At 32.0% G+C, this 72,089-nt stretch overlaps 1 protein-coding gene and 3 pseudogenes across 1 annotated transcript in view; 1 reads left to right on the top strand and 3 right to left on the bottom strand.

Moving 5' to 3' along the window:
- LOC125834501 (uncharacterized) overlaps positions 1–1,056 on the top strand; it is a 2,521-nt gene extending 1,465 nt beyond the window's left edge. The window contains exons 3-4 of the mRNA XM_049513643.1: positions 176–631; positions 713–1,056. Of these exons, the coding sequence (XP_049369600.1) occupies positions 176–631; positions 713–1,056 (800 nt within the window). The remainder of the gene's footprint in view (positions 1–175; positions 632–712) is intronic.
- A 31,048-nt stretch (positions 1,057–32,104) lies between these two features.
- Positions 32,105–33,270, bottom strand: LOC125834500 (immune-associated nucleotide-binding protein 9-like; annotated as a pseudogene).
- A 3,849-nt stretch (positions 33,271–37,119) lies between these two features.
- Positions 37,120–37,397, bottom strand: LOC125834543 (uncharacterized; annotated as a pseudogene).
- A 4,599-nt stretch (positions 37,398–41,996) lies between these two features.
- LOC125834544 (E3 ubiquitin-protein ligase WAV3-like) lies at positions 41,997–44,835 on the bottom strand (annotated as a pseudogene).
- Between the last annotated feature and the right edge of the window lie 27,254 nt (positions 44,836–72,089).

Genomic DNA, 72,089 nt, shown 5'->3' with positions numbered 1-72,089 from the left:
AGTAGAATGTTACAGATGTCACAAATTTGGTCACTATGCATCGATTGTTACACTAGACTTCCTAATGACAAAGAAAGAGATGAAAGTGCCAATTTTGTCGAAAATAAGGAAGTAGAAACATTGTTAATGGTTGTCCATGCTAGAACAGAACATGAATCTGATATTTGGTATGTAGATACTGGATGCAATAATCACATGTGCGGAAGCAAATTTTCTTTTTCATCTTTGGATGAAAAGTTTCGCTCTACTGTGGCTTTTGGTGATTGTTCAACTGTAGAAGTGATGGGGAAAGGTGACATCAAGATTAAAACCAAGAATGGTTTTGTGGAAACAATTTCTAATGTGTTGTATGTTCCTAACTTGAAAAGTAATTTACTTAGTGCTGGTCAGTTGCAAGAAAAAGGTTATGTCATCACTATCAAGAAGGGAGAGTGTGAAAATTATGATCCTGAGAGAGGAGCTATTGCATTAGTTCAAATGAGCTCCAACAGATTGTTTCCATTGAGGATTGATAGCATTCAATCTTGTTTGATGGCTGAAGTAAAGGATTCATCATGGATGTGGCACTTCCGATATGGTCACTTGAGTTTTGGAGGCTTGAAGATACTCCAACAGAAAAACATGGTCAGTGGTCTTCCTCAAATTACAGCACCTTCCAAAATTTGTGAAGAATGTGTTGTTGGCAATCAACCTCGCTCTTAATTTCCCAAAGGAAAGTCATGGAGAGCAAAGGATGTTCTGGAGCTGGTACATTCAGATCTTTGTGGTCCGATAAACCCAACGTCTAATGGAGGTAAACGGTATTTAATCACTTTTACAGATGATTTTTCGAGAAAAACATGGGTTTATTTTATGGAAGAAAAGTCTGAAGTTTTTTCAACATTTAAAAGCTTCAAAGTACGTGTGGAAAATGAAGCAGGAAAAACCATTAAGGCTTTCCGAACTGATCGTGGTGGTGAATATTGCTCAAAAGAATTTGAAGTATTATGTACAGATCATGGCATTCGGAGAGAGCTTACAGCTGCATATACACCACAGCAAAATGGTGTGTCATAAAGGAAGAACAGAACCATCCTCAACATGGTGAGAAGTATGCTATTGAGAGGAAGCATTCAAAAAACTTTCTGGCCAGAGTCAGTGAATTGGAGTGTTCATATTTTAAACAGAAGCCCAACTTTTTCTATTAAAAATATGACACCGGAGGAGGCATGGAATGGGAGAAAACCAATAGTAGATCATTTTAGAATTTTTGGATGCATTGCATATGCCCATGTGCCGGATGAAAGAAGGAAGAAACTTGACGATAAGGCTGAAAAATGTGTCTTTCTTGGTGTAAGTGAGTCTTCCAAAGCATATAAGTTGTTTAATCCGTTGACTAAGATGATTGTTATTAGCAGGGATGTTACTTTTGATGAGGAAAACACTTGGGAATGGAATAGGCAGCAGCCTGCTTCCCAAATCCTCTGTGACAGTGACGCAGAACAAGAGCAATTTTCAACACCTTGTACGTTTGAAAATTTCTCAGATTCAGCCCCTATAACTCCACCACCAGATGCTGTAGAAAATGAAGAAACAACTCAAACTCTTGGGCGTGTTAGAAGAAGGCCTGTTTGGATGAAGGATTACAAGGTAACTGGAATTGAAGATCCAATTACTCACTTTGCTTTGTTTTTAGATTGCGATCCTACATGTGTTTGAGAGTGCTGTAAAGGAAGAAAATTGGAGAAAAGCAATGGATGATGAAATTGATGCCATCAAACGAAATAATACTTGGGAGTTGTCTGATCTTCCAAAGGGACTGAAAACCATTGGACTGAAGTGGGTGTTCAAAACAAAGTTGAAGGAAAATGGCGAAGTTGATAGGTACAAGGCACATTTAGTGGCAAAGGGGTTTAAGCAACAATATGGGATCGACTATACAGAAGTATTTTCTCCTGTTGCTAGGCATGATACAATCAGATTGGTTATCGCATTGGCAGCTCAGAATTCTTGGCCTATTTTCCAGCTAGATGTCAAGTCGGCGTTCTTACATGGACACTTTGAGGAACAGGTATTTGTTGAACAACCCCCTGGTTATGTTGAAATTGGAAATGAGCATAAGGTTTATAGATTATAAAAGGCCCTCTATGGTCTAAAACAAGCTCCTCGAGCTTGGTATAGTCACATTGAGGGCTATATTCTAAAAGTTGGTTTTTCGAAATGTCCTTATGAGCATACACTTTTTGTTAAGATTGGGGATAAAGGAAAAATGCTCATTATCTGCTTGTATGTTGATGATCTCATTTTTACTGGAAATTGTGGTGCCATGTTTGAGGAATTCAAGAAGTCAATGATGGATGAGTTTGAAATGTCCGACCTCGGATTGATGCATTACTTTCTTGGCATAGAGGTAGTGCAATCTGGGAAAGGGATCTTCATTTCTCAGAAGAAGTATATAAAGGAAATTCTAGAAAGATTTCAGATGATGGATTGCAATCCAGTTAACACTCCTGTTGAACTTGGTTTGAAGCTGCACAAAGATCCTACTGGAAAGAAAGTTGACAGCACACTTTACAAACAAATTGTAGGCAGTTTGATGTATCTCACTGCTACAAGGTCTGACATAATGTACTCTGTGAGTTTAATCAGCAGGTACATGGAGAATCCCACAGAAATGCACTTGCTAGCAGCCAAGAGAATTCTCCGTTACTTGCAAGGAACGCGAGACTTTGGACTAGTTTATAAGAAGAGTGAAAAGTCCAATCTTCTTGGGTATACGGACAGTGATTATGCTGGTGATCGCGATGACAGGAAAAGCACTTCAGGCTATGCTTTTATGTTCGGGTCCGGTGCTATTTCATGGTCAGCTAAGAAGCAACCAATTGTCACTTTGTCTACTACAGAGGCCGAGTTTGTTGCTGCGACTGCTTGTGCTTGTCAAGCTATTTGGTTGAGGAGACTTTTGGAGGAGTTAAAATTCAAGCAAGCAGAAGCCACTAAGATTTTTTGTGACAATGATTCAGCAATTCAGCTATCCAAGAATCCGGTGCTACATGGAAGAAGCAAGCACATTGATGTGAAGTTTTATTTCTTAAGAGATCTTAGCAATAATGGAACAATTGATCTGATTTACTGCAGGAGCGAAGATCAAGTTGCCGATATTTTCACCAAGGCTTTGAAGACGGAGTCATTCATGAAACTTAGAAGGCTGCTAGGTGTATGTACAATCAAAGACGTAAACTGACTGTTAGCAATCATCAGTTTAAGGGGAACTGTTGAAAGTTTAGGCGTAGTTTTCTGTTGTCAGTTGACCTAGTCTTAGGAGTTTTAATTCTTTTTAATTGCAGCAGTTTGCAGGTTGTTTGGATTTTTAGGAATTAGTGGAGTAAAGAGTTATGCTTGCTTTAGGAGTCATGTGCTCTATTTTTTTGGAGTAAGTTGATAATAGGACTGATATGTGTCCTGTTTAAATGGATTATCTGTTAAGTATTTGCCTATATATAGGCTTGAAGTTATGAATAAAACGACTAAGTTCTCCAGCAAATTCCTTTCTCTTCTTACGTATTCTTTGTTTTTCTCCTTCTAAATTCTCTATCACACAGGATGTCATACAACAGAATGATTATATCTTTCCATCTAGTAGACGAAAAATTTACTGTAACGATAGTGCCAAGTACATGTGGGAAACAGCCGACATTACTTGCATTGGGTGATGGCATCTGTGTTTTCACAACTGTTGGCGAGGAAATTTTGATTTGATCGCTGGAGAAAGATAGGTGGAATTGTATCCACAAGTTTCCTACTTTACTCTCACTCATTGGAATGCCGCCTATATGTAAACGCTTCCTATTTGTCAAGGAGAATGGGAACATACTGTGGAGAAAGCATGATGGTTCTTTCATTGACTATGACGTGCAGAAAAATGAATATACTGAATTTAAGTCTACACAAGTTCCATCTTTTGGGCCACGTAAAACATCGTACGTGGAAAGTTTAGTTTCCTTGAAGATTCCATGGGATTGAATAGGTAGCAATTTCTTGTTGAAGAATATTGCCTTACATCTATATTGTCATTGTTTCTGTTTGATTTTTGGATAATGGTATATAGTAGCAAGATTTTAATGTAGAATATGTTGGTGATTTTCTACACAACAAGTCACTGATTTTGTCTGAACTATCGCCGTAACTTATAGCAAATCATATTGATCAATGTAAAGCATCGCCTATTAATCAATCTACTAATTTCTTTTTAATTTTGTGTCTGAATAAGTATTTTTTTTATTTTTAATCAAATGGCTTTCGTGGGGTAGAAAATTTCCGCTCTTTAACTTGTCATTATAAATTCAGTCTTACATTACCTATGTGTATGTATCCTATTTTTTCATCCTACATGCCAATTTACAACGTATGTGTATTATGTCACATATGATTTATGTGTCTACTTGTTCAACTTTATAGAATTTTAAGTGTCTATTTGTGCACACAATATCTTTAATTTAAGATCATAAGATTCAATTTTTTTTGTGTAGCTGTCATTTGGAACATTTCTAAGAAAATATTAGTATTATTAGGAAAGCTATATTTGTAATTTTTATTTTCATTTGTTTTATTTTATATTAATTTTAAATTCAAAATAATTCCTTAAAATTCTTCACTAATTGAAATTGTTGTTCCTTAAAATTCTCCACTAACTAAGGTCGAGCATTTTTTTAAAATTTTAAAATTAATAATCACATTCACTTTTTGCAATATTTATTTTTATTTTTCAGATTCAGATAATTAATTTTTTTAATTATTATCATATATAAATTCTAAAAATTATAAAGTGGTTATATTGCATTAATTTTAAGTAATTCTTTAATAAATAAATTTAATATTTTAATTTCAAATTTAACATAATTAATTACAAATAGTTGATTTTATTTTATAAAAAAGCATTTTAAAATAAAATAATAATTTATTATTTAATCCTTGCTTTGATTTTTTTTTTTTTTATATTGGACGTTTTAAAAATGATTTATGAACAGTTTTGTCACCAATAAGTCTGTGAATTTGAAAAATTGACACGCGTTATCTATTATTTAACTTAGCCATGTCGAAAAGAATCTTACTTCTGAAAACTGTAGATGTTTTGTCAACTCATAAATGTCCATGAATTAAAATAATTGTCACATATTATCTATTAATTTTACTAATTTACTACTCCTCTTCCCTAATTACTTGTCTATTTTTCATTTTATAGTTATCCCTAATTACTGATCCATTTTGACAAATCAAGAAAGGACAACAAAAATTTACCTATTATACCCTCAATTAATTATTTTGAAAAATGTAGAACTTTTCGAAAATCTTAAATTTTTAATTCATCCATTTCATAATTAATAGGGATAAAATGGTAAACTCACTATGTCAATAATTATTTTCTTAATAGGTGTGTCAATTCAAAAGTGGATAAGTAATTAGGAACAGAGGGAGTATTACATATCAAAAAAAATATTCTTACTTCTGAAAAGTTGAAGTTGTGTTGATCCGATTTTGGTTAGACGGGAGAAAACGGTACTTGAAAAGTCTATTGAGGCTTTCTCTCAAAGGGGAGATGGTGTGCTTTGATATCAATGTCAGTTGTGTGTTCCTAACGTCGACGACTTGAGACAGCAAATCTTATCAGAAGCACATAGTTCTTGATATTTCATTCACCCGGGAGCCACCAAGTTTTACCGTGACTTGCAGGAGGTCGATTGGGGGAATGGCATGAAAAATAATACTGTAGAATTTGTGGCTAAATGTCCTAGTTATCAACAAGTGAAAGTTGAGCATAAAAAATGAGAGGTTTTTCTCAAGATATTAGTAATCCTACTTAGAAGGGGAAGATTTGAAAATGGACTTCATTGTTGGTTTACCCCACATCCGGCGACAACACGACTCGATTTGGGTTATAGTAGATCATATGACAAAATCTGCTAATTTCATTCTCATCAAGGTTTCTTATTCAGCGAAGGACTATGCTAAGTTGTATCAAAAGGAAATTGTTAGGTTGCATGGAGTGCCCCTATCCATTATCTCTCATCGTGATACCTAATTTACTAATCAATTTTAGAATTTCCAAAAGGATCTTGGTACACGTGCTAAGCTTAGTACGGAGTTCTACAATACACAACTCACAAGGCTTAATGATCACAGTCCAATAGTCGCAATTCAATAACCAACAAGAATCAAGTAATCCAATCTCAATGTCAAGTAGACCAATTACACGTAACAAGTGCATCAATCACAATTAACAAGTAAGTCACACACATGCATTAATGTCACGATCCGATTTCTCAAGTCATGATGGCACCTACTATAACCCACCAGTAGGTAAGCCACCCCGTAACCCGGAACAACAAGTAATGGGTCTGAGGGTAAAAACTAAACAAGAGTAGGCAAATAACAATACAAACAGGCGGAAGCAAACCAAAAACATATATACAAATAAAGGTCCCTCCCAGAACCTGGAAGTCACTAGTACAGAGCTACTAACAAAATGAGTAGAAGTCCCAAAAGTGGACAACAGAGACTGGACTGTCTCGAAAGGTAAAAGACAAGTCTATATATATACAGATGGAGACTGAAATAGTACAAAACGTTGTGTGCTAACCCCCATCTCCGGATCAGTCTACTCCAAGCTCAGTCAACGCTGGCTACTAGTGCCCGGACCTGCATCACGAAATAGATGTAGAGCGTAGCATGAGTACCAAAACAATAGGTACTCAATAGGCATCATAGGCCGACTGAACTTGAAAAGTAAAGGCAATATGAAAAGAAGGAATAATACAAATCGAGGGTCAAGAGCGGAAATCTAAGTAACAATGGAATGCACACGAGTGTAGAAAGAACTAACTAAAGTAATCTATAAGCTAACTACACCTAACTGGACCCCCATAAGCCCAGAAGGTACACTCGTACGCAAGTTGAATAAAAACCCGAACGGACCCCCATAAGCCCGACGAGTACACAGAATAACTATAACTAAAGAGAATTGCATAAAAGAACCCAAGAACGAAGAACATCGAACCAGAACCTCAACCCTAATTAGTAGAATCTGACAGTACGGAGGCCGGACCTCGAACCGGATGCTCACCAGAAGTACCCAAGTAACCAATCACAAGTAACAAGTATAAGAGGCCGGAACTCTAACCGGATGCTCTATATAGGTATCTGAGCAATAGAGGCCGGACCTTAAACCGGATGCTCTATATAAGTATCTAGGCAATAGAGGCCGGACCTTAAACCGGATGCTCTATAAAGGTGCTAATGTAGCTGCTGAAAGAGTCCTAATCGATCCACACTCATAAATGTCCGTGGAACGCCGTCCATACTTAGCCAATCAATGTAAGTCCTTGGAACCAAATCGAAAATCAAATTCAAATCGCGAAGTAGAACTAGTGTCGCCGATGTAACTCGTGAAGACGTAACATCGGGGAAATAAGGATAACTATAGTCGGAGAAAGAGTATCGCCTAACTAAGGCCCAAACTATCAGACTCAAGTTTGCTACACCAGTCTACAGGGATCTAAGCCGGCCGAGCGACGTCGAGACAAAACTAAGGCCTATCGGATCTGAATCATGTATTTCTAAGGCAAGCCCTAGTCAAACCTAAACTAAGGCCCAACATGCTTCAAATAAACAATAATTAAGCATGCAAGCACTTCACATAGCGAGGAGGGTCAACTAATAACACAAAACATGCTCACAGTTACCCGATAATTCTCGAAATACACCGAAAACATGATTTCTAAACACCTATGCATGATTCAATAACTACCAACCCAAATCCCAACTAATCAACATGCATTCACACTCTCAAGCTCAATCTAAGAGAGGGAAACCATAGCCTACCTATAGGCCGATCACACGCGCTCCAAAATCACTCCTTCGAAGCTTTCCCTTTCCGAACGGTCTCAAAATGCTGGCCCGCTATCAAAAATAGAGTCACAACGTTAATACGGTCGTTTAGACATCAAAATCACAACAAACGGAGACGGGTCAATTTTGGAGTCAAAACGGGAATCTTGGGACCCGCGCAGCAAATTCCGAAATTAACCCCAAAAGTGGGTCCTAACCAGTTCCCCCAGCTCATGTCCCAAAATGGGACACAATTCGGGGCTCAGGAACAACACAATATCAACATGCAACTAAAACCCAAATTTTCTCAAAAATTAGAAATGGGACAGCAGTTGAATCAGTGTATTTACCAAAAACGGGCGATCTACAGTAAAATATGACAACACCACAACGTTCTCCTCGAAAAACCACTCAAGATAGCCTCAAAAATCACTGAAATCGGACCTAGAATGGCTGAGAAAACAAGTCTCAAAAATTCCCAAAATCAAGCTCACAAAAAGGGGTGTGGCAGCAGGTATTTTTCGAAAATTACCTCAAACGGGGACTCCAAATCACTATCTGAGCTCACCAACACGTTGTCCTCGAAAAATCACACAACTTTGCCTTTTGAATCGCCCAAATCGATTGAGAGATGAGAGAGTTATGAGGGTTTGAAGTTTAGAAATATGTTGCTGTTTTCCTGCATTTATTGCAGAAAATCTACAATTTCCCAAAAACTAAAAACTCCGATGTGGTGCTCCGAACGAGTTCGGAACCCCGTGCACACAATGAGATATGCAACCATACCAAATTTGATATTCCAGACTCAATGGCGCAGTCAAAATTTCCATCAGAGATCATTTCGATAAAAAGTGGGTCCCACTTCCAAAAGTCATTTTAAGTCAAAACCCACAAAAGGGCTGGGAAAGATATCGAAAACCTCCAGACACAAAAGAAGGGTCAATCTAGACCAAACTCGACATTCCGGAGCTAACCACGCTGACGGAATTCTCATCCGAGCGCGTTTACTCAGAATGTTGACCAAAGTCAAACTTAGGCTTAAACTTAAAGTTAAAACGCCTAATCGCACCGACTCACACTAAAAACCTCGGGAGTCATGACGACCATGCTACTAGCCTAAAATGACCCTTCCGGAGCTGATGGAATCGTCAGAATTGGATTCCGATGTCATCTTCTTGAACTTTTGATCGAAAATGATCGTTCAAGGTTCATAAGCTCCAAAACACAAAAACTCGCACCAAGACCAAACGAACAACCAGGTGACTGAACTGTCAGTCCCAGTAAGTCATAAATGACTTGGAGTCGCTACAGGAACGCTCTAAACGACATAAAGAAGGCAAGACACAGAAATGACCTGGAGGGTCATTACAATTAAAATGCATCAAATCACAATAATCAATCTCTCGTTGAAACCATTTTCCATCTGCCTTATATCAATTCACTAGTCGGCAATGATCTAGACATCACAAACATTTGTCGTAACTGACCTCGACATCATAATACTTGCTAGCAATGACCTCGGTATCATAAATACTTGTCGGAAATGACCTCGACATCATAATACTTGCCAAAAATGACCTCGGCATCATAACCATCACATGTCTTATTACGGTGTTCAACAATCAATGCATAGAACCAATATCACACCACATGAAAGAGACAACCATTCATGCAATTCAAGTCTACAATCATGATATCAACCATTTCATCAATCAATCAATAAGGGTCACAATAAGGTAATTCAAATCATCATGATCATCACATAACCTTTTCATTTCAATCCCTTTTTATTCATTAAGATATATCTGGTGGACACTTAAATCAACACTTAAAAACAATACTCAAGACTTTAGGAACTCATTAGTGAAAATCATTTTGAAAGAGGACTCAAAATCAGTTTACAGTTTCCATTTTAGTTTAGATCTTGAGTTCTTGAAAAACCTTGTCATTTACCAATCAAAATTCCAAATTTTGATGTTAAAATACAGGAAATGAAGTTTTAGGATCACAAAAGCTTACCCAAATGATTTAGCATAAGAAATTCTTCAAAAATCACCTCTAAGGATTTCCCAAGATCAAAAATGAAAAATGGGACTTAAACCCCAAAATTTTCAGACAATCCTCTCTGATGTCACAAAATCAACCTTGGATTCGTAAAAATGAATCCGGCGAAAGTGAGGGACCTTCGCTTTCGTGAACCAGGGTTTTCTTTCAGAAACATCGTGATCGTGACCCAAGATTTGCTTAAGTGAACCTCGCCTAACTGAGACCCTTCGCTTTCGTGACCAAGGTCTTGCTTCCGCGATCTTCGCGATTGCGAAGCACACCAGTACCAGAAAAAATAACCAACTGTCAAAATATTGAAAGGACCCACGGGATTCATTTGGAACCTCGTATACACAAACCACATATGCAAATTAATTATACTTGACGTTTCAGACTCAATGGAACCATTGAAACACGAATTTGAGGTCTCCTTGACCCTTCATTCATGAAAACCACAAGAAACTAACTCAACACCTAAAAGGCTAAAACAAGCTAGGACCTCTCAAAAATTAACTCAGATCTTACCTAGGCCTAAAATCATCCCCCGAATCCAACGAAACTTTCGAAATTTGGATCCGAGCATCTGAACCCTGAATATTTACCAAAGTAAACCCAAAGGGTAAATTTTCATAATTTCATAACTTAGGACCTCAAATCCTCAAAAGGACTCCAAATATGAAACTAACAACTCTCACAGACCAAATTCCACATTTTGGGACTGATGAAATTTTATTCCCACACTCAAAACTCTAAAAGACATCAAAAATTTCTTTCTTAACAATATTAGTCCTTCAAACTCAAAACTTACAAATTTTTTAACTTTAAACTCAAAGTTCAAAAGTAATTTTCAAAACTCAAATCATAAAATTAAAGACTCGAGGTCGATATCGAGAGGGGAAATGGTAAATACACGAAACTTTCTAAAAATGACTGACCAAGTCATTACAAGGAGTTTACTTGATGAGTATCGTGTTATTTGGTACTCACCTCTTGCTTCTACATTTGTGTAGGTTACGAGCTCGGCTCTTCGTGATTACTCTATCTTCTCTTCTTGTCTGATGTTTCGTATAGAGATTTGTGAGGTAATTGTGTGTCATCTCAACAGACCCTCTTGCTCCTTATTTATGATCTTGTTCTATTCTACAAACAATGTCATTTGAGACTTGTATTTTTCTTTCGAATCAATTGTAATACTTTAGAGGCTTGTACACGTGACAATAAGGTTTTGAGATTTAATTTTGAGTGAATAATGATTTATGCATTATTAGATGGTGTTAGTATCTTTTTCTTGTTTTACTTCCGCACTTATCGTATTAGTTGGGTTTTAGATTGACTTGTCTTGTAGGATAAAACGAGTGTCATCACGTTCATTTTTGAGCCATGACATAGATGGTGTTTAAATTTGATTTTTGTTAATGATTTTACAGAACATGTTTTTGAAAAAGTTGAATCACACACAAGTTTATTCATTCTTCTTTTTAGTATTATATATATCCCCAAAAAGAGACATTGTAGGCTGCTTAGTAAAATTGTGTACACTACTTGAACATAACAATACAAAGAAACTATCTTAGTCTTAACTAATCTAGTAAAATAAATTTATAATGAATATCTCATAATTCAAAATAGAGAATAATTTTGATAATAAGAAATTATACTATTATATTGTAGGTTACTTAGTAAAATTGTGTACAATAATTGCACGTATGATGCACATAAGTAACAACAATACAAAAAAATATTTTACTCGCTAATCTAATAAAATAAAATTTATGATTAATATCTCATAATTCAAAATAGAATAGGTTTCTTAACAAAATTTTGTACAAAACTTGCACAAATCATGCACAAATACAAAATACAAATACAATAAATTTCTTTCTATATTTTTATCTTAAATTCAACCCCCAGCGTTTATCTCTCTTTATTTGGCTTTTTCTCTTCTTCTTTTTTTTTATTGTTACTTTTCAGTGTAGTACTACGAAAAAGAAGTTTGAATAATTTAACAAGCAACTAATTATAACTTATACAAAAAAATGTTATGTTATTACCTTTCATTATTAGTAATTCTTTGGAATCTTTTTTATTCAAGAAAATCCTTTAAAATCCTTTATTTCGTTATTCTTTTGCACATTGCACGCACATGAATATAAAGTCAATACATTAAAATTGATAAATAAGTACACTTATATGGTATAAATATAACTTTACAAATCATATACTCTATATAGTGCGTAGAGTATTTATTACACATTTGCACTAATAATAACACTAATTTAAACAGTTGATCCACGACCTATCTCCCTGCATATCCAAGTTGAAATGCACTCACTGTGGTACAAGTGAATGCAAGGAAGAATATATATGTTCTCCATTGATTCAAAGTTGGATAAACATATCTGGCATGTACAATCATCTAAATCTATATTTTCTAAATCAGAATAGGGCACAGGTGAAAACAAGCGAAGAATTCTTTATCCACGTCTTTTAATGACCCATTTCTGCCATATTTTATAAAGTACAAACATAAAAAAGAAAAATAACACCTATGACCAATACCACTATTATAGTTTGAACTCCGTGGTTGAATATATACTTTTTATCTGATTCTTTTACTTGTACGAGCGACATTGTCAAAAGATCGAGTTCTCCGTACGACCAATGTGTAACTCAAAATATATTAAAAAATATTCTTGATTATATATAATAGAAAAAAATAATTGAAGAAGAAAATATAGTAATTAAAGACTCACCTCCGATGAGTCCACAAACATCAACTTTAAATCCTTAAATGAACTGTTACGTATATCATCAACATTATGGTCATCTCCGGGCAAAAATCATTCAGACTTGCAACACATTAAAGCACATATGTTAGGAGTGGAAGCACAACGTAACAAACTCTCTTTAATTATATTGCATTTGATTGATGGTATGAAGGTGATGAAATATTCCTAGGATAAAATTTAGATTATGTTTGATTGATGATATAAATTTATGTGATCAACCAAACGCAATATAATTTTTTTTAATCACAAACTTGATTTTAAGATATCAAATCTTAACCCCGCATATCAAATAGCGTCAATGTTTTTTTTCTTCTTATTCAATTAATTGTTTTTGGCTTTTTTCCTATTTTTCTCAATTGTTTGCTATGTAAAACAAAACTTAAAGTTCTGAATTATACTAAACTAGTGTACTCGTCTGTGCTTCGCGTGGAATGAAATATATTTTTTGAATAAATAATGTCGCTAATTGACTATTTTCTAATAACCACTGTATAAAAAGAAAACAATACTAATCAAGTCACGGTCTTAATATTGGTTGTTAAAAAAATTGCTAGAAAGATAAAAATTGTAATTTCCACACCATTGCTAATGAAAAGGAAGAAAAACATAAATAATAAATATGAAAAGTTTCAGTAAATCGATTACCATAGTGTCTTATTAAATTCAATAAATTTTATAACAATAATATTAGTTCAACCAAAATAACATTAAATTTAATTGATTATAAATTACATCACTTTGTTTATGTATAAAAAACTTGACTTTTAATTCAAATAATTAAACTATATTTGTGACGCATAAAAGTAAGAAAAATACTTAAATTATGTTTCAACATAGTTATACACGAAATTAAGAAATTAATAAGATTGACTTCTTTTTGCTTGACTTTCTTTAATATTTGATTTTTCATATTGAGATTCATCTAATGTCTACCTGCATTACATATGTTTCATTATTATTAGAGTATCGCATATCTCAACTTTCATTTTTATATAATTTATTGAGAAAAACATCTCAAGAAAAATAAATTAAGTTGATTTTATAACATTACATTGGAGATTATACTTTACAATAAAAAATACAGAAAATAGCCTAAAATGCCCTTATTTGATAAAAAAATACCCTTCGTTTATCTTTCGGCTCTAAAATATCCTTGACGTCAACCTATTGACCCTAAAATGCCCTTATTTTTGGTAGCTACACATCTATATATATATATATATATATATATATATATATATGTATATATATAAAAGAGAATGTTATACATGCTGATGTGGCATGCTTCTAAGGGCAAACTTATTTTTCTTTTTTGTGATATTTTTGGCCATTTTTCAAATTTTAAAATACAAAAGATCTCCTAAATATTAAAGATAGTCACATTTAATTCTTTCTTTATCAATAGTCATATTTAATTTATTTATCATTAATGCTATTATTCTCTTTTCCTTAATATTTTTCAATGATATTAATTTATTCCCTAAATCTCACCATCTATACATATATAGTTGGATATAAAAAAAGGTGTTGTGACACCTCTTTATGTCATTCAATTGTATTTATCTATTTTCTCTTTTTTCTGAGCTTTTGTTTCTTTTCCTTTTTTGCCTTTTTTGGGATTAGTTTGATAAAAAAATTCAATTAAATGTAGAAATCAAACACAATAAAATTCTAGTAAAACTGAATCATCACACGTAGCAACATTCTCTTAAAGCTAATTAAGTCTTTTTATAATAGAACTCAATTAAGGGCTATAACAGTGAGGAGACCACCAATACACAATGCAAGGGCATCTTGAACAGTAACAAACGATTCAATGAATGAAAATGTGACACTTGATGCATCAGAAATAGCATACAGAGCAGAAGAATCATGGTCTGAACCGAACCCAAAACTGATTCATAGCTACCCGCCAGCCAGTCTGAAGCAGTGGCGTAGCCAGGAATTTAATGAAGGGTGTCCAAACTTTTAATAGTAATTTTTTTAAAAAAAATGACGATTAAATTACCAAAACAAATAATCAAGTTAAATATAGGAATATTTTTAATAGAATTACAAGTGTATAATTCAAAACTAACATAAAGAAAATAAACTACTATTGAAAACATAATTTAAATATATTATTACAATTATACTCGACGAGGTTTCATATCCTGAAACGTTTTTATAATAGACTCATTAGAAATAGTACGAAATACTTTCTTTTCTACATAAGGCACTATACAACCGTCTAAAAACTCATCATCCATTCGATTTTGCAAGTCATTTTTAGAGTATTTAAATCAATGCTTTGTTTTTGAGAAGAATGTGACAACATCTCTAATTGATCTACCGTTGTTTCTTTATTTGGTTGACTTAGAGAAGTCAAACTTTTTTTGGTACTCTATTATAATAATTCTCATGTGTATTGAAACTTGAAACTAAAATATTAAGTTGGTTATTTTTGTTATAAAATAAGAGAACGAGAAGAAAAAACAAAGAGAGAATTATTGAGATTCTATTCTTAATAATATTGTGATATAATTTGGGTAAATGAGTTTCCTATTTATAGAGAAAGAAAACCTTATTCCATAAGGGAAAAGTATTAAAATTTAAGGAAATTTTATTCCATAAGGAAAAGGTATTAAAATTTAAGGAAATAATTCAATTTTAATTGAAAAAAATCCACAAGAAAAAGTATTAAATTCAAGGAAATCTTATTCTACAAGGAAAATGTATTAAAATTTAAGAAAATAATTTAATTTTAATTGAAAAAAAATAGTTAGTTATAAAGGAGGGATTCGAACTTGGGTCTTGTAGACCTTCATGATACTATTAACCACCAAGCTATTGAACTTTTATGTTAAAATTACGCATGTTTATTTACTTAATTGAATTCAAGAAGTTAAAATAATTACAGAAAAAGAATACAACCCTGCGGGGAATCGAATCGGGACAAAAAGTAGGATTGCACAGGCAATTGCCAACTCCACTGCGCATCACTTTGTTATTTCAGGGGGTCCAAATTCTATATAAACCAATATAAAGTCAAAATTTTATGTGTATATATAGTATAATTTTTCGACGAAGCGGTTAACATGATGAAGCACCCGAATTCGACGCACTATAGTAACATCAGTAGCAAATTGGAAAGGGATCTCCTTCCATTTGCATCTACAAATGGGGCAAAGGAGGTTCCCATGCTTAACATTTTCGCCAATGCAGCTGAAGTGAAACGAATGCATGCATTCAGCAGTAAATATGGCCTTACCTTTCTCAGCTTTCATACTCCCAAGGCAAATCACACATGTTTCCTGCAACAACAATATAATTGAATACAAAAGCAACACAATCCCTAATCATCACTCAGAATTCGTACAATTTACATGGCAACTAGGCACACATAGAGATATGAAAGTAAAATAATCTCATTAGGTCCTAATTAATCTCATTTTTTAAAATAATCGTACAATTTACATAGCATCTATTCTTCTTTGTAAAAGTGGTGTTTGAACCAGCTTGAGTACATATCAACTACTTAACTAGGTATAGGTTATTTTCTTCTTTTAGTTAACGATTCATTTATTTCTGAAAAGGCACTAATAAAATTAATTAACCAAAAATGTATAATATTGATTAATATTATAATTATTTTGAATTAATTAAAATGGTTAAAAAATAATTATCATAAAAAAAAAAGCTCAAAATACTGGAGAAGTGGAGATAAATATTATATTGTAAATCACCGGAGAGATCAGTGTATTGAGTCAAACTTAAAGGAAGATTTCTGAAATTATCCTTAAAAGTTTTTCTTCTTTAAGTTCTGAAAAGTAGTGCTCTTTTTTATAAAATAAATAAATGAAAGATAGTGGTCATTTTCAATACTAATTTTTTTTTTAAAAAAAAGTGTTTTAATTGATTACAAAAACAACTTACAATGTTTGTATGGTAAAATCCAACAAAGGTCAACCATTTATATCTCAGCTTCAAAAGAATGATAACCTAGTTGCCTTTAAAATGGGTGTTAAAAGCAAATTGAGGAAGATAATATTATATTGTAAAATTGGATTTCTTTAGTTCACTAATGAATGCCGAAAAAAATGTAAACAAAAATTCAATATATACCCTCATCGATGCATTGAAACTAAGGGTGTGTTTGGTAGGAAGGAAAATGTTTTTCATGGAAAATGTTTTCCTAGAAAACAAGTACATTTTTGACTTATTTTCTCATGTTTGGTTGGTGAGTTGAAAATATTTTCCGGTTTTTTAGAGTTTGATTTATGAATAAAAAATATTTTTGAGAAAATATCTTTTATTTTTACTAGAGAGTAGAAAATAATTTTTGAATTGAAAGAAGATATATTTCAAAAATAAACTTAAATTTTTTTGGGGTGGGGGTGGGCTGGAGGGGAGGGGGGATGGGGTTCGAGGGTAGGGGTGAAAAATAAAAAATTGAAATTGGAAATATTTTTAAAAAATAAACTTTAATTTTTTTTTGGGGGCTTTAAATTTTTTTGGGGGTGGTAGGGGGCTGGCGGGAGGGGGGTGTCGGGGTGAGGATGGGGTAAAAAAATAAAAAAAATTGAAGTTGAATCTTTTTTTAACAAATAAGCTTTAAATTTATTTGTTCAACAAAAAAATGTAATTTGAAGTTGGAGGAAAGTTTTGGAAATGATTTCCTTAATTTTTGAAGGGAAGTCATTTTCCTTAAATTTGAGGAAAATGAGTTGATTTGGAAAACATTTTACCCAACCAAATATGATAAAATTGGAAAACATTATGTTTTCCTTCATATCAAACACACCCTAATAGTAAAACTAATTAAGATCAAAACTAGGGAATGAGATGCGACAAGAAGGGACGTGTTCAAATTATATTTTCTCATAAATTTATGCAGGACAGATTGCAATTTATATGAGTTTAAATAAATATTTTTCTAAAAATTGTAATTTGTACCGGGAGGATTTACAACAAATCACACTAAATGTGGGTATGCAATTATCACGCTCTGCCCCGCCTCATTTGTCATCTTAATCAAACTACAAATAAAGGGTACTTAAGAACAACAATTAAATTTCACTTAGAAAAAGTACAATTTTTTGTTGGTTTGTTGCCATCTGCCACTCTTAGTGGTGATGCAATTTAAATGTTGTCGGAAAGTAAAAAGGGAAACATGGATGGAGAATTTTAGACAAAAAGGGGAGAAAATGAAAAAATAATAAAACAAAAATAAAAAGAGAGGAGAAATGAAAAACGGACCTTGGATGATCGTGCAGTGGGGCTGGGTAAACGGGACAAGGAGAACGACGATGAAGGAGTAGCAGGTGATTTGGAAGGTGTGTCTCATTTTGGGAATTGTTAACCTTACGCTTAAGTGAGAGCGCCTTCTTCAGTTTATGCCACAACATCAATATTTTTTTTCGTTTTCTTCGGAGAAAGATGAGAATCAAAGAGAGAAGAGTGCAAATGAATGAGATTTTTTGTGAAAATGAATATCAATGAATTCTATATATATGGTGAGAAATGGAGTCTGGGTGATAAATACAGATAGGATTGAGTAATAGCTTAACTTTAATATTAATAGTGCACAAATTTCAAAAATTAATTACGATGTCAGTGAGTTCAATAAGTTAAAGAAGAGCTTTCAAAAAAATTAATTAATTTTTTCTTTTGTAGAAATTTAAGACTTCATATATGCAAAATCCTTGGTATTCAATTATTAATAAAAACTAGCAAAAAATTATTTTATGATATTTAAACCAAACACCCCCTAAGTTATATGTGTTGGTTGGTAATTACTTAATTCATTATTTACTTGTTTGAAAAGAAAAAAGATAAATAACTCGTTAAAGTTATGTTATATTATATTATTGATAGAACGGTAGTTTCATAATTTTTAATTTATGAATTTAAACTATAATTATTTTGCTTACAAGATTTTATATAGATTATTTTACATATTAAATATATATTTTGAACACAAATATAAAATTTAAGTCAAAGGTAATGATTTCTATGGAATACTTGATTATAGCGAAACTTTGCTTTTCATCAGTATTGCATCAAACTTTTGACACTACCAATATAGTATAAATAAGTGAGCTTCGATGAGGAAAAATAATTAAGTTATATACACTTTTATCAAAACAAATTATATTCATCATCTAGCTCTTGGGTTTGCAATATTATACCATAGGGAAGAGATTTATTTCAATAAAATATTAAAAGGAGAATCTGGACGATTAATATATATATATATATATATATATATATATACACTAACTCCTCCATTTGCTCTATTTCAAATGCTATTTATTTTGCTCATATTTAGACTGAGAGGCCTTCGCAAAAATATGGCGACAAATTTAAGCACGTATGCTTTATTTAGAAATGGTAGTTTTTCTACATATCTTATCTATTATTTCTTTTAATTAGCTTAGATAATTGATTTTGATTTTATTATTATTATTCTAATTAAGTTAGCACAATGTAAATTCTTACATTTTGATGAATATATAGTTTCATAATGACTACGATAGATTTTTGATAATGTATAATTTTAATTTGGTAGGATTCAATGATGTAACCATTATTTATGCTTTAACTCTATGATATTTTCATTTTTCATTTATCTTTACTTCAAAATGTGTTTTGCAGTTAATTTGCATATATCTTATTAGAATATACATCGATTAGTTCGACTTTATAATTATAGCACTATAAAAGAGTAATTATTTTCATCAGCCGAACACCTTCGCCGGAAAATTAGATCATGTATATAAATTGAATATTCTTTATTATGGATTCATTGATGAGTTTAATCTCTTTTCCCTTAGATGATTATCCATTTCTTTCTTCTAGTTTTCTTTACTTGTTTAGTTTGTTGCTCCCACATATTTGAGTCTGTATAAATTTGTAGCTACACAAAAATGAAATAGTTGATCTAGTTAGTTAGCTTTGTCATATCAGCAATTAGTTACAGGCTGTTCAATTAGTTAGAAGTCAATAACAAATTAGTTTGTTTTTCATTTCTATTGAATCATCAATTGAATATACTGCAAAGTTACTACTGAGATTCTCTTATTCATCTTATGTCTTTTCTTCCACCTACTTGAATAACAGAAGCTTCTCCACTGAGCTCATGTCCTGCTCCTAGAAACTCAGATTTTATCTTGAATCCCTGCCTTTTAGATAACAGTTGACACATCAATCTCATCACAATTTTGCAACAAAACTTGATTGAGAGCTCTACACAACCTAAAAGTTTTATTTTTTTATGATCTTAAACTAAAGATATATATATATATATATATATATATATATATATATATATATATATATATATATATATATATATATACCAAAATATTTTTTAATCTTGTGGTCTTAAACATATCATGTGGAAGTTAAATTTAAAAATTGATCCATAAAAAAGAAACATTCTTTAATGTTTCGAAACAAATTAAAACATTCTTTATTTTTTTTTGTTAAAAAAGCTTAAGATAATTTTATTATTACTAAAAAATTAGGCCCTTCGATTTTGGGGGTCTAAGACATATGCCTCTTCTTTAAAGGCATTGAGTCACCCCTGGTTGAAGAATATTGCCTTACATCTATGTTGTCATTGTTTCTGTTTGATTTGTGGATAATGGTATATAGTAACAAGATTTTAATGTAGAATGTGATGGTGAATTTCTACGCAACAAGTCACTGATTTTGTCTGACTATCACAGTAACTTGTTTTTAAGACAAGTCTTATAGCAAATCCTATGAATCCATCATGGGTGATCAATGTAAAGCATCGCCTAATAATAAATCTAGCTACTATTTCTTTCAATTTTGTGTCTAGAGAAGGTTAGAATAAGTATTTTTTTTCATCTTTAACTAAAGGGTTCTCGTGGGGTATAAAATTTTCGCACTTTAACTTGTCCTTATAAATTCAGCCTTTCATTACCTATGTGTATGTATCCTAATTTTTTCATCCTACATGGCAGTTTACATCCTATGTGTATTATGTCACATATTCATGTGTCTACTTGTTCAACTTTATACAATTTTAAGTGTCTACTTGTGCACACCCAAAGTTGGAGGACATATATGTGAAATGAGGTCAAGTTAAATGGCACATAAATGTATTATGTCATATATTTAGGACTATAAAATCATTAAAGGGCAATATCTTTAATTTAAGGTCACAAGATTCAAAAAATTTCTTTATTTTCTTAAATTCCGTGTAGGTCAAACAAATTGAAACAAGGAAGTATATGAAAAATCAAAATAAAAATTACTAAATAAGAAAAGAAATACAATTTATAGTCACTTTTCTGACTATCAAGCTTGCTTTTATATTGGTCCAACACTTGTTATGATGCTCCCTTTGAATGGTCCATTCAATCAGATTCCATACTTCAAACATCCATTGAATATGCAAAATCTAATCTTGTTAAATGTTGTTAATATAGTCAATCTATTTTATTTTCAGTTAAAATTGAAATAATCATAAAAATTAATTAGACAAAGTTGGATGACCGCGAAAACTAATCAAGCAAAGTTGAATATCTTTTAAAAAATAAAACAAAGTCAAGTGATTTGATAGTTAATTATTATAAATTGAGTGATTGTTCAGACATTTCAATTCATCAAACATCTCTCATTATTACAAATCCTTCTCCAGCCACCAAATCGAACCAGAAATCCAGCTAGAATTGGCTGAGAATATTATATATATTCATTGATCACCCCACTAGGATTTGCTATCTCCTTATTTAGTGTAGAGTCATATCTCCCTCTTAATGTACATTATTAGCTTTCCTTATTTGTGGATATTTTCCTTACTAGTTCTTTATTTCCTTTCATATCAATGTACTCTATTATGTATAAAACAAAGACAATTGTACATCAATAAGAAGTAAGACTTACATATAACTCTTTCATGGTATCAAGAGCCATAACAACACGACAATAATTCTTTTTTGGGATTGAGCAGATTTTTTTTTATTTCTCATGGAAGAAAGCACCTCCACCACGGCTCCCCTTCCATTACAACTGAGAGCTTGTTTGGCATTGTTGTTGAGAGGCCTGAAGTGTTTTTTTTTAGAAAAAAAAACACTTATTTTGAGAAATTAAGTGCTTGGTAAATTCTTAAAACTGCTTTTAAATGGAAGCAGGAATAGTTTTTCTGTTGTTGGGAAAAAGCTAAAAATTTATGTTTTAAAAAAATGCAGAAGTAGAAATAGAAAATTAATTTTTTTAAGACTAAAATATCCCTTACATATATACATATTTGTCAATATATTCCTTATTAATTGATCAACATATCTCATAAGTTTAGTTGATTTTTATTCAAGAATTTTATTTTTTATTTTTATATAATATTTTTTTAATATTTTATATTATTATTTATATAGTATATTGTATATATTACTTTATGTATTATTTTACAGAATTAGAAATAAAAGTAACACCGATATTTTTGTAGGATTAAAAAAGGGAAAAAATAACAATTAAAAATTTAGACCCTCCCAAAAAGTAATAAATAACAAATTTCCTTTTCTTAATTAAATATTATTTTATTTTAGCTTGAATTTTTAAAATTTTAGAGTATTATAACAAAAAAAAAAAAGAGGATAATAAGTAAGATTGAATCCAAAAAAATAGGCAATAAATGACAAAAAGATTCCTCTTTTCAAAAAAATTCAACAATATTTATCTATGGACAATATTTATTGAAAATTTGAATATGTACATTTCAAATAACTAAATTAAAAATGTAATTAAAATTTCTGTATTAGATGTTTAAAATAGTTTCGATTTATAAAATAATCTTAATATTAGAAGCACATCGATACTTGCCTTTTTTCATAATTTGACTCTCAAAAACACTCTTTAAAGAAAATTAGTCAAACACAAATTGCTTATCAAAAGCACTTTTCAAATGAATTTGCCAAAGCACAAATTGTTTTTTTTTAAAAGCACTTTTCTGAAAGGCTATTTTAAAAAGCGTTAATAAAAATAAGTAGTTTTTAGCAACAATATCAAACAGGCTCGAAATCAGTTGTTTCTACTATTCCACCATTAACAACATCTCAAGCCTACCCAAATTTAGTATTTCCTTCCCAGCAACACACTATCACAACAAATAACTCCACTCCCCCACTTACATCACAACCACCAAATACATCCACAATAAACAGACCTTATTTTTCACTTCCTCCGTCATCTAATCTCACTCAAGAGTCACAATTTTTATCCACAAATGCATCGGGTCAAGCCCCTATCAAGCTTACACCATCAAACTATCAGGTCTGGTACACTTAATGGTGCTCACTGTTGATAGGATATGGCTTTACAAGTTATGTTGTTAATCCCCTCTGATGCAACTGACTTATGGATTTTGGAATAGACAGGATCAATTGATCCGTAGTGCCTTAGTCGCGTCTTTATCCTCAGAGGTAGTTCCACTGGTTCTTTCAGCGGATACCTCCTTTGATGTGTGGACTACCTTGCGTAATACTTATGCAAGACCTTCTCGTGCTAGACTCTTAGGGGTCCTTTGGTTGGGAACAAGTTGTCCCATCACCATTTACTTTTATCCCTCACACCAATCGACCCCTGAGGTCTAAAAGAGTCTCCTGCTTAAGCCACGAAAGGTACACAATCTATGTCGTGTTATCTTTAGCATATTAAGCAATTGGTTACTATGCTTAATTCTGCTAGAGCAACTCTTACTACAGATGATATAACTCTTCACGTGATCCACGAGTTGTCACCTGAATATCGAGGGATCTGTGATTCTTTTCGCACTCGTGACTCACCTACCACTTTTGATAAACTTCATGAGAAATTATGTGATTATGAGGTATATCTTTGTCGCCAAAGTGGTGCCTCTTCTATGCCGATCACTGCCAACTTTGTTGCCAATAGTACGTAACTCAAACAAATCTCGCAACAACAAAAACAATTGGCAATCCACTTTCAGAATCAAAATGTTTCTGGTTACCATAACAATCATGCAATGAATTCAAGACAAAGCAACAAGAAAAGTCCTCGAGTGATATGTCAATATTGTGACAAGCCTGGGCATATTGTTAAGTGTTGCTTCCAAATCAGTAAATCACATGCAAGTGTACGTGGTCGCGCAAGTAATATATTGGCTCTAAAAGAGCCGAATTATCAAACCAAAAGGACTTATCGATTAACTATTTTACTAAATTTCACTAATCCTAACTATTTGTTTAAGCGTACCAAGAGAATTTACCTTATCAGAATGCAATAATAAAAGACGTATACTAATGATTGACAAAATTTCAAGGCATATGCCTACTTAGAATTCATGCATAGTATCCTTTTCTATGGACTTCAATTGGTTATCAAATTACTGATTTACAAGGTCAAATGTATGATCATGGTCTCCCAACCTCTAATCACATACCACAACTGGTAGTCTAACTACATCGTTGAGCGGGGATAGACTGAACCAATTACGGAGCATTAAGTTTTCATCTTGTTTAGTAACCAAGCAAGGTATCTAGATATATCCCTATCTTAGATATAAATCAACCCTAATTCTAGAGAAGATCATGCTCTTTTTGTCCCACGTTCTATCCTCATATTCCTCTCCCGAGTTCAATTCAGACAATACATTGATTTCAATATTGACCAATCACAAAATATTAAATCAAGAACAAAAGAACAATTTATACGATAACCAACCTCATTCCATAAAATTCAATACTAAACAATCATTTGTAGCTGCAGCCCCAGAATAAGGGTCTTTAACTACTAATGTCTAAGAAAAGAAAAAGAACCCTAAAAACTATGGCGACTCTCCACTAAAAAGTATGATCCCAATAATCATTCTTATGGACTATATATAAATGTACAAAACTGTAAATAAAATAATAGAGTCCAAAACAAACTGAAAATCAAAAACCAAAAGAATTGGATTTCGTGTGAAACACTGACGCCTTCAATTTGTGCGTGTCTTCAGACACTGCCACGTGGCAGCTCAATTTGCACTTCTTATATATTATATATTATTATATTCAATTTTAACCATTAAGTTGTCTGCTTGATTTCGTTCTATAATCTTCCATCTTTAATTTGTTTTAGCTCCAAACTTCTTCATCCTCTCCTACAAATAAAATATAGTATTTAGCACAGTCCATAAAATTCATGCTAAGAAGGACAAATAAAAATACTAAAAATATGAGACAAATAATGATTAAAAATATGTATTTTTGGCCTAACATCATTAAGCAATGTCAAAAATTACAGGCAACTTTTCCATGGTTTGCTACCTCTATGGGATCTTCTGTGACTTCAAATTCAATTGGCAAACTCTCAACAACATGCCAACTTTGTTTCATCTTCCACCGGCTCTGCTGGTTGGTTAGTTGATTTGGGTGCATCTCATCATGTTACTAGTGACCTCCAAAATCTGTCACTAAATATTGATTATGATAGTGATGGTAAATCTTTGAGTGTGGCACATAGTAATTCCACAACTCTTAATACTTTTGCTCGTCCTCTTCACCTCTCTAATATTCTGTGTGTTCCATAAATAAAAAAAGAATTTGATTTGTGTTTATCAATTGTGCAATCAAAATAATGTTTCTGTTAAATTCTTATCTTCTTCATTTGTTGTGAAGGATTGTCGCACATGGGCACCTCTGATAGTGGGAGAACCAAGATATTAGGTTTATGAGTGTCCTATCAAATCCAAGTCCATGTCAACTCCCACTTCATCACACTCGGCATATTTTGTTCATCTCCCGTTGGTTTCAACTTGGCATTGTCGTCTTGGTCATCCGCCTTTCAATTTTTTTAGTTATTTAGACATTCCTTACAAGTCTATTTCCTCTACTCTTTTTTTGTAATTCATGCAAGTGTAATAGAATTCATAAAACTCCTTTTACAATTTCATCAATAAAATATTTTTTTTCCATTAGAGATGATATACTCTGATGTGTGGGCCTGCTCCAATCTCATCAATTAATGATTTTCATTACTATCTCATTTTTGTTGATCATTTTACCAAGTATGTTTGGATATACCCCGTAAAAAAGAAATATGAGGTTTCCTAAACTTCTCCAAAATTTAAGATCATGGTCGAAAAAAATTTCAACAGATCCATTGTTTCCTTTTTCCGAAAAATGGTGGTGAGTTCATTCATCTTCAATAATTCTTTACTTCTAATGGAATCTCTCATTTCTTAACCTCGCCTTACACACCTGAACACAGTGGTACTGCTGAGTGTCGTCATTGACACATTATGGAAGCAGGCATTACTCTTCTTCATGTTGCCAAACTCCCTTTATCTTTTTGATCCTTTGCTTTCCAGGCCGCTGTCAATCTTATCAATAGGATGGCAACTCCTTTTCTTCATAATGAGTTTCCACATTTTCGCATATTTGGTACTGCTCAAAATTATCAAAAGCTTCGAGTTTTTGGTGGTCTATGTTATCTATGGTTGCGACCTTATTGTCAAAATAAATTAGAGTCTCGTTTGAAACCGTGTGTCTTTGTGGGATACTCTACTAATCAAAGTGACTACAAGTGCTTTGATCCCTCCACATCGAAGATATTCATCTCTCGCCGTGCCAACTTTGTAGAACATGAGTTTCCTTTCTCTACTCTGCCTTTATAAGTTCTCACCCTACAACAGAAACACTTTTGACATGGGCTCCTCATTTAGTTGTTCCTATTATTTCATCCTCTTCTACTAAATCATCCCATTTGATGGTCACTCACTCTGTCAATAGAAGTTCTCCTTGCTGCTTGACGTCATCGAGCAATGATTATTTATCAAATGAATTACTGGGAATTTCATCAGGACATGGATCATCACCTAATTTTACCAACTCAAGTCCCATCTGTGCACCTCCAGGCTCCAGTAGTCTCTACTTCCTCACCTGCTACTGTCACAAGTCAATGGCAAACAAAATCTTCAAATACTCCTTCAAGTAGTCAAAGCACCATTACCACAAGCCAAATCCCTCAATCTAAACCTGTTCCAACTTCTCCAAAAATAATATTCACAAACCTGCCAACAAGTTTTGCCTCTCTACTCAAATCACCAACAAATCGCCTCCGGTTCATACACCTATTTCTTCCCACAAACCTGAATCGAAAAATATTTAGCAAGCTCTTAAAGATCTAGACTGGATATCTGCTATGATGGAGGAATATAATTCCTTGAAACTGTTAGATTTTACCCTGATTTTCTTACCTTATTTGAAGTTTATTTTTTCCTAAATAAAAAATAAAGCATTACCATAAATGTTTTTACTTCAGGAAATCATATTTGAGTTATTCTTTCCTTGGAAGAAAAAATTGGAACCCAATAAATTGAAGACCCCTCTTCTCATATCAGAACATAATAGAATCCACGATGTAGTCATATATAAGAATTTTGTTTATGGGGAGATTTATTCTTTCAACGGTTTTAATATTTTCTTTTATATTGATTTTAATATAATAATATTATATTTTTAGTATAAGTTTTTTGTCATCTGATTTATCAACTATATGATCTGCAATTGTAAGCTTCCGCATGACGCCCTAATCACTTTCGAACCCAACGTGGTATCAGAGAAGATGGTTCAATGATCCAATGGTTCAACAAGATTGAGGAAATGTTCAAGTGGTTTTAAATCAATCTGCAAAAAAATTGGATGACAATGAAGATTTTTGTCCAAGCTACATGTGGAGAAGAGATTTAAACCATATTTTCAACATTCATGTTGCTGCAATTTTAAAAATAAAAATAAAATATTTCTAAACCATTTTAACACATATTTTAAACCTTATTTTTAACCATGGTAAGCAACAGTGATGGAGACTACGTGAAGAACCAAGATTAACATGCAGTGAAAAAGGCAGACCAAGTTTTGTCAAGAAAATTCAGCCAAAATGGGAGATTTGTTAGGGTTTTGCCTTGATTTTTTTTAATCTTATTTGAAGTTTATTTTTTCCTAAAAGTAAGACAAAATATTACCATAAATATTTTTACTGTAACATCCGACAATTTAAAATGAATATGAAGAAGCTTGAAATTGGAAGTAGTCACTTTTGGAAAAAGTTCAGAATCTGGAAAATTTGGCTAAGTCCAGAATCTGGAAATTTGGCTAAGTTCAAAATCTGGAAATTTGGCTAAGTGTGGAAATCAGTGAGTTTTTGGCCAACTTTGAGCAGTCATAACTCCTAGCTCAGGATGAGCCAGGAGTAGTTCCAGTTATGTTTGGAAATCCCTTGGAACGATCTTTCCAATGCCACCGAGTTTTCTCGATTCCGAGTTCGTATGAGCAAGTTATGCCCTTTGAAAGTTGGGCAGTTGGCAGGGAGTCCGTCCGAAAATTTAAGGGCATTTTGGTCTTTTCACAAATCATTTATTTTGAGGTTATATTGTTGTGTTAGGCTGATTGTGGATCATTTTTGTTCCATTTTAAAAGAGTAAGAGTTAGGGTTCTTGAGTGAAGAAGAGAAGAAGAGAGAAAGAAGAGAAGAAGAAGAGGAGATCAAGGAGTTTCCGTCAAAGATCGTCGTGGAAATCGTCGGGGGTGATCCCTATCAAGGTATGTGAGTTATTTAGTGTGGGTTGATCCTTTCCCCCACACACCAAGCTCATTTTATGATTTGAGAAAATATTGGATTTGTTGAAGTTGTTAGTTGTTGTTGATGTTGTTAGTTGTGTTGTGGAAGGTATTGTTGGTTGTGGGACATGATTTGGTTGTGTTCTTGAGCTGAAATCTATTGTATATTGAGGGATTTTATGATCCTTAGTGTTGGTTGGTTCATACCCCCCCACACCAACTCGTTTTTAATTCCAAGAAAAGATCTATTTTGGTTGTTAAAGTTGTTGGTTGTGTTGTTGAAGTTCTTGTTGATTTGGGACAGGATTTGGTTGTGTTTTTTAGTGGAATCCACTATATGTTGAGGGGTTTATGACCCCAAGTGTTTGGGAAAAGAACCTTTGAAGTTAAGAGGGTTTAAAATTGGCAACATGAAGGAGAAAAGTCAGGCTGCTTTCAGGAAACAAGTCTGCGTTGCAGTTGTGTTCCTTCTATGAACAGAATCTGTTCTATTTTCAGAATTAAATTTCGAAATTTTTCTTAAGTCTAGCTGTCCTAAATTATTCCTAATCATCATGGGGTCCTTCCAAACACAAATCATTACCCTTGAGTTCATAATCCAATTCAAGGAGAGTTAGTTCCAAGTCAAGTAAAGTTAGAAGTCAAGTGATGTTAAGAGTTAAGCTTAGAAGTGAAGTAAGTCAAAGCAAGTTTTTAAAGTTATTCAAGAGTCTTTAGTGAATGTTTTAGCTTCATTTTTTAAGACTCGAGTTTCAAGTCAAGTCAAAAGTATTGAGTTTCAAGTCAAGTCAAAAGTTAAGAGTTTCACATCAAGCCAAGAGTACAAGTAAAGTAAAGAGTTTAAAGTTGAGTTCATTTCTCAAAGTTATTAGGGAACTATGTATTCCCAGAAAGGTTTTAAAGAAATGTCTTTACATTTGAACAAGGTTGGAAACTGAGATTTCCAAAGAGCCTTCGGGCTAGTTTTTGAGTAATTATCTCATATCAACAGGAATAAATATGTTTTAAAAACATAAGAGCCAGTACATTTTTGGGAGTAGTATCGAGCACCGAATTGGGGGAGCGTTCAAAGAACCCACAGCCCTCATAAAACCATGTTAGCCACCATGGGTAGAAAGGAATCATACTTTTTAGATGAATCCTTTTCAGATTAGACTAGTGGATCCATTAGGCAGTTCAGGTCTTATACCTTTGGCCGGGTATAAGATGCTCTGACAGCGTGAGGTCGATCGCTGTATCATCACTATAGCTCTTATGTGATGGTTGTCGGCTAGAGAAACTCCCACAGCAGTTATTGTATTTTCATACACAGAGATTATTGTATTTTTATATACATCAGTTCATTGTATTTCTATATACATTTCAGGCTTATTGTATCTTTGTATACACACAGAGTTTATAGCATGTTTTAAACAGTCTTTCTTTATATCGCACTTGTTTTAAATTGCCTTATATTGAAAGAAGTCAGTCAGGTTGAGTTGAGTTGAGTCAGGTAAGCTATTCAGTTTTTTTCCAGATTTCCTTCTAGCTTTTGTTGCTTAGTTTTCCGGCTCGCATACTCGTACATTCCATGTACTGATGCCAGTTGGCCTGCATCATCTTATGATGCAGATACAGGTACCCCGGATCAGCATCCTGCACGTCGTTGATCCAGCTGAGCACTCCAGAGTCAGTGGTGAGCCTCCTTGCATTCCGAAGGACTCAATTATTTTGTGTTCTTAGTTTTTGTTTTATTAGGATGTTGCGGGGTCTGTCCCAACATCCATCTCAGTATTTTAGAGGCTTCATAGACAGACAGTCAGTCAGTTAGTTTTGAGTCTCTCATATATGTATATATGTAAATATTCTATTTTGAGATTCGAGTTGCCTTTATGGCCATATTTTATAAGTTAAGTTGTTTTGTAATATTGCATTGCATTGAGTTATTCTGTTGGGTTAGGTTTCCGCTGAGTTAAGAAAGTCAGGCCAAGGGTTCGCTTGGGGCCAGAAATGGTCTCCGGGTGCCGGTCCCGCCCAGGGTGTAGGCTCGGGGCGTGACATTTACTTTTTCTGAAAGGAAAATATAATATTCTTCCATATTTGAGTTATTATTTCCTTGGAAGAAAAAATTGGAACCCTATAAATTGAAGACCTCTCTTCTCATATCAAAACATAATAGAATCCACAATGTAGTCAATTAAGAGTTTTGTTTATGGAGAGATTTATTCTTTCAACGGTTTTAATATTTTCTTTTATATTGGTTTTCATATAATAATATTATATTTTTAGTATAAGCTTTTTGTCATCTGATTTATCAACCATATGATATGCAATTGTAAGCTTCCGCATGACGCCTTAATCACTTTCGAACCCAACAGAAACAACAAGGGACATGGAAACTTGTTCCAAGATCCAAATCACAAAATTTGATTGGTTGCAAGTGGATCTTTCGGGTAAAGTAAAATTCAGATGGTACCTTGAATACATATAAGGCATGATTAGTTGCTACAGGATTTACTAAGCGTCCATGTATTGACTACATTGAAATATTTTCTCCGGTAGCTAAATATACTACAGTTCAAGTTATTTTATCTCTTCTTGTTAGTAAAGATTGGAGCTTACCCTTATTTAAGACCAATATTTAGGGACGGGCTAATAATCTTCTCTCTAAAAGTATATCTATTGGGACGAGATTATATTCTAGTCTTTATTTGTATAGTCTATTGCGAAGGTATTAAATTTGGTCCCGAAAGAATTTATAACTAGTCCCAAATGGTAATTGATGGTCTTTGAGCGGGAAATATTCCCCCCAAACTTGATACTAAATTAATAAAACACAAAAGTTATTTTAACAAAAACATAGGCGCCAAAGTATTTATGTTGAAATTGAAAAATAAAGAAAATGAGCGTTCTGTCTTCTCAAAAATATAGCGTAGCTGGTCACAAAGTTGCCCTAGCTAGTTCTCTCTCCAGTCGAAATTCTCTACCCTAATCTCAACGTTGAAACTTTATTTTTGTCGCAGCTCTGCCCTAAAATCGAAGCAAGTACCATCGTTTTTCTGTTGAAGGTAAAATTTCATCTCAAGCAGCAGACTTACAGGTTGGTTGCTCTGTTTTTTCCAGAAGTTTTTTTGATAACATTTTTACTTGTTGTATTGAAGTTTCTCTTCTTGTTTCTCATCTTTTCAAGGTTACTGATTTCTTTATTTTTGTCGCAGCTCTGCCCTAAAATCGAACCAAGTACCATCGTTTCTCTGTTGAAGGTAAAATTCCATCGCAAGCAGCAGACTTACGGGTTGATTGCTCTGTTTTTTTACAGAAGTTTGTTTGATAACGTTTTTACTTGTTGTATTGAAGTTGCTCTTCTTGTTTCTTATCTTTTCAAGGTTACTGATTTCTTAATCTTGTCTTTTTTTTGTACAATAAGTGAAAACATTATTGGGTTGAGATTTCTAGTAGATAATCTGATTTTCTGATTTCATAATTTAGTTTTATATAATCAGTGTTTCGATGTTTTGCGAGCCAAATAAGGACTTGTTCTGTTATTCCTATTGAAACTGTTATTTACATCTGAAAAGGTTTCGACTAAATTGTTATTCCTATTTTTTTTATGAGGAACAAAAGATGTTATTACGTGAAACGAAAGTGACAATACGGATGTTGATAATTCTGATAGAAAGTTAGGTAGAGTGAAAGCTCCGAGACAGGAAAAAAAACTTGCTTCAAAGTACTGACATATAAAATAAAAAAGACTATGAATATGAGTTACCAATTGTCTTTAACAATTTTGCATTGCTCGAGTACGAATTTCCCTTCCTTGTACTTCTGTGATGGCTCAACAACTTGTTCATACTTCTAGCACAATACCTCGTTGCAATCCACACAGTATAAGTCAGCAATTTTGCATAGCTCCAGTACGAATTTCCCTTCCTTGTACTTTTGCAATGGCTCAACAACTTGTTCATACTTCCAGCGCAATACCTCGTTGCAATCCACATAGTATATGTCAGCAATTTTGCATAGCTCGAGTACAGAATTTCCCTTCCTTGTACTTCTGCGATGGCTCAACAGCTTATTCATACTTCCAGCCGAATACCTCGTTGCAATCCACACAGTATATGTCAGCAATTGTTCAAAGTTATCTTTCAATTCACGAATTTTGCTTTCTGCCTCTAACCGAGTAGTACGCTCCTCTCCAACTGTTTTCAAGACTATGCATGGTATTGTTCTTCTTAGATTCAACTATTTCAGTTATTCGCCTGTGTTTCTCCTTGAAAGAGAACTTCTGCAGTTGTTCCTTCAACTCATCAGCTACCCCTTGCTTTAAATCTCCGAGCAAAGAACTAACCTCCGATGAGTCATTACGAAGCTTCATCTTATTTACTTCCTCAAATAATTCACTCGTATATGGTTTTTCACCAGTTGTTGAAAAGAAGTTCCCTCAATTGTTCAGCTTACTTCGCTGGATCTTATGTTTTATTGTTGAAAAGCACTTGTCTATATCCATACATCTTTAAGAGCTTCCTTTAAATCCTCAGGGCGGGAACAATCTAAGTGATCATTAAAAAATTCATTATCTTCGAGCTTATCCCCTCCAGTGTAGACCACAATCATGTAATCACTAATTTTGGTCCCAAAGAGCTTCTTAAAGTACTGGATAGCAGCACGTTCTTCTTTTGAAAAGCTAGTTCGTACAGATAAAACAAAAAGAACAGCATGGACACCACCATCAGCCAAATCAATGCATTTACCAATTTCATTTACAACTAATCCAGATTCATCATTAAAATCAAATCCAGGGGTATTGATCACATCAAGAATCTGCCATCTTCTAATCGAGTCCTCTGAATCTCACAAGTTCTTGTAACACCACCAGAGCTAGACCTCAATTGGAATGTATTTCTACCAAAAATGCTATTATTTGTGGCACTTTTTCCTTCACCTTTACACCCAATCATAAGTACTGTCTGAGCTTCATTTGCAATAAACTCCCAATCATTACTGACTGAACTTCCTCCCATCTTATCTTATCGGATCAAATTACCTTAAGCAACATGTCACCTAGAGAGAGTGGGGGTTTTGTTATTCCTGTAATCCATGTTCAAATTTATATAAATGTACTGTTTTTTTTTTCAGTTTAAGATTAGCGATTTCTAATTTTGTAATCGAATCAAATTACCTTAAGATTAGCGATTTCTAATTTTGTTAGTTCTTTCTGTATGCATTACTTTGAGACTGCGAGTTACTCATTTCGAAATATAAAATGATGCTAGTAAATTGTCCTGAACTATTGAACAAAACCACAACGATCGCCTAGTGATATTCTTACATATAGTAATTGCCTGTAGTTTCCAGAAACCTCCTTGAAGTGATCATCTGTTAGATTATTGGTATCCAAGTTTCCAATAAATTAGTCGTATTAGGCTTGTGCTCATTTCGAGTTCCAGTACATTGATATGAAGCTTGCATCTATCCACCAACATTCTTCTTGTTAGCTTCAGGACAAATGCACATGGGCCTAGTGGAGAAAATCTTTTCATTCATCTTAGTCATAGCATGTAATTGCTCGCTCTCATCCCACAATCTAATAAATGCGTAGCTCTTTCTGTTTCCTGATGTGCTATCTGTTACAATTTAGCACTTTGAGAAATCGGAGTGTTTGTATATAAGGAAATCTATAGAACGGCACATGAATCCTGATACGTGTTAAGAACATACGAAAAGTTATCATCTTAAACCAACTACCAACAAGATTTTTTTAATCAGAAGTGACTATTTCGTGTAAGTACTTACTTTAATCTTTGGTAGGCTAAGGAATCATGTATACATGTTTCAAGAACTAGCATCCTAATTATAAGTTAGTATATAATCTTATATTTTTCATTGTGCCATTTGATTGTATATTTTTTGATCAAACTGATTGTGTTTCGTTCATCTTTGGAACCCAAAAAAGTTACAAGTGATTTGAGCGAGCTATATAATAAGCTTCCACATAAGGGAATTGATACTCCATATATCTCATCTAATGTTAAGACACGTTAAATGCAACATGAAGAATAATATCTAGATAAGTTGCATATTCCTCCAACAATTTAAAATATTAGTATTGAGGATAAAAATTCAGCTTAGCAGGTCTTCTTCTTTGTTTTCTTACCGAGAAAACTTTCCATCTATTAATATTTAAAAGTCCCTTGATTTGTTTTGGGAGTATGTTGAAATTAGTGTATATGTGAACTTGGTTTCAATTATGTTCTAAAGAAGACAATGTATCATCCACTTTGTTAGTTTCATGGTGAATCTGATAGTAACAAGTTTTGTAGATCTTATTATTTTTCTTATTCTTTATATTATTTTTTAAATTTGTGTGTAATTTTCAAGGTTATGGCTCCTAGTAAGCAATAGATACTCCGACTCTTGCATCTACTAATCAAGTTAAGAAATACACTCAAAAAGTTGAAAAAAGTAAGTTTGTTTCAGCTACTTATGTGTACTAGTGTTGCATCCTGTTCTTCAAAAAAAATTTACTCCAGGTGCTACAGGAAAGAGACTAGAGCAAAGACAAGGATCATTGAGCTCCTCTTTAGGGGTTTCTGAATATGATGTGGGAGCATTGAACAAGACTACTCTATATGCTAATAAAAAAATGCAAACTCCTTCTAAAAGAACCAGGTTGAATTCTACCACGTCTTCTAGTCAAGAAATGCAAACAGTAGATAGATTGGTTCTTCAAAAAGAGGATATGCAAACCAATGAACATTGCCTCCATCTACTGATCAAGTTATGAAACACTCTCAATCAGCTGAAAAAGGTATGATATTTTGAACTCGTATGTTATTAACTTAAAAAACTAAATTTTTGTTGCTATAGTTTTACCAAATTATGCAATTATAGGTTCATCTAATCCTAGAAAAGGAAACAAGAGTACGAGGGAGAAACAAGTGCAAAGAAGTTGCTTCACTTGAAAATGGACAAAAGCTGAAAGTAACCTTTTACAATAATCAAACGGTTGGAACAAACATCAATCTGTTTTTGAGGCATTTGGGAAAAATTGTTCGTGATCGTAATATTTTCCCATTGGGGGTATCATCTTGGAATGATATTAAGCAAGAAAAATTGAATCACACGTGGGCTGCCGTTAAGGTAATAAATGTACATCTTATTCAAATCTTTTATTTACTAAATACATGGTCTTGTATTTCCACAGAATTTGTAACTTATTTTCAAAGGACAGTATATCTTATTAAAGAACACTGAATCAAAGAGAACTCTCTGTTATTTAAACAATTCTTCTATTTAAGTCAAGTTCAAAATATGTTATTTCAGTTGGATTCTATGTTGTTTCATGGAACTACTGTCCCTTTTGACCAAATCTGTATCACATGATCCTGCACTATAGATTGTCACATGATAGCTGATGAACATGAATCATGAAGGAGAAAAGAGGACTGTTTTTTCTTAAAACTTAAATGAGAAGTCTTCACCCTTCTCTACATAACCCACCAGTTGATCTTAGCTAAAAAGGAGAGGAAAGTACTTCGTAACCTTACAGTGTCCACATCTTAATAGACTTAGGATTGTAGAAGAACTACAGTTCACTAGAATTCCCTCTCTTTTTATCCTGTTTAATATAGAAGCTCTGCTTATTATACTAGAAGCAAAGTTTTTTTTTCATCTTGTTGTCCTTTGTTGTTACTTCTTTTTTTTGTAATAACTCAATTCATGTTTCGATTATTATAGAATAAATTTGAAGGTGTTGACATGAATGATCATCGTGATCATGTCTTGGGATAGATGAATATGTGAAGGATAAGCCAATTCAACAATCACATGTCCCACCTGCGACATCTCCCATTTCAACTGAATGACCAATATTTTCTGCTGACCAAGTAAGTAAAAATATACTTTTCTGTTGGAGATTGTTGAACTGGATGTAGTGAGATCTATGTCCTTTTTACAGTTGAAAATATCTTTCGAATTGTTGTCTAGAGGCCTAGGGATTGATCAACTACATGCTCACTGTTCAACTCCATCGCTAACTGTAGAAGTTTTTGATTTTTAATCTTAATAACTAAGCTAGTAGACTTGCTTATATGATTGATCCTCGACTGCTCGTTTTCAACAAGTTCTTCATTTGGGTAGGTATTTTCCATTTTTTCCTCAGAGATGTTAGAAACAAAGCTATTTTCAGCTTGGTACCACTGTAATTTAGCTGATTATTGTTGCTTTCTGCCTCAGTATGTCCATTAGGTTGCCACTCGCTTCTGACTCAGGAGTTTGTTGTTTTTTTATTTCCTCTTTCTTGTCGTGATCATGTTTATTTTGTCTATGTTTCTTTCTTCTATTTTTTATGCTAGAGATAGCCGGTTTGAACATGACGTTGGTTTTCTTTGTGCAAGTGTTACTGAGAGTAATCTGTTAGCTTAATTCCTTGTGCAAGTGTTACTGAGAGTAATCTGTTAGCTGAAAATCTCCTAGCCATGGTCTGGTTATCATGAACCGTGTCATTCCCCTGTTGGCATAAACTTCCCCCTCAATTTTTTTTGATGTTTCCCACGTCAACTTCATCAGAAAACTAAAACATCTTAACATTGTTGGATTACAGTCTACATTTTCATATTTCCAGGCAAGTTTAGCATGTTCCAACAAACTGTAAAAGGTAAATGAATAAGACGATCTATTTTGTAAACAAATTTAAGAGCTTGAGGCTTCATTCTGACAGCACACAAAAAAATTGTATGAGCATGATCCACTCACATGCTCAAGTTCCAAGATAATACTACAATGTAAGATCATGAATTAAGGAGAGAATATGGGAGAGACTTTCAACAGTAAGTAACAAGACATCTATCAGCTTAGAGAATACATTGCAATCAAACATTCTTCCTCCCAATCTTTCCCTTGCCATGATTCTTCTTCTTAGCTATTTTCAGCTTCTTTTTCATCTTCTTTCGAAGAGGTTTTAAAGATTTTGAACTTTGATTACCATCAGCTTAGGAGACATAACAATAAGCTTAGGAGCAGCAAGGGCAGCTTCTTGGGCAGCCAATTTAGCAGCTTCTTTCTTAAGAACAGTGAGTTCTGTAGCAACTATATCCCTCCTTATAGCTTTTAGCCTCTTTTTCCTCTTTGATCTCATTGACTTTGACATTTTCTTCGCAAGTAGATATCTCTGTGAACTCTGTTTTTTCTAGCTCTGGTTACTCTGTTCAGCTTCCCCCTCAATTATATTGACAGATTTATTTTTTAATCCTCCTCCTCTTTAGCCTCATTGATCCCCCAATATGGCTGAACCTGACAGAACTCTCATCTGAGAAGTAGCACGAGATGGTGCCCTGTACGGTTGCTCCATAGGGCGGAGCGGGTAGTTAACTCTCTAAGAAATGATTGTTGTAGATTAACATATGGAATACTTACGGAGAGAAAAGTGTAGGAGGGAGAATTTTCTAAACCATAGCTACTATTAGTAAAAAACTAATGAGAATTAATCAGTTCATTAGTTTCTATTGTCTACCATATTCCATTTAGTTGTAGTTCTTGAAAATAGATTTTTGATCTTGGTTAATGCATCTCAAAGTTTTTCTAATTGATTTTCTTATCTTCTTGCAGCTTTTGTTGATGTTTCTGGACAACACTCCATGAATTGAAGATTGAAACTTTTAACTTTTTGCCAAGCTTTTGTTGATGTGCGAGCTCCTTATTAGTTTAGTACGAATTTGTGTTTTGCAAAACTTGATATTATAGTATAGCTCGGATGCTCGGATATTAGCTATCTTTTTTTGTTAAGCAAGTATTGAAACTAAAATCAAGGGATGTTAGCCAATTTATTGTAATTAATCGTACACTCTTGATCTCTATCTTCTTGTCACTTTTATATATATTATATCATCTTTTTGTATAGAAATATTTAGTAGAAAAATAATATTTGTGGATGATTTTTTATTCTAGTGATATCAATTGCTCTAGGACCATTGGTGGTCAGTGAGAGATCAATATTATTGCTCGTCCCTAAAGGTCAATCTAAGACGAGAAATGTTGCTCGTCTCTAATGATTTATCTAGGACTAGAATAACTTGATCATCAATAAATCTATTTTAGGACCAGGTCATTGAACGTCGCTAAATCTATTCAAGGACCGGTCGTTGATCGTCGCTAAATCTATTCTAGGACAAAGTTGTTACTCGTCTCTAAATTGTTTCTAGGACTGGGTCATTGCTCGTCGCGAAAGGTATTCTAGGACCAGTTGTTGATCGTCCCTGAAGAGGTTTAACGACCTGAAATAAGCTTTTTCTAAGGTATTTAAAAAGTATTTGAGACCAGAATTGTGGTCTCTAAAACGGCAGAGGCGACCGGATTTCTTTCCCGTCCCAACACCATTTCACGACCGGATTTTGAAACTCGTCGTTGTTGACCAATAGCGACGGAAGCTACTAGGACGAGTGACGACCAGCCTTTTCAGGTCCCAAATGCCTATTAGGGACCAGATTTGGACTTTTAAGGACGAGATTTCCCCTCCTTAGAGACTGTTTTTCTTGTAGTATAATGTCTTTCTTCATGGGAATTTGACAGAGGATGTATACCTGGCACAGCCACAAGGCTTTGTTGATTCTACTCGGCCTGATTATGTATGTAAACTGCATACGACTTTATATGGTCTCAAACAAGCTCCACGTGCTTAGTACTCGGAATTGCGAGACTATCATCTTTCTCTGGATTTTGCAGTATCTATTGTCTTTTAATTATTTATTCTAAGTTTGATGTTATCATATACTTGGTAGTCTATGTCGATGATCTAATTGTGACAGGGAATAATCAGAAGGCAATTGATATGTTCATTGCTAAGCTTGGTAAACGATTTTCGATCAAAGACTTGGGGCAGCTTGCTTATTTTTTGGGTTTCTGAGTGATTCGCACTCCAAAAGGCTTATATCTATTTCAACGGAAGTACATCAAGGATATTGTTGAGCGTGCTTCAATGAGTGGTGCAAAACCTGTCTCTACTCCACTTGTAACTACTAATAATCTGGCTTCGGAGGCTAGTGTTCATTTGAGTGATTCAAAAGACTATCAATTTTTTGTTGGATGTCTCCAATACTTGGCGCTAACACCGCCTGACATTGCATTTGCTACCAATCGACTAGTTCAGTTTTCACACAGACCAACTACAAATAATTTGGTTTCTCTTAAGAGGATGATCTGCTATCTTGCTGGAACAATAGATAAACGGATTTATTTTTCCAAGGAATCTCCTTTGGTTTTACATGCCTTTTCTAATCCTGATTGGGCTGGAAATCGTGATAATCGTACCTTTACTAGTGCGTATATCATCTTTCTTTGTAAAAATTCAATTTTCTGGTGTTTAAAAAAGCATCGAACAGTAGCTCACTCATCCACTGAAGCTGAAGTATAGATCAGTCACTTCTACTGTTGTTGAATTGTGTTGGGTCCAGAATGCACCAGTGATCCATTGTGATAATTAAGGTGCGACTTACCTTTCTACAAATCCAGTCTTCTATTCATGAATGAAACACTTGATATTGATTATCACTTTGTTCGTTCTATAGTTCAATGGGGTTAGCTTCAGGTTGCTCACATTTCAACAAAGGACCAGCTTGCTGACTTATTAACGAAGCCGCTCTCACGCCATGACTTTGAACAGTTTCTGTCCAAGATTGGTGTCTCTGATAGACCACCATCTTTAGGGAGTGTATCAGGAATATTCCATATTCATATTATGCAGATCCTCCTCTTCAATGTCATCTCCTTATTTGGTGTAGAGTCATAGCTCCCTTTTAAGGTACATTATTAGCTTTCCTAATTTGTGGATATTTTCCTTACTAGTTCTTTATTTCCTTTCATGTCAATGCACTCTATTATGTATAAAACAAAGACAGTTGTACATCAATAAAATGCAAGACTTACATATAACTGGCCGTGAAGAATCGGAACGTGACACAAACTAATAGGAAAACTAATTAAGATTAAAACTAGGAATGACAATGGGTCGGGACAAGACGGGCTATTTTTCAAAAAAAATTGCGGGATGGATTGTAATTTATGCGGGTTTAAATAAAAAAAAATTCTAAAAGATGTGAACTTGCCTTGTAAAATCGTGTAGCTATAATTTTGCTGAATCAAAATTGGAATATTTTTTTTATAAATTCATTAAGACCGGTAAATTTTTCCATACACTAGTCTAAAGGACACTTTCTCGTGTTTTTCCTTGTTTCATGTTTTAGGAATTAGGAATTTGGAAGTTCATATCATATACTAGTGAACATCACTCACTAAATTTTTTAACGTTTTTCGTGAAAAAAGTTATAAAAAGTTGTAATTTATGCGGGGAGGATTTACAGAAAATCATGCTATGTGGGATGTGGGCAGATGGGTGGACTGAAGTCCTTATGATTTTACGTGAATTTTCCCCGTCCCGTCCCACCTCATTTGGCATCTTAATCAAAGCTACAAATAAAGAGTACTTAAGTAAGAACAAGAATTGAATTTCTTAGAAAGAGCACAATTTTTTCTTGGTCTTTCACCAGCTAGCACTCCCAGTGATGAAACAATCTAGACAGCCAAAAAGTAAGAAAGAAAACAAGGATGGGGAATTTCTGACAAAAAGGAAGAAAACAGAAAATAGCAAAACAAAAAATAAAAAGAGAGTAGAAAATGAAACACGGACCTTGGATGATCTTGTGGTAGGGCTGGAGAAACGAGACAAAGAGGAGGACGACGAAGGAATCACAGGTGAGTTGGAATGGTATATGTTCCATTCTGGGAATTGTAAACCTTAGGCTTAATTGGTAACACCTTCTTCAATTTATGTAACACTACTAACATTTTTTTTCTTTTTCTTTAGAGAAAGATGAGAAGCAAAGAAAGAAACAGTGTAAACGAATGAGATTTTTGTGAAATCGAATGTTGATTAGGGGAGTCAAAAATCACGTCTTCCTTTGTACCAATGATCCATATATCAATGATCACCAAACTTTCACGTTCGAAACAAAAAAAATTACAATCTATTGGACTGTTCTTGGTTTAGTTGTTGATTCTTGCTTCAATGGTAAAACAAACAAAAGGAAATAAATTTAAACAATCTTTACGGCAGCTAAGTTGAAGCTCCTGGGCTACAACACTGAGGAGACCAATGCAAGGCATCTTGAACAGTAACAAACGATTGAATGAACGAAAATGTGGTATCAGAAATAGCATACAGAGCAGAAGAATCATGGTCTATTTCAAGGGCGGATTGAATAAGGAAACCGATTCATAACTATAGCTAGCCGGTCTGAAGGCCCCAAGTTCTCTATGACAAAGCACATTAGTTGCCACAAGAGAGTCAATTTTAATCCATTTATGCTCCCACTATATCACTACCCGAGACTACCCTCTAGTTGTAATATGGTGCTTAGCGCCACAAGTGACCCCAAGCTAACTCATTGACTAGCATGACACTAAGATATGAATACACCGATGCAAAAGCTAAATCTGAAATAGGTTTATTAAACTCAAAACAACAAGTATCTGAATAATAATAAGCTGGAGCTAATGTGACTGTCTGAAAGCCTCTACTAAGATGAGTTGCTAGCACAAGCCCCTAGCTAACTCTATCTGTCTGGAAACTGAAACAGTAACAACTGAATGAAATATATAGGTCGTCCTCGAAAGATGAGGACTCACCAATAACACTACCAAGGCCGATCTGAAGTTGTACTAACTGTGGCCTGAGTGTTGAACATCCGAACCTATATTATAGCCAATGACATCTATAATGCTTGAGCCCGCATCTGAAAATTGGACGTGCTGGGGAGGGGGTGGAAATACTGTTGGTAAAGGACGAGAGCGGTTAACATGATGAAGCACCAGAATTTGACGCACTATAGTAACATCAGTAGCAAATTGGAAAGGGATCTCCTTCCATGTGCATCTACAGATGGGGCAAAGGAGGTTCCCATGCTTAACATTTTCGCCAATGCAGCTGAAGTGAAAAGAATGGCAGCATTCAGCAGTAAATATGGCCTTACCTTTCTCAGCTTTCATACTCCTAAGGCAAATCACACATGTTTCTTGCAACAACAATATAATTGAATACAAAAGCAACACACTAATCTTCACTCAAAATTCGTACAATTTACATAGCAAAAAGGCACAAATATAAAAGTAAAATAATCTCATTAGGTCCTAATCCCATTTTTTATTCTTCTTTGTGAAAGTGATGTTTGAACTAGCTTGAGCGCACATCAACTACTTAACTAGGTATAGGTTATTTTCTTCTTTTAGTTAATGATTCTTTTATTTCTGAAATGTACTAATAAAATTAATTAACCAAAAATGTATACTATTGATTCAAATTATGATTATTTTGAATTAATTAAAATAGTTTTAAAATATTTATGGCAAAAAAAAAACTCAAAATTGGGGAGAAAAATATTATATTGTAAATTACGGAGAGATATGAGTCAAATTTAAAGGAAGATCCCTGAAATTATACTTGAAATTAAAATAAAAGGTGTTTTAATTGATTACAAAAATCAATTTAAAACGTTTGTATGGTAAAATCCAACAACGGCCAACGTTTTATATATATCTCGCCACAAAAAAATTGATACCCCTATTGCTTTTATAATGGTGTTAAAATAAAATTAAGGTGGACAATATTATATTGTAGAATTGGATTTCTTTAGTTCAGTAATCAATACCGAGAAAAATGTAAAAAATAATAATTCAATATATACCCTCATCGATACATTGAAACTAATAGTAAAATTAATAATGATCAAAACTAGGGAATGAGATGTGACAAGACAGGGCAGGTTCAAATTATATTTTTTCATAAATTTATGCAGAACAGATTGCAATTTATATGAGTTTAAATAAATATATATTTTTAAATTGTAATTTATGTGGGGATGATTTACAACAAATCACGCTATATGGGGTGGGTGGATTGAAGTCTTTACAATTTTAGGTGGATTTTCTCCGCAACTATCCCACCCCGCCTCATTTGCCATCTTAATCGAAACTACAAATAAAGGGTACTTAAGTAAGAACAAGAATTAAATTTCACTTAGAACCAACACAATTTTTTGCTGGATTGTTGCCATCTGCCACTCTTAGTGGTGAAGCAATTTAAATATTGTCGAAAAGTAAAAAGGGAAATAGAGATGGAGAATTTAAGACAAAAAAAGAGAAAATGGAAAATCGTAAAACAAAAAATAAAAAGAGAGGAGAAATGAAAATGGACCTAGGATGAACGTGTGGTGGGGTTGGGTATACGAAACAAGGAGGACGGCGGCGAAGGAATAGCAGGTGATTTGGAATGGTGTGTCTCATTTTGGGAATTGTTATCCTTACGCATAAGTGAGAGCGCCTTCTTCAGTTTGTGCCAGGAATTGTTATCCTTACGCTTAAGTGAGAGCGCCTTCTTCAGTTTGTACCAGACCATCAATTTTCTTTTTCTTTTTCTTCGGAGAAAGATGAGAAGTAGAGAGATAGAAATAGTGCAAATGAATGATTTTTTGTCAAACTCAAAGTCGATCGGTTCTGAATATATAGTGAGAAGTGGAGTTTGGTGATAAATACAGATAGGATTGAGGTAATTTTAGAGATAATTTAACATTAATTTAAGTAACGCATGAGTTTCAAAAATTTATTACAGTGTCATTGAGGTCAATAATTTAAAGAAGGCTTTCAAAAAATTAATTAATTTTTTTCTTTTGTAAAAATTTAAGAGTTCATATATATAAAATCCTTGGTATTCAATTATTAATAAAAACTAGCAAGAAATTATATTACGATAATTAAAGCAATCCCTAAGTTATATGTGTTGGCTGGTAAGTAGTTAATTCATCATTTACTAATTTGAAAAGAAAAAAGATAAATAACTCGCTAAAGTTAAGTTATATTATTATTGATAGAATGGTATATTCATAATTTTAATTTATCAATCTAGACTATAATTATTTTGCTTACAAGATTTTACATAGATTATTTTACATAATAGTCCTAGGAACGTGCGTTGCACGTGTGTCCCATGCTAAATTGTGTGGAGTTGTTATAACGATATATATATATATATATATATATATATATATATATATACACACACTTGAACATGTATGTTGTCCATGTATCCCATACTTAATCAAAACTTAGGTAGATTTTCTCCGCAACTATTCCGCCCCGCCTCATTTGCCATCTTAATCAAAACAACAAATAAAGGGTACTTAAGTAAGAACAAGAATTAAATTCCACTTAGAACCAACACAATTTTTTGCTGGTTTGTTGCCATGTGCCACTCTTAGTGGTGAAGCAATTTAAATATTGTCGGAAATTGAAACGGGAAACAGGGATGGAGAATTTTAGACCAAATAAAGGAGAAAACGTAAAATAGTAAAACAAAAACTAAAAAGAGAGGAGAAACGAAAACAGACCTTGGATGAATGTGTGGTGGGGCTAGGTAAACAAGACAAGGAGGACGGCGACGAAGGAATAGCGGGTGATTTGGAATGGTGTGTCTCATTCTGGGAATTGTTATCCTTACGCTTAAGTGAGAGCGCCTTCTTCAGTTTGTGCCAGACCATCAACATTTTCTTTTCTTTTTCTTCAGAGAAAGATGAGAAGCAAACAGAGAAATAGTGCAAATGAATGATTTTTTGTGAAATTCAATGTCGATGGGTTCTGTATATATAGTGAGAAGTGAAGTTTGGTAATAAATACAGATAGGATTGAGGTAATTTTAGAGATAATTTAACATTAATTTAAGTAATGCACGAATTTCAAAAATTTATTACAGTGTCATTGCCGTCAATAATTTAAAGAAGGGATTTTTCTTTTGTAAAAAATTAACAGTTCATATATATATATATATATATATATATATATATATATATATATATATATATATATATATATAATCCTTGGTATTCAATTATTAATAAAAACTAGCAAGAAAATATTTTGCGATATTTAAACCAAACATTCTCTAAGTTATATGTGTTGGTTGGTAAGTAGTTAATTCATTATTTACTTATTTGAAAAGAAAAAAGATAAATAACTCTCTAAAGTTAAGTTATATTATTATTGATAGAATGGTATATTCATAATATTAATTTATCAATCTAGACTATAATTATTTTTCTTACAAGATTTTATATAGATTATTTTACATATTAGTCCGGGCACGTGCGTTGCACGTGTGTCCCATGCTAAATTGTGTGGAGTTGTTATAACGATATATATATACTTGAACATGTATGTTGCCCATGTATCCCATACTTCATCAAAACTTAGGTGGATTTTCTCCGTAACTTTTCCGCCCCGCATCATTTGCCAGCTTAATCAAAACTACAAATAAAGGGTACTTAAGTAAGAACAAGAATTAAATTTCACTTAGAACCAACTCAATTTTTTGCTGGTTTGTCACCATCTGCCACTCTTAGTGGTGAAGCAATTTAAATATTGTAAGAAAATAAAATGGGAAACAGGGATGGAGAATTTTAGACCAAAAAATGGAGAAAACGTAAAATAGTAAAGCAAAAAATAAAAAGAGAGGAGAAATGAAAACGGACCTTGGATGAATGTGTGGTGGGGATAGGTAAACGAGACAAGGAGGACGGTGACGAAGGAATAGCAGGTGATTTGGAATGGTGTGTCTCATTCTGGGAATTATTATCCTTACGCTTAACAGAGAGAGCCTTCTTCAGTTTGTGCCAGGAATTGTTATCCTTACGCTTAAGTGAGAGCGCCTTCTTCAGTTTGTGCTAGACCATCGATATTTTTTTTCTTTTTCTTCGAAGAAAGATGAGAAGCAGAGAGAGAAAGAGTGTAAATGAATGATTTTTTGTGAAATTCAATGTCGATTAGTTATGTATATATAATGAGAAGTGGAGTTTGGTGATAAATACAGATAGAATTGAGGTAATTTTAGAGATAATTTACAATAATTTAAGTAATGCACGAATTTCGAAAATTTATATACAGTGTCATTGAGGTCAATAATTTAAAGAAGGGATTTCAAAAAATTAATTATTTTTTTTCTTTTGTAAAAATTTAAGAGTTCATATATTTAAAATCCTTGGTATTCAATTATTTATAAAAACTAGCACGGAAATATTTTACGGTATTTAAACCAAACATTCCCTAATTATATGTGTTGGTTGATAAGTAGTTAATTCATTATTTACTTATTTGAAAAGAAAAAAGATAAATAACTCGCTAAAGTTAAGTTATATTATTATTGATAGAATGGTATATTCATAATTTTAATTTATCAATCTAGACTATAATTATTTTTCTTACAAGATTTTATATAGATTATTTTACATATTAGTCCGGGCACGTGCGTTGCACGTGTGTCCCATGCTAAATTGTGTGGAGTTGTTATAACGATATATATATACTTGAACATGTATGTTGCCCATGTATCCCATACTTGATCAAAACTTAGGTGGATTTTCTCCGTAACTTTTCCGCCCCGCATCATTTGCCGTCTTAATGAAAACTACAAATAAAGGGTACTTAAGTACGAACAAGAGTTAAATTTCAGTTAGAACCAATAACACAACTTTTTTCTGGTTTGTAGCCATCTGCCACTCTTTGTGGTGAAGCAATTCAAATATTGTCGGAAAGTAAAACGGGAAACATGGATGAAGAATTTTAGACCAAAAAAGGTGAAAATATAAAATAGTAAAAGAAAAAATAAAAAGAGAGGAGAAATGAAAATGGACCTTGGATGAACTTGTGGTGGGGCTGGGTAAACGAGACAAGGAGGACGGCGACGAAGGAATAGCAGGTAATTTGGAATGGTGTGTCACTTTCTAGGAATTGTTATCCTTACGCTTTAAGTGAGAGTGCCTTCTTAATTTTGTGCCAGACCATCAATATATTTTTTTCTCTTTCTTCGGAGAAAGATGAGAAGCAAAGAGAGAAAGAGTGCAAATGAACGATTTTTTGTGAAATTCAATGTCTATGGGTTCTGTATATATATTATGAAGTGGAGTTTGGTGAAAAATACAGATAGGATTGAGTAATTTTAGAGATAATCTAACATTAATTTAAGTAATGCACGAATTTCAAAAATTTATTACACTGTCATTGAGGTCAATATGTTAAAGAAGGGATTTCAAAAAATTAATTAATTTTTGTCTTTTGTAACAATTTAAGAGTTCGTATATATAAAATCCTTGGTATTCAATTATTAATAAAAACTAGCATGAAATTATTTTACGATATTTAAACCAAACATTCCCTAAGTTATTTATGTTGGTTGGTAAGTAGTTAATTCATTATTTACTTATTTGAAAAGAAAAAAGATAAATAACTCGCTAAAGTTAAGTTATATTATTATTAATAGAATGTTATATTCATAATTTCAATTTATCAATGTATATTTTAATTATTTTGCTTACAAGATTTTACATAGATTATTTTACATAGTAGTGCTGGGCATGTGCGTTGCACGTGTGTCCCATGCTAAATTGTGTAGAGTTGTTATAACAATATATGCATATATATATATATACTTGAACATGTATATTGCCATGTATCCCTTACATGATTTTCTCCGCACCTATCCCGCCCCGCCTCATTTGCTATCTTAATCAAAACTACAAATAAAGGATACTTAAAGTAAGAACAAGAATTAAATTTCACTTAGAACCAACTCAATTTTTGCTGGTTTGTTACCATCTGCCACTCTTAGTGGTGAACCAATTTAAATATTGTCGGAAAATAAAATAGGAAACAGGGATTGAGAATTTTTAACCAAAAAATGGAGAAAACATAAAATAGTAAAACAAAAAATAAAAAAGAGAGGAGAAATGAAAACGGACCTTGGATGAATGTGTGGTGGGGATAGGTATACGAGACAAGGAGGATGGCGACGAAGGAATAGCAGGTGATTTGGAATGGTGTGTCTTATTCTGGGAATTATTATCCTTACGCTTAAGTGAGAGAGCCTTCTTCAGTTTGTGCCAGGAATTGTTATCCTTACGCTTAAGTGAGAGCGCCTTCTTCAGTTTGTGCTAGACCATCGACATTTTTTATCTTTTTCTTCGAAGAAAGATGAGAAGCAGAGAGAGAAAAAGTGTAAATGAATGATATTTTGTGAAATTCAATGTCGATCGGTTCTGTATATATAATGAGAAGTGGAGTTTGGTGATAAATACAGATAGAATTGAGGTAATTTTAGAGATAATTTACATTAATTTAAGTAATGCACGAATTTCGAAAATTTATTATAGTGTCATTGAGGTCAATAATTTAAAGAAGGGATTTCAAAAAATTAATTAATTTTTTTCTTTTGTAAATATTTAAGAGTTCATATATTTAAAATCCTTGGAATTTAATTATTTATAAAAACTAGCAAGAAAATATTTTACAGTATTTAAACCAAACATTCCCTAATTATATGGGTTGGTTGATAAGTAGTTAATTCATTATTTACTTATTTGAAAAGAAAAAAGATAAATAACTCGCTAAAGTTAAGTTATATTATTATTGATAGAATGGTATATTCATAATTTTAATTTGTCAATCTAGACTATAATTATTTTTCTTACAAGATTTTATATAGATTATTTTACATATTAGTCCGGGCACGTGCGTTGCACATGTGTCCCATGCTAAATTGTGTGGAGTTGTTATAACGATATATATATACTTGAACATGTATGTTGCCCATGTATCCCATACTTGATCAAAACTTAGGTGAATTTTCTCCGTAACTTTTTCGCCCCGCATCATTTGCTATCTTAATGAAAACTACAAATAAAGAGTACTTAAGTAAGAACAAGAGTTAAATTTCAGTTAGAACCAATAACACAATTTTTTGTTGGTTTGTAGCCATCTGCCACTCTTTGTGGTGAAGCAATTGAAATATTGTCGGAAAGTAAAACGGGAAACATGGATGGAGAATTTTAGACCAAAAATAAGGTGAAGATATGAAATAGTAAAAGAAAAAATAAAAAGAGAGGTGAAATGAAAATGGACTTGGATGAACTTGTGGTAGGGCTGGGTATACGAGACAAAGAGGACGGCGACGAAGGAATAGCAGGTGATTTGGAGTGGTGTGTCTCCTTCTAGAAATTGTTATCCTTACGCTTTAAGGGAGAGTGCCTTCTTAAGTTTGTGCCAGACCATCAATATTTTTTTTTCTTTTTCTTCGGAGAAAGATAAGAAGCAAAGAGAGAAAGAGTGCAGATGAATGATTTTTTGTGAAATTCAATGTCTATGGGTTATGTATATATAGTATGAAGTGGAGTTTGGTGATAAATACAGATAGGATTGAGTAATTTTAGAGATAATCTAACAATAATTTAAGTAATGCACGAATTTCAAAAATTTATATACAGTGTCATTGAGGTCAATAATTTAAAGAAGGGATTCCAAAAAATTAATTAATTTTTTTCTTTTGTAAAAATTTAAGAGTTCATAGATTTAAAATCCATGGTATTCAATTATTTATAAAAACTAGCAAGTAAATATTTTACGGTATTTAAACCAAACATTCCCTAATTATATGTGTTGGTTGATAAGTAGTTAATTCATTATTTACTTATTTGAAAAGAAAAAAGATAAATAACTCGCTAAAGTTAAGTTATATTATTATTGATAGAATGGTATATTCATAATTTTAATTTATCAATCTAGACTATAATTATTTTTCTTACAAGATTTTATATAGATTATTTTACATATTAGTCCGGGCACGTGCGTTGCACGTGTGTCCCGTGCTAAATTGAGTGGAGTTATTATAACGATATATATATACTTGAAAATGTATGTTGCCCATGTATTCCATACTTAATCAAAACATAGGTGGATTTTCTCCGTAACTTTTCCGCCCCGCATCATTTGCCATCTTAATGAAAACTACAAATAAAGGGTACAAGTAAGAACAAGAATTAAATTTCAGTTAGAACCAATAACACAATTTTTTGCTGGTTTGTAGCCATCTGCCACTCTTTGTGGTGAAGCAATTCAAATATTGTTGGAAAGTAAAACGGGAAACATGGATGGAGAATTTTAGACCAAAAAAAAGGTGAAAATATAAAATAGTGAAAGAAAAAATAAAAAGAGAGGAGAAATGAAAATGGACCTTGGATGAACTTTTGGTGGGGCTGGGTAAACGAGACAAGTAGGACGGCGACGAAGGAATAGAAGGTGATTGGTAATGGTGTGTCTCATTCTGGGAATTATTATCCTTACGCTTTAGTGAGAGAGCCTTCTTCAGTTTGTGCCAGGAATTGTTATCCTTACGCTTAAGTGAGATCGCCTTCTTCAGTTTGTGCTAGACCATCAACATTTTTTATCTTTTTCTACGAAAAAAGATGAGAAGCCGAGAGAGAAAGAGTGTAAATGAATGATTTTTTGTGAAATTCAATGTCGATCGGTTCTGTATATATAATGAGAAGTGGAGTTTGGTGATAAATACAAATAGAATTGAGGTAATTTTAGAGATAATTTACATTAATTTAAGTAATGCACGAATTTCGAAAATTTATATACAGTGTCATTGAGGTCAATAATTTAAAGAAGAGATTTCAAAAAATTAATTAACTTTTTTCTTTTGTAAAAATTTAAGAGTTCATATATTTAAAATCCTTGGTATTCAATTATTAATAAAAATTAGCAAGAAAATATTTTACGGTATTTAAACCAAACATTCCCTAATTATATGTGTTGGTTGATAATTAGTTAATTCATTATTTATTTATTTGAAAAGAAAAAAGATAAATAACTCGCTAAAGTTAAGTTATATTATTATTGATAGCATGGTATATTCATAATTTTAATTTATCAATCTAGACTATAATTAATTTTCTTACAAGATTTTATATAGATTATTTTACATATTAGTCCGGGCACGTGCGTTGCACGTGTGTCCCATGCTAAATTGTGTAGAGTTGTTATAACGATATATATATACTTGAACATGTATGTTGCCCATGTATCCCATACTTGATCAAAACTTAGGTGGATTTTCTCCGTAACTTTTCCGCCCCGCATCATTTGCCGTCTTAATGAAAACTACAAATAAAGGGTACTTAAGTACGAACAAGAGTTAAATTTCAGTTAGAACCAATAACACAACTTTTTTCTGGTTTGTAGCCATCTGCCACTCTTTGTGGTGAAGCAATTCAAATATTGTCGGAAAGTAAAACGGGAAACATGGATGAAGAATTTTAGACCAAAAAAGGTGAAAATATAAAATAGTAAAAGAAAAAATAAAAAGAGAGGAGAAATGAAAATGGACCTTGGATGAACTTGTGGTGGGGCTGGGTAAACGAGACAAGGAGGACGGTGACGAAGGAATAGTAGGTAATTTGGAATGGTGTGTCACTTTCTAGGAATTGTTATCCTTACGCTTTAAGTGAGAGTGCCTTCTTAATTTTGTGCCAGACCATCAATATTTTTTTTTCTCTTTCTTCGGAGAAAGATGAGAAGCAAAGAGAGAAAGAGTGCAAATGAATGATTTTCTGTGAAATTCAATGTCTATGGGTTCTGTATATATAGTATGAAGTGGAGTTTGGTGATAAATACAGATAGGATTGAGTAATTTTAGATATAATCTAACAGTAATTTAAGTAATGCACGAATTTCAAAAAACTATTAAAGTGTCATTGAGGTCAATAATTTAAAGAAGGGATTTCAAAATATTAATTAATTTTTTTCTTTTGTAACAATTTAAGAGTTCCTATATATAAAATCCTTGGTATTCATTTATTAATAAAAACTATCAAGAAATTATTTTACGATATTTAAATCAAACATTCCCTAAGTTATTTATGTTGGTTGGTAAGTAGTTAATTCATTATTTACTTATTTGAAAAGAAAAAAGATAAATAACTCGCTAAAGTTAAGTTATATTATTATTAATAGAAGGGAAAAAGGACAAATATACCCCCGAACTTTCAAAAATGGTATGTATATACCCTTCGTTATACTTTGAGACTGTATATACCATTGCCGTCCAATAATCGATGCACATTTACCCCTCCCACTAACGGCACACTCTTTATGTACACGTGGCGCAATCCTAAGCCATTATCCAATTGACCAATTTTTTTAACCCAATTCCTAAGAACCCGCCCATGACCCAATACCACCAAATTTATGGGTAAAATATACTCTCTAAAATTTATAGAAAAGATTCAAATCCTAGGAAGCGATTAGATTGGTGAGATCAAGAAGGAGAGGCCGAAGACAGTGAATTGGGGCTTCGTCGAGTTCAGGACCAGCAGGAAAAATAGAAAAGAAAAGCATAGGAAGTGATTAGATTGGTGGGTTTTATTAGATGACGGAAAAAAATGTGAAGGAGGAAAAGAGGAGGCTTGCAAGGGAGGTGGAGGTAAGCGTACACAATAAGGCAATGGTGATGGAGGAGGTGGAGATGGTAGGGGTGGTGATGGTGAATAAACAGGTGGTGGAGGTGATGGTGGTGGCGGTGGAGGAGGAGATGGAGTTGGTAGTGGCAGTGAATAGACTGGTGGTGGAGGAGGTGGAAAGGGTGGTGGTGGCGGTGGTGAATAAACTGGGGGTGGAGGAGGTGGTGGTGAAGGTGAAGGAGGAGTATAAATTGGTGGCGGAGGCGAATAAACAAGTGGCGGAAGAGGAAAAATAGGCACCACAACAGTCGAAGGAGGGGCAGGCGTGGTGGTGGAGATGGCAAAACAGGAACAAATTTATGACACCTAAAAGCACTACAATGAATTTTTTTAGACAAAAACGCCTTATACTGTCCCGGAGACCGTTGCACCGGTATTTTGGGCAAACAATTTCGTTCATCATGACACTCCGGCAACCATAAATACACCGGCGGTTCACCAGTGAAGAAATTATAAGTATATGTAAAATTCTGAAGCTTAGGAAGCTGACAAATACTTTTTGGAATTGTTCTAGAAAACATATTATGTGCCACATTCAATTGCTCCAAATTCACCAAATCACCTAAAAGTGGTGGGGATAGGTAAACGAGACAAGGAGGACGGCGACGAAGGAATAGTAGGTGATTTGGAATGGTGTGTCTTATTCTGGGAATTATTATCCTTACGCTTAAGTGAGACAGCCTTCTTCAGTTTGTGCCAGGAATTGTTATTCTTACGCTTAAGTGAGAGTGCCTTCTTCAGTTTGTGCTAGACCATCGACATTTTTTTTCTTTTTCTTCGAAGAAAGATGAGAAGTAGAGAGAGAAAGAGTGTAAATGAATGATTTTTTGTGAAATTCAATGTCGATCGGTTCTGTATATATAATGAGAAGTGGAGTTTGGTGATAAATACAGATATAATTGAGGTAATTTTAGAGATAATTTACATTAATTTAAATAATGCACGAATTTCGAAAATTTATATACAGTGTCATTGAGGTCAATAATTTAAAGAAGGGATTTCAAAAAATTAATTAATTTTTTGATTTTGTAAAAATTTAAGAGTTCATATATTTAAAATCCTTGGTATTCAATTATTTATAAAAACTAGCAAGAAAATATTTTACGGTATTTAAACCAAACATTCCCTAATTATATATGTTGGTTGATAAGTAGTTAATTCATTATTTACTTATTTGAAAGAAAAAAGATAAATAACTCGCTAAAGTTAAGTTATATTATTATTGATAGAATGGTATATTCATAATTTTAATTTATAAATCTAGACTATAATTATTTTTCTGACAAGATTTTATATAGATTATTTTACATATTAGTCCGGGCACGTGCGTTGCACGTGTGTCCCATGCTAAATTGTGTGGAGTTGTTATAACGATATATATATACTTGAACATGTATGTTGCCCATGTATCCCATACTTAATCAAAACTTAGGTGGATTTTCTCTGTAACTTTTCCGCCCCGCATCATTTGCCATCTTAATGAAAACTACAAATAAAGGGTACTTAAGTAAGAATTAAATTTCAGTTAGAACCAATAACACAAGTTTTTGCTGGTTTGTAGCCATTTGCCACTCTTTGTGGTGAAGCAATTCAAATATTGTCGGAAAGTAAAACGGGAAACATGGATGGAGAATTTTAGACCAAAAAAAAGGTGAAAATATAAAATAGTAAAAGAAAAAATAAAAAGAGAGGAGAAATGTAAATGGACCTTGGATGAACTTGTGGTGGGCTGGTTAAATGAGACAAGGAGGACGGCGACGAAGGAATAGCAGGTGATTCGTAATGGTGTGTCTCATTCTGGGAATTATTATCCTTACGCTTAAGTGAGAGAGCCTTCTTCAGTTTATGCCAGGAATTGTTATCCTTACGCTTAAGTGAGATCGCCTTCTTCAGTTTGTGCTAGACCATCAACATTTTTTTTCTTTTTCTACGAAGAAAGATGAGAAGCCGAGAGAGAAAGAGTGTAAATGAATGATTTTTTGTGAAATTCAATGTCGATCGGTTCTGTATATATAATGAGAAGTGGAGTTTGGTGATAAATACAGTTAGAATTGAGGTAATTTTAGAGATAATTTACATTAATTTAAGTAATGCACGAATTTCGAAAATTTATATACAGTGTCATTGAGGTCAATAATTTAAAGAAGGGATTTCGAAAAATTAATTAATTTTTTTATTTTGTAACAATTTAAGAGTTCGTATATATAAAATCCTTGGTATTCAATTATTAATAAAAACTAGCAAGAAATTATTTTACGATATTTAAACCAAACATTCCCTAAGTTATTTATGTTGGTTGGTAAGTAGTACTTAATTCATTATTTACTTATTTGAAAAGAAAAAAGATAAATAACTCGATAAAGTTAAGTTAATATATTATTAATAGAATGGTATATTCATAATTTCAATTTATCAATCTAGAATATAATTATTTTGCTTACAAGATTTTACATAGATTATTTTACATAGTAGTGCTGGGAACGTGTGTCCCATGCTAAATTGTGTAGAGTTGTTATATATATATATATACACACTTAAACATGTATATTGCCCATGTATCCCTTACATGATCAAAACATAGGTGGATTTTCTCTGCAACTATCCCGCCCCGCCTCATTTGCTATCTTAATCAAAATTACAAATAAAGGGTACTTAAGTAAGAACAAGAATTAAATTTCTCTTAGAACCAACACAATTTTTTGTTGGTTTGTTACCATCTGCCACTCTTAGTGGTGAAGCAATTTAAATATTGTCGAAAAATAAAATGGGAAACAGGGATGGAGAAATTTAGACCGAAAAATGGAGAAAGCGTAAAATAGTAAAACAAAAATAAAAAGAGAGGAGAAATGAAAACGGACCTTGGATGAATGTGTGGTGGGGATAGGTAAACGAGACAAGGAGGACGGCGACGAAGGAATAACAGGTGATTTGGTATGGCATGTCTCATTCTGGGAATTATTATCCTTACGCTTAATTGAGAGAGCCTTCTTCAGTTTGTGCCAGGAATTGTTATCCTTACGCTTAAGTGAGAGCGCCTTCTTCAGTTTGTGCTAGACCATCGACATTTTTTATCTTTTTCTTCGAAGAAAGATGAGAAGCAGAGAGAGAAAGAGTGTAAATGAATGATTTTTTGTGAAATTCAATGTCGATCAGTTCTGTATATATAATGAGAAGTGGAGTTTGGTGATAAATACAGATAGAATTGAGGTAATTTTAGAGATAATTTACATTAATTTAAGTAATGCACGAATTTCGAAAATTTATATACAGTGTCATTGAGGTCAATAATTTAAAGAAGGGATTTCAAAAAATTAATTAATTTTTTTCTTTTGTAAAAAATTAAGAGTTCATATATTTAAAATCCTTGGTATTCAATTATTTATAAAAACTAGCAAGAAAATATTTTATGGTATTTAAACCAAACATTCCCTAATTATATGTGTTGGTTGATAAGTAGTTAATTCATTATTTACTTATTTGAAAAGAAAAAAGATAAATAACTCGCTAAAGTTAAGTTATATTATTATTGATAGAATGGTATATTCATAATTTTAATTTATCAATCTAGACTATAATTATTTTTCTTACATGTTTTATATAGATTATTTTACATATTAGTCCGGGCACGTGCGTTGCACGTGTGTCCTATGCTAAATTGTGTGGAGTTGTTATAACGATATATATATACTTGAACATGTATGTTTTCCATGTATCTCATACTTAATCAAACTTAGGTGTATTTTTTCCGCAACTTTTCCGCCCCGCCTCATTTGCCATCTTAATGAAAACTACAAATAAAGGGTACTTAAGTAAGAACAAGAATTAAATTTCACTTAGAATCAATAACACAATTTTTTGCTGGTTTGTAGCCATCTGTCACTCATAGTGGTGAAGCAATTTAAATTTTGTAGGAAAGTAAAACGGGAAACAAGGATGGAGAATTTTAGACCAAAAAAGGAGAAAACGTAAAATAGTAAAAATTAAAATAAAAAGAGAGGAGAAATGAAAACGGACCTTGGACAAACGTGTGGTGGGGCTGGGTAAACGAGACAAAGAGGACAACGACGAAGGAATAGCAGGTGATTTGGAATGGTGTGTCTCATTCTGGGAATTGTTATCCTTACGCTTAAGTGAGAGCGCCTTCTTCAGTTTGTGCCAGACCATCAATATTTTTTTTCGTTTTCTTCGGAGAAAGATGAGAATCAAAGAGAGAAAGAGTGCAAATGAATGCTTTTTTTGTGAAATTCAATGTCTATGGGTTCTGTATATATAGTAAGAAGTGGAATTTGGTGATAAATATAGATAGGATTGAGTAATTTTATAGATAATTTAACATTAATTTAAGTAATGCAAGAATTTCAAAAATTTATTACAGTGTCATTGAAGTCAATAATTTAAAGAAGGGCTTTCAAAAAATTAATTTTTTTTTCTTTTGTAACAATTTAAGAGTTCATATATATAAAATCCTTGGTATTCAATTATTAATAAAAAAACTAGCAAGAAATTATTTTACGATATTTAAACCAAACATTCCCTAAGTTATATGTGTTGGTTGGTAAGTAGTTAATTCATTATTTTCTTATTCGAACAGAAAAAAGATAAATAACTCGCTAAAGTTAATTTATCAATCTAGACTATAATTATTTTGCTTACAAGATTTTACATAGATTATTTTACATACTAGTCCTGGGCACGTGCGTTGCACGTGTTTCCCATGTTAAATTGTGTGGAGTTGTTATAACGAGAACATGTATGTTGCCCATGTATCCCATGCTTAATCAAAACTTAGGTGGATTTTCTCCGCAACTGTCCTGCCCAGCCTCATTTGCCATCTTAATCAGAACTACAAATAAAGGGTACTTAAGTAAGAACAAGAATTAAATTTCACTTAGAACCAACACAATTTTTTGTTGGTTTGTTGCTATCTGCCACTCTTAGTGGTGAAGCAATTTAAATATTATCGAAAAGTAAAACGGGAAATAGGGATGGAGAATGTTAGACCAAAGAAAGGAGAAAACGTAAAATAGTAAAACAAAAAATAAAAAGAGAGGAGAAATGAAAACGGACCTTATGAACGTTTGGTGGGACTGGGTAAACAAGACAAGGAGGATGGCGACGAAGGAATAGCAGGTGATTTGGATTGGTGTGTCTCATTCTGGGAATTGTTATCCTTACACATAAGTGAGAGCGCCTTCTTCAGTTTGTGCGAGACCATCAACATTTTTTATCTTTTTCTTCGGAGAAAGATGAGAGAAAGAGTGCAAATGAATGTTTTTTTGTGAAATTCAATGTCGATCCGTTCTTTATATATAGTGAGAAGTGGAGTTTGGTGATAAATACAGATAAGATTAAGGTAATTTTAGAGATAATTTAACATTAATTTAAGTAATGCATGAATTTAAAAATTTATTACAGTGTCATTGAGGTCAATAATTTAAAGAAGAGGTTTCAAACAATTAATTAATTTTTTTCTTTGGTAAAAATTTAAGAGTTCATATATATAAAATCCTTGGTATTTAATTATTAATAAAAACTAGCAAGAAATTATTTTACGATATTTAAACCAAACATTCCATAAGTTATATGTGTTGGTTGGTAAGTAGTTAATTCATTATTTACTTATTTGAAATAAAAAGATAAATAACTCGCAAAAGTTAAGTTATATTACTATTGATAGAATGGTATATTCATAATTTTAATTTATCAATCTAGACTATAATTATTTTGCTTACAAGATTATATATATATATATATATATATATATATATATATATATATTATTTTACATACTAGTCCTGGGCACGGACGTTGCACGTTTTTTCCATTCTAAATTGTGTGAAGTTGTTATAACGATATATATATATACTTGAACATGTATGTTGCCCATGTATCCCATACTTAATCAACACTTAGGTGGATTTTCTACGCAACTATCCCGCCCCGCCTCATTTGCCATCTTAATCAAAACTACAAATAAAGGATACTTAAGTAAGAACAATAATTAAATTTCACTTAAAACCAACACAATTTTTTGTTGGTTTGTTGCCATCTGCCACTCTTAGTGGTGAAGCAATTTAAATATTGTTGAAAAGTAAAATGGGAAACATGGATGGAGAATTTTAGACCAAAAAAAGGAGAAAACATAAAATAGTAAAACAAAAAATAAAAAGAGAGGAGAAATGAAAACGGACCTTGGATGAGCGTGTGGTGGGGCTGGGTAAACGAGACATGGAGGACAGCGATGAAGGAATAGCAGGTGATTTTGAATGGTGTGTCTCATTCTCGCAATTATTATCCTTTATCCTTACGATTAAGTGAGGGCGCCTTACAATCAACATTTTTTTCTTTTTTCTTCGGAGAAAGATGAGAAGCAAAGAGAGAAAGAGTGCAAATGAATGGTTTTTTGTGAAATTCAATGTCTATGGGTTTTGTATATATAGTAAGAAGGGGAGTTTGGTGATAAATACATATAGGATTTAGTAATTTTAGAGATAATCTAATATTAATTTAAGTAATGCACGAATTTCAAAAAATTAATACAGTGTCATTGAGGTCAATAATTTAAAGAAGGGCTTTCAAAAAATTAATTAATTTTTTTCTTTTGTAAAAATATAAAATCCTTGATATTCAATTATTAATAAAAACTAGCAAGAAACTATTTTACATTATTTAAACCAAACATTCCCTAAGTTATATGTGTTGGTTGATAAGTGGTTAATTCATTATTTACTTATTTGAAAAGAAAAAAGATAAATAACTCGCTAAAGTTAAGTTATATTATTATTGATAGAGTGGTATATTCATAATTTTAATTTATCAATTTGAACTATAATTTTTTTGCTTACAAGATTTTATATAGATTATTTTACATACTAGTCCTAGGCACGTGTATTGCGCGTGTGTCCCATGCTAAATTGTGTGGAGTTGTTATAACGATATATATATACTTGAACATGTATGTTGCCCATGTATCCCATACTTAATTATTACAAGAACTTTTAAAACATTATAATAAGTGTGTGATAAGTTGCACAAAAATTGAAGAAAAATATACAAGCTCAAAACCAATAACTTCAATTATGCAATTCCTATAATATATCAAGTATTCAATTTGATAAAAGTTTCTTTTATTGAATATGTCATAACTCATAATTTAAATGTCAAATGTGATTTCAAAATATTCTTCTCTTAACTTTTTCATCTTCTTTTTAAGAAATTGTAGTCTCTGTACCTTTTCACATTTGCATATATATTAAGAAGTTGTTGTCGAATGAGACTAGTGTTTTGCAAAAGTTATATAGAAATTTGATCAATCTATGTCTTCCTTAAAATGGCTATTAGATGATTATTGTGTTATAACTTGCATAGTAATTATAGAGAAAATATACAAGCTCAACCAATGAATTGTGAGCCTATTAAATAAAGATTATTATCGGTAGAAGGTACATCATACTGAAATATTGCTATCAAATGACTTTCAAAAGTAATATTCGAATAATTTTAATCATGTATTTTTTAATATATCAAGTATTCAAATTGATAAAAGATTTCTTAAAATATGTCATAACACATAATTTAAGTGTCTCTTATTGGTTCGAAATATTTCATGTTCTAAAATTTTGCCTTCTTTCTAAGAAACTGTAGAGTCCACCTTTTTACAATCACATAGAAGTCAAGAAGTTGTTATCGAATGTGAATTGTGTTTTGTAAAAATTGCACATAAATTCGATCAACACATACCTTTCTTATGATAGCTAGTGATCATTGTCAATTTTTTGGTGTACACCTACAAAAAAAATAGCTATAATTAGTGATAAAAATAATAATTGCTTAAATATATAATCGATGTATATTAATCATAATTATTATAGGTACGTGTAGCCATTGCCTAATTCAAAATTATTAGTTCTATCATCTGTGAATTTAACAAAAATATATTAGTTAAATTATATAAATTGATTCCTAACCAAAATTTACACAAATAAGAATATATTGTTTTATGATACTCCAAGAAGTTATAATTAAAAAGAAAGCAATCTTACCTGATTCGATATTTTCATGATAAATTTCTATGTTGCAAGAGGTGAAATAACTATGATGCAAACGTTTGCGTACTCAAGTAAGATAAACTTTCAACTAATTAGAAAATATATATGAATAAGTCGAATTAAAGACTAACTTATAATGTGAGTAGAAAAAATAGAGCACATAAGCAGAAGTAGAAAAGAGAGACACAAACATAAATGTATATGAAAAAAATGTCGCATACACAAAGTAGAATTGATAATTTAATAATTCAATGAATTGAAACAGTCATCTTGTGATTTTTCACTATATATACACAATATATAGCATTTAGTAAAATGAATGTATTGTATTGAATTAATCAAAAGAATTTACTCTGCATTGAATATACTAAGTAACTTTTTCAATTCTCCATATGTTTATTACTACAAAGAGATGTTTTACTTTTTGTATTAAGAATCGAAATAAAGCATTTACAGAAATTGAATACATATAACTCCATGTCTTTTAATTTATCTAGGTCATTCATTTGCTATATTGTTATTTATTTATATTTATTAGAAGATAGACTTACTTTTTAGAAAGAAAGTAAAACATAAATAAGAGTTAAATAAATGACAAAATATTAATGGGTATTTTCATATATATATATATATATATATATATATATATATATATTCAATAGCCTAATGCTTTGAACTAAGTGTATATTTATATTCTTGTAGGAATAATATTTAATAGAAGGATATTGATGTCATTCGATATTTTATGGACATTTTGATGATTAGATTTTAAAAATATTTTGGTTCCACTTATATATACACTTACTCTTTACTAATTTAATAGAAGTTTTGTTTCTCTTTTTTTATGTGAAGGAAAAATGACAAATTAATTTATGATTATCATTTAATATTTTATAACTTTTTTATTTAGCATTAGGGGTAAATGATAATCCAACTTTAAATTTTTGAGCTTTCTACTTTTAATAAAAAAAAATTATTTTTTATTTTTTATTTTTTATTCATTGTTTATTTATGATCAAAAGATGATAAGTTAGGAAATGAAGAGGTGTAGTTATGAAGTTGAGTTTAAATGGAAAAATAATTTTTTAAAATGATTTTAAGAAAATAAATTAATAGGTAAGGGATATTTTCGTAATTCAACTTTTCACTTAGATTGTTCCACTTTTAATAATAGATAAATAAATATAAAATAAAATAAATATATAATAATAATATATAATATAATATAATATAATATAATATAATATAATATGATTAAAATAAATTAAATTAAATATATGACTCTTTAGCTTGCAATTAAGTTAGGAGGTGAAAAGGTTGTAAAAACATTTTTGATTAATTAATATTAACTTATTAGATATTTATATAGCCTAATGCATTGAACTAAGTGTATATTTATATTCTTGTACAATATTATTGTAGGAATAATATTTGATAGAAGGATATTGATGTCATTCAATATTTTATGGATATTTTAATGATTGAAGTTTTAAAATACTTTGGTTCCAATTATATATATATATACTTACTCTTTACTAATTTAATAGAAGTTTATTTCTTTTTATGTGAAGGAAAAATGACATATTAATTTATACTTATTATTTAATATTTAACTAATAAAATATTTTATAACTTTCTTATTTAGTATAGGGGTAAATGGTAATCCAACTTTAAATTTTGAGCTTTCTACTTTTGATAATGTTGTATTATTATTATTTTTTATTTATTGTTTATTTATGATCATAAGCTGATAAGTTAGGAAAATGAAGAGGTGTAGTTATGAAGTTGAGTTTAAATGGAAAAATAGTTTTTTTGAAAAATGATTTTATGAAAATAAATTAATAGGTAAAGGGTATTTTCGTAATTCAACTTTTACTTAGATTATTCCACTTTCAATAGTATATAAAATAAAATAAAATATATAATAATAATATATAATATATATGAATATGATTAAAATAAATTAAATTAAATTAAATAAATGATTCTTTAGCTTGCAATTAAGTTAGGAGGTGAAAATGTTGTAAAAACATTTTGATTAATTAATATTAACTTATTAGATATTTTAAATTAGGATAAGGGTAAAATGGTATTTTCAACTTTTAAGTTTGTGACTTCCCGCTTTTAGTATAATATAATAAATAAATAAATAAATATATATATATATATATATATAATATGATTAAACATATATTTTGAACATAAATATAACATTTAAATTAAAGCTAATGATTTCTATGGAACACTTAATTATAGCGAAACTTTGCTTCTCATCAGTATTGCATCAAACTATATATATATATAAAATAAGTGGAAAGCCTCAAAATTAGAAGTTGAAAGACCAATTTTTCCCATCAAATAATGAACCACATTTTTATCATTTAATAACGAAACTATTTTCTTAACAAAAATGTACAATAACGTAAAACAATTTATAATTTAAAATAAATAGTAAGAAGTTATCATGAAAATGGTTTTGAGTCTTTTCGAATTTCTGCCATTACAAAATACAGATTTTACAAAATTGTTATTTAATCTTTAAACATAAATTATTCATTAAATATTTACTACCATCAATATTTTACTATAATGTTGTACAAATATTTCATATCCATAGTTAATTTATTGAAGAAGCCCAAAAGTCTATAATTGATCCATCAGTTATGTAAATATTACTTGAATATTAAGGTGTAAAATATAACTAAAATGAAACTTGACTGGCTAGATTGGAAGATAAAATGAAGAAAGGGATTTCTCTTGATGAATTTTGACGAATCAAATAAGAATTTACCTAAGGCTTGTACTTTTATTTTCCTCTTCTCTTGTTTTAGTCAGCAATTCATGAAACAATTAATACTTTATTGACAAAGATGTTTATAATTTCCCTATTCTAAATTGTCTTCCTCTATCACTACAACAAATTTGATTATCAGGAATAAATCATTTCGTCATTTATAAATTATATTTCGTCACTAAAAATCTTGTGAAACGAAAAATAATTTGTCAATCAGTCGTCACTAAATGTGTCGCTAAAAGTATACAAATACGATTTAGTGCTTCGTCGCTAAAAGTATTATTTAACTACAAAAAGAAAAATCGTCCCCAAATGCTTAAACATTTGTGACAAATTTATTTGTCGTAAAAAATATATTTTTTGTAGTTAATAGTATGCTTTGTCACTAAAAAGGTTGTTACTACCGACAAAATTATATCATCCCTAATTATTTTACTTCAATCAGTGACGACATCAATTGTCTCTAAAGTTATATGTATTTCGTAGTTGAACAAAATCTAATTTCGTCACTAATGACTATATTTTACATAAAAAAAGATTATTTTGTTTTAAATGTATTAATTAGGGATAAATTTATGTGTAAATTTCATATATGACATATATTATAGTACTATTTTTAGGCTATAGCAGTAGATTTAAACTTTCAAGCTATAACATTAAAAATTTCAGGTTATAACAAATTCACAAATAAAAGAAATGTTTTTATTAATTCGAATTTTTTTTTTTAAAAAAAGAAAAGATAAACAAAAATTAAAAAAAACGGAATTAGAGATGATAAAGTAAAAAACTGAAAGTGTGGCCTGTAATTTAATTTGAATTTATTGTAGATAATTAATTATTAGCATGAAATAAGGGATTCAAACAAATTAACAATATTTTTTTATCCTTAATTCACTTAAAATCAGTTAAGATAAACTAAAAAAATTAGATCATATCATTTTTTTTGTAGATAATTAATAAATAGCACGAATTAAGGGATTTAAACTAATTAAGATTATTTAGTATCTTTAATTCACTCAAATCAGTTAAAATCAAATAAAAATTCAGATTTTATCTTCTTCTTTTTTCAACGTTTCTCTCCAATTTTCAACAAAAAAAAATCCCACATTCGAGTAATTGAAGTTTTTTTCATCTTTGAAAATTCTTGATTTTGTTGTGATGGACAACTACGTATCAGTTTTAATCAAACATGGTAAAAGATGGGATCCTTCGGGTTAGTATTTATTATTGTTTAACGTTTGTTTTAGAATGATAGCGAAATGAAACAAAAATGATCAAACTGTCGATTAATTGAAGGTGGAGTCATATTTTTTTAACTGTTGATATCATATTATGTTAACTGTTGTGAAATGTAAAAAATTTAGTGTTTTTTTTGTTTATTTGTTTATTTGTTTATTTTGTATACGGTTGTTGTTTTGTGAAATTATAAATTTAATGTGATTTTATGAATAAATTTGATAGAATAAATTAAATGAAATTTGTATGAAAGTGTGCTAATTATTCTGTAAAAATAATTTAATTATAATGTTGACGAATTTATGAAAATTTATTTTATTTGATAATGAATTTGATAGTATAAGTCGAATGAATTATGTATGAAAAGTGTGTTAAGAAATATGTAAAAAAAAATTAGAATTCTTGACAAAGTGTATTACAAGTGTTTTAAATTGGTATTAAATGTGAAATTGTTGAGTTTATATTAATTTTGTTATTTCTGTATAAAGTTGGTGACAATAATTAATTATTTGGGACGAGAAATGTATATAGCTTGAATGAATAATCGTTTTGTATGAAATGTATATTAAATGAGTATGAAAATGTATAAATTTGGTATGAATGATTATTGTTGTATGAAATGTGTATTAAGTGAGTATTAAATGTGAAATATTATGTTTTGTATGAAATTTGTTTTGTAATGTACTGTCTGAATGGTATTTGTATGAAAAAATAATGACGAGTGTGTATAATTTTATTGTTATTATAATGATTTTTATGGATGAAATTTGTATTGTCTTTGGAATGAAAAGTTAATATTATTTAACATATTTCTAATTGATTTGTATAATGTTAGACTAATTGTTTTTTTTTTAATGAAACAGAGAATTATGTTGATTTTCAAGTGAAATGAATTATATATGAAATAGGGTTGCTGATGTGAAATTCAAAAGGTTCAAAGTTACTTGCAGTAGATGTTGTCAAGTTGGCCACAACATGAAGCATGTTCAAATTATCATGTGCAAAATTAATGACTGTTTATTTGTTTAGACTATATATAATTTTTATTTTATTTTGTTGTTTAGATTAATGTTTTGTTTTGATATGAAACATAATTGGTTTGAAGTGCATTATAAACTTAGTGTTTAATATACCATTTATTCTTTATACACTGTTCATTCATTAATCATACAGATTGCATACTGTTAAAAATAAAATTTATTCCAGCTTAATGCATAAGATAGTGTAAATATTAGTGATAATTATAAAAGGTAATTATGGTATCCTGAGTATTTAATTTAATGTAAGTTTACATGAATATTAATTTGGTTTTCAACTGGTGTCCTACTATAAATAAATTTAAAACAAATTGCAGTTAGTGTTTCATTCCCACACTAACTTCAGTTAGTGTCATACACATATTAATCAAAATTTCATACACGTTTTATCCAAACATGTATAAAAATTGATAAATTCATATAATCACACAATTTATACCATTTGTATATCAATATTATATCACAATTCATACAATATCCAACAATAAAATATTAAACTCATAGGCATACACGTTTCATCCAAATGTTTAGAATATAAAGTAAGCATAATGTGATTTTTTTTAGAAAAAATCAGTAGTTTGACAAATCATACTATTTTCATACCAATTTAATAATTTATACCATAAACACAATTAATAGACAATCACACCAATGTTAAAACGCAATTTATACCATTTGCATACCATTATTATATCACAATTCATAAAATTTTCAAATAAGCGTAGTCATACACATATTAATCAGATTTCATAAGGATTCCATCCAATAAATGTACAGTTTGGAAACACACTGATATTTTCAAAATAGTATCTTGAAATTGTAATAGGCAATCAGTAATTCATATGTAAACGGTATCTGCCTGAAAGAAAACATATGATATATATCATCAAATACTTAAACACAAAAGAATTGTCCAAAAGTTAAAAAAATAACTTTTTGTTGTTCTTCTTGTTGATGGTTTTGAAGATGCTCCAACTTCTACATTTGTTTTTTTTCTTCTTTTCTTTTTGATTTCAGTAACAAAATCAAAATCGGAATCAGAAGGGGTTTCAACAATTTTCTCCTTCCTCTTCTTCCCCTTTTGATTTGCAGGGGTGACCTTTTTTTTTCTTCATTTTTTCTCTCTTTGTCGCTCCTTCAACTTAGATGAACCATCCGTCGTCGAATTTTGAATATTCGCCGGATTTTCAACAATTTTAGGCAGGGGAGGGGGGTGGGGGGTTTGAGTTAATATATTAAAAATTGAAACATGAACATCATCATTAGATGCTCATTCACCCAACCTGGGACTCTTTTGAGGCGTTTCAATGGGTTTCTTAGACATAATTTTGTTGGAAAAAAAATTGGACGAAAGATTGAATGTTGATGTAGTTGGCTGGTGAGAAAAATGGGAGAGAAGAAGGTGAAAGTGGGGTGATAGCGTGTATAGTTGGATATGTGTGGGGGAAGGGTGGTGGGATTGACTAATGAGAGGTTATGAGTATAACATTAAATAAGGAAGCGTAATCAATGTAAAATCCCTATAATTGTGTAAGTGATAATTATGGGGTATTCTTTATTTAAATAATTTAATAATAATATAAAATGATAAAAAATTACTTATTTAATAAAGAAAAATTTAATTAATTTATAAATAATTAGTGAGATGTTATAACCCGTAATTAAACTGTTATAAACAAGAATTTTTTAAAAGTAGATTTAAAACCTGTAATATTGACTCTTAAATGTGTATATGGGGTGGTTTTTCCTAAATTTATTATTTTAAAAAAAAGGTTAATGTTCCTATTATCTCCCCATCTCAATTTTTTTTAACCCCTCCCCAAGAGGGGCTCCCACATTATGCTTTCTTGGGGACTCGAACTCACAATCTTAAGGTTGGAAGTTAGGAGTGCTTACCATCCGATGAACTCTCTCTTGTCTCTCATTTTTATTTTATTTTTAACTTCATTCACATCTTTCAAATTTAACTTCTATAGAAATAATATATTATATGATTATTTATACAAATACACAAATGCATGAAATTTACCATCCACAATTATTCAAAAGTAGATTATATTTTAATTAAACTATATATTTTTAAAAATATCTTTAAATATATTCAGTACAATTTTGTCATTTTATTTATTTATTTTTATAAATCTTATAAATTATTCGGTACAATTATAAATTTATATAAAATAAAACTTTCGATTTCATTAATAAAAATTGAATAATCGGTTCAATTCAATCAGTAAATCAATTGTTTTGAAAAACATCGATACTCATAACTATAGTACTTCATCATAATATGTCATGCCTCGAGCCTACACCCTGGACGTGGCTGGCACTCGAAGACCATTGCTGGCCCCCAAGCGAACCCTTAGCCTGGCTTTCTTAACTCAGCGGAATAACTCAATGCAATGCAAGGTTTTAAAACCACCTGACTGAAATAAAATCTGGCCAAAAAGGCAACTCGAGTCTCAAAATAGAATATTTACATATATACATAGATGAGAGACTCCAAACCAACTGACTGACTGTCTATGAAGCCTCTATAATACTGAGATGGATGTTGGGACAGACCCCAAAACATCCTAATAAAACAAAACTAAGAGAACAAAATGATCGAGTCCTCCGGAATGCAAAGAGGCTCACCACTGACTCGGAAGTACTCAACTGGATCAACGGCGAACCGGATGCTGGCCCTGGGTACCTGTTGCGATGCAGGCCAACTGACATCAGTACATTGAATGTACGAGTATGCGAGCTGGAAAGCTAAACCACAACTTAAGCTTGAAAAGAGTACAAAGAAACTCTTACCTTGGCTCTGTTCAACTCATGAATAACTGAACTCAATATATATAGCAATACGACACATGCAATATATAAAGCTTGTAAAATAGTGTAAATAACTTACCTTGTTAAAGGTAAAACAATAACAACTCAACTTTACTTATATAAAAGTAATATAACTTTAGTGGGAGACTCTCTCAACCGACAATCACCACTATGAGCCCTAGTGGTGATACAACGTTTTACCTCACGTTGCCCAAGGACCATCCTATACCTTGCCGTGATATAGAAAGCTAACTTTACTAAGTGGATCCACTAGCTTAATCTTACGGGTTCATCTAAAAAGTATGACCCGTTAACTCCCATGTTGGCGCATGGTTCTTATGGAGAGTTGAGTTTATATGAACTCGTGTCCCCAATTCGGTGCTCAAGACTACTCCCAAAAATACTTAGCTCATAAGTGTTTTAAACACATCTTTCTTTATTTGAGATAATTACTCAAAACTTTGCCCGAAGGCTCACTTGGAAACAATGTTCCTTTTTCTTGAAAACTAGCCCAAAGGCGCTTTTGGAATCATAGTTCCTTTCTTACTCAAATGTAAAAACATTTGGAAACTTCTTTGGGAATACATAGTTCCCTAATAACTTTTGAGAAATGAACTCAACTTGCAACTTGACTTAACTTGAAACTTGTGCCTTAAAATGAAGTTAAAACATTCAACAAAGACTCTTGGAAAGCTTTAAAGACTTGCTTTGACTCCCTTCTTGAACTTCTAGACTCAACTCTTAACTTCCCTTGACTTGGAAACTTACTCTCCTTGAATTGGAATCATGGATTCAAGGTATTTGATCACGTGTTATGGACGAGTTCTTGACGTTTAAACGTACCTTGGGGTATGGGAAGCAACTAGGGAACATAGGTACAACACCTAGGAACATGTATGAGAAAGTGGGGAAGGAATGGGAAAGCTTGGCACTCTTGGCGCTCTGAGAGGCGCGGAGCGCCAGACCTCAAACTTCAGAGAGGTCTGGTTGGGGCTCTGGTAGGGGCAGTGCCCCAGGGGCTGGACCTCAGAGTCCCTCTTGGGGCGCGCTGGCTGGCGCGACGCCCCAGCCCTTTTCCCCGAAAACTTAACATTTCTCCTCCTTTTCTCCAACTCTAAACCTTCCAATATTCAAAGCTTCAACCCCCAAGCACTTAGGATCATCAAAACCCTTAACATACACTAGTTTCAACTCAGAAACACCCCCGGAAACATACACCAAACCAACAAGAACTACAACACAACACAACTACAACTTCAATAATTCCCACCAACAACTTCAATCAAACATAAGCAATCTTTTCTCGAAATTAAACGAGCTTGGCGTGTGGGGGAAAGAACAAACCCAACACTATGAACTCACATACCAAAAAGGGATCACCCCCGACGATATCCACAACGATCTTTTGACGAAATCTTGCTTCTTCTTCTCCTTTCTCTCCTTTCTCTCAAGAACCCTAAACCTTACTCTTTTTAAAAAGGGAAAAACTGATCACAATTAAGTCTTACACCTTAATATATATCCAAAGACAAGGCTAGGAAAAAGACCAAAATATCCTTACAAATTTCCGGACAGATTTCCTGCCAACTGCCTAACTTTCAAAGGGCATAACTCGCTCATACGAACTTGGAAACGAGCAAACTCTATGGCATTGGAAAGATCATTCCACGGACTTTGCAAACATGACTGGAACCACACCAAGATCATCCTGAGCTAGGAGCTATAACTGTTCAAAGTTTGCCAAAAATTCATTATTTTCCATACTGAGCCAAATTTCCAGAGTTTGAAATTTCACATTTTTTTTCCAAAAATGACTATTTCCAATTTCAAGATTTTTCAAAGTTTACATAATATATTTGAAATCCTAGTGGATTCATTTCTTTCATTTGTGCTTTCATATTTTAGTTTATTTCAATTTTCACACTGATGGAAAAAGTTCATAGAAATTAATGATATATTTCGCACCTTTGCAAAGTCTAAATTTATAAATCGATGTTATCTATATATAGTTGCTCTACGTACGTATGTGAAATTACTTTTAAATATGTACATATTTTTAGACAGAAGCAAATAGATCGACTTACTACAAAAAAAGGCTAAATTGTGGAGGTTTATTTGTGGGGGTGTTAAGAAACTCCACTATAAGGTCATTTTGTAGCGTTTACTTTAACTCTCGTTATATATTTTATTTCGTGACGGTTTTATTGTGAAAGTTTGTGATAACCTCTGCAACGTGCATCAAATTGTGAAGCTTTGAAAATGCCGCAATTCGTTATAATTTGTGGCGGATTTATAATGGAGGTTTGTTATAACCCTCACAAATTGCATCAAATTGTGAAGTTTTGTAAATGTCACAATTCATTATAATTTGTGGCGGTTCATAATCCCTACAATATAACGAGTCAAAAAAAAACTTGAACTATAAGAAACACTTTAGAGAATAAGAAAATACAATCATGACAAGTAAAATTAGGACTGAATATATGCATTGCAAGTTTGGTTAGCACGAGAAGAGAAAATTAAGTTGGAAATGAAATTGCAATCTTAAAATGCAGACAATTGAGGTCCCGGTTCATTATTTCAAGAAAATGAAATAATAGATGAAAATGTTATTCGTATAATATTTAACTGAATGGTTAGAATAAAGAAGTTATGGAGGTATTATGTGATTAAAAATATATATACCAAAGTGAAAGGTAAATTCACATAATAGTTACACAGTAGGCAGTACTAGATCGATAAAATTCAATATATTTTTATAAGATGAATATTTAAGAGAAATAGATGTTGGGTATGCAGTCATACAAAATTAGGTAAGATTAAAAAATGAAAGCCTTCATTGTAAGGTACAAGTAGCACGTATTGACAATAAAATTAGAATTCCCTTGAGATGATCACTTGGACATCATTTGTTTTTAACAAAATTAAGATATCAAAATCTGAATATTAAGTTGTGTATGAAGATCGAAATATCTGACTCTAAATATACATTTTGAATATTAAGATATTATATTAAGACCTCACTACCAAATAGTTAAAATTGTTTTTAACATATGAATGTGTAAAATTTGGCTTTTATTTAAAAATTAAAGAATATAAATTTAATTAAATTTGAAATTAATTTGATACTATATCTACAAAGTATTCAGTTATAAAAATATATGGTGTTTGGTTATGACTGGTAGTGGTGGTTGTGAGTGTTGATTGAGGATGATCTTGGTTAATTGTGCGGATAGTAGCTAGTGGTGATTGTGACCGACAATATAGATCACAATAATAAATATTAGTGGTTATTGATACTTGGATAATAATGATAGTTAATGACAGTGATAAATGAAGAATGTAATTGATAATTTATAATGATTACCTATAGTAATGATTGTCGATAGTTATTGAATGGTTACCTATAGTTAATGATTGTCGCGACGGTACCTATAGTAATGATTGTCGACAGTGATAAAGTGATTAACAATTGTGATTATTGTGGTTGAGTAGTTATAGGTGGTGGTAGTTAGTTGA

Source organism: Solanum verrucosum, unplaced genomic scaffold, assembly GCF_900185275.1.
Source record: "Solanum verrucosum unplaced genomic scaffold, falcon-dt-bn FXZP01000287.1, whole genome shotgun sequence".
Taxonomy (NCBI): domain Eukaryota; kingdom Viridiplantae; phylum Streptophyta; class Magnoliopsida; order Solanales; family Solanaceae; genus Solanum; species Solanum verrucosum.
The sequence above is the reverse complement of the archived record's forward strand: the minus strand, read 5'-3'. Positions and strand labels throughout refer to the sequence as shown.